The 69,598-nt window shown below is 40.1% G+C and overlaps 2 protein-coding genes across 2 annotated transcripts in view; both read left to right on the forward strand.

The window, feature by feature from the left end:
* fshr (follicle stimulating hormone receptor) overlaps window positions 1-2,406 on the forward strand; it is a 22,517-nt gene extending 20,111 nt beyond the window's left edge. The window contains exons 9-10 of the mRNA XM_041251372.1: window positions 292-477; window positions 1,237-2,406. Coding sequence (XP_041107306.1) covers window positions 292-477; window positions 1,237-2,362 — 1,312 coding nt within the window. The 3' untranslated portion in view covers window positions 2,363-2,406. The remainder of the gene's footprint in view (window positions 1-291; window positions 478-1,236) is intronic.
* Window positions 2,407-22,537: 20,131 nt separating this feature from the next.
* On the forward strand, window positions 22,538-53,236 carry LOC121316454 (lutropin-choriogonadotropic hormone receptor-like). The gene is made up of 11 exons (XM_041251520.1): window positions 22,538-22,750; window positions 31,698-31,769; window positions 41,619-41,693; window positions 43,679-43,753; window positions 44,134-44,208; window positions 45,961-46,038; window positions 46,373-46,441; window positions 48,498-48,572; window positions 48,741-48,929; window positions 51,789-51,860; window positions 52,180-53,236. Exons 1-11 carry the CDS (start codon window positions 22,581-22,583, stop codon window positions 53,234-53,236), a joined length of 2,007 nt encoding a protein of 668 aa, XP_041107454.1. The 5' UTR covers window positions 22,538-22,580.
* The last annotated feature ends 16,362 nt before the right edge of the window (window positions 53,237-69,598 follow it).

Consider the following 69,598-nt stretch of genomic DNA (forward strand, 5'->3'; position numbering starts at 1 on the left):
TTGCATTGACAGCTTCAATGATATCTAAAGTAACATGTATTCATAGTATTGATTCCTATTGGAACTAAATGAAGAAAGTCAATCCATACATTGAGAATTCTATACTGCATTAATGACCCAAACACATGTTACAAGTAAAAGTTTTATATCATTTTAACAATATGCATTATCGAAAGACCTGATACCTTCTAGAAAATATCTCAACAAAACTATTATCAATTTAATATTTCCATCCTAATATGAATGAATTATAGCTATGAATTGAACTGCTAATTTTACTTGACTTTACAGGGATATTTCCAATACAAAAATCAGCACTATTCCAGAGAATATGCTAATGAATATTAAAAGACTCACTGCTACCTCTACTTACAATTTAAAAAAGCTGCCAAACTTGGATAGCCTTACTGAACTGATTGAAGCCAACCTGACCTACGCCAGCCACTGTTGTGCCTTTGCAAACTGGAAGAAAAATCAGTGAGTAGTTGAATTGCTTCAGAATTGAATAGTGACACTTTACATCATGCCTCTAATTACTGTGTATTTACATAGTAGTTACTTATTACATACATGAGTACTTACACATAATTGCAATGTTATTATGCATAGTTACAATGTACTTAAGTTGTAAATATTTTTGCACAATATATGTAAGTACACAATTGTATCAGAACATGGTTAGGGTTATGGTTATGGTTAGAGTTAGGGTTATTTCATGCAAAAAGATGTACACTTTAAGTACATTGTAACCATGCATAAAAACATTGCAATTATGCGTAAGTACACATGTATTTACAAAGTAACTACTATGTAAATAACCAGTAATTAGAGACACACTGTAAAGTGTTACCAATAAAACTAAAGACATTTCTTAGTTCTAGAAATTAAGATGTATTCATATTTTTATGATTGAGTGTTAAAATAGCATACCTAATAAAACTATCAAGCTAGAAATAAAGAACTCAGACTTTTAATTTAGGTGATTGCTAGTAATTGTAAGTTGTGATGTCAGCATACTATATAACACTGCATCTTAATAGAGAGCTGGCCCTCATACACCCTCAAATGGTCTACAACCTTAAAGAGACCGGCAGAACAGGCTCTTAAAGGTGAATTAATCATAAAAGGGGAAGTTTTAAGAGTAGGTTTTCTTGACAGGGTCCTACCCTTTATGCCCTTCATATAGGATTGAATGCCTCGCATAGAAACCCACTTTTTTTTATGTATATTTGTTAGATCGGCGAAAGACCCGATGTGCAATATGTCTCAAATCAACTACGACGAACCCAACTGGTACAATGAATACTGCAAGGAGGTGACTGAAGTCGCTTGCTCTCCCAAGCCGGATGCCTTCAATCCATGTGAAGATATTATGGGATACATTTATTTGAGAGTCCTAATCTGGCTTATAAGCATCATGGCCATTACTGGAAATTTTGCTGTGATTGCTGTGCTGCTCACAAGCAGATACAAACTCACTGTACCCCGTTACCTGATGTGCAACCTGGCCTTTGCAGACCTGTGCATGGGGATATACTTGCTATTGATAGCTTCAGTGGACAGTCATACCAAATCCCAGTATTATAACTATGGGATAAGCTGGCAGACTGGGCCTGGGTGCAGCATTGCAGGTTTCTTTACAGTTTTTGCCAGCGAGTTCTCGGTGTACACTTTGACAGTGATCACACTGGAAAGATGGCACACAATCACATATGCCATGCAGCTGGAGAGAAAGGTTCGTCTACGGCATGCCTTGGCCATGATGATTGGCGGTTTGGTCTTCTCTTTCATCATAGCCCTCCTTCCCATCCTCGGGGTCAGCAGCTATATGAAGGTCAGCATCTGCTTGCCGATGGACATTGAGTCTCTGGTCTCTCAGTCTTACATTGTGTTCACGCTGCTGCTGAATGTGATAGCATTCATTGCCATCTGTGTCTGCTATGTAAGAATCTACCTGACGGTAAGAAACCCAAACTTCATCTCCAGAGACAGCGACACAAGGATCGCCAAGCGCATGGCCATCCTGATCTTCACTGACTTCCTCTGCATTGCGCCTATCTCCTTCTTCGCAGTCTCGGCCTCCCTGAAGGTGCCCCTTATCACCGTCACTGATTCCAAAGTCTTACTGGTGCTCTTTTACCCCATCAACTCCTGCTGCAATCCCTTTCTCTACGCCTTCTTCACCAAAACCTTTAAAAGAGACTTCTTCATTCTCATGAGCAAATTCGGGTGTTGTAAAATGCAGGCCCGGATATACAGAACCGAGACATCTTCTGTTCACAACTCCCATAATAGAAATGGAACTCCCAAAACTAGCGAAGGCACCCTTTACTCCCTGGTGTCCCTACATCACTCCCATTGACTATATATACTGTATGTACAGTATGCAGCTATAGCCAAAAGTTTAGCATCACCTACAATTTTAGGATTGAGCAATAATTTTTATTATATATATATATATATATATATATATATATATATATATATATATATATATATATATATACACATACAGATGAACCTGCTTTATATCATGATTGCCATGCAGGCATAATTCATGATATAAAGCGGGTCATGATATAAACCAGGTTTCACGTTTGCCTATGCAGCACACATTACATTACATTACATTACGGGTGTGAGAAAAAAAGAAAGAAAACTAACAGTGAATTAAAGAGCAGTGTTTTAATACTGTACATTTAGTCATTCTTTACATTTAAACAAATGCATGTAGTTTACCACAGGACAATGTTTTGTATCGTTAACTGGAACAAAGCAGTTTGTGCCATTATTTAAAAAGGGCATGAATTGTCAACTGATGAGAGCTATCAATAACGCGTTGCCTAATTTTTTTCAATCTTTTTAATTAAACCCCAGTCACTAAATTAATTCTGTCAAATTGCCGCAAACTGTTACTTGATTGCTGTGCTTCAGATGTGGATACAACTGCTCTAGGTAATTAACCTTCCTCATCTGAGGTAGAATCAGCAGCTTGAAGTTGGTTCTGTTTCTTTTGCTGGATATCCCCCATGATGTGTTATCACCTTGTCAATCAAATCAAAATTGAACTATGTGGTCTGGCTATTTATAAAAGGGTGAAACACATAATGGAATCTACTTGGGTTAGGGTAAGGAGGTTTAGGGTTAGGGATGGGGTTAGGGTAGGGTTAAGGTTGAGGTTATTGATAGGGATAGGGATAAGGTTAAGATTAGGATGATGGTTATATCATGCAAAAAAAATGTCAGTGTATAGCAAAATATGTCCAACCTGGCAGGCCATGGGACCAGAAAAGTGTGCCAGATAGTACAGAGGTCTAATACTGTGCCTATTATTTTCAATAGAGATTTGGTCACAAACCCAAAATGATTCCAGTACAGAATGCCAGTGGTTTTATTGTGTATCAGGTTACTGTCTCTTAAAATAATAAAATAAAAAGGTACAACAATATGTATAAAAATTGTTTTGTTTAAACTTGTATAGTCTTTAGTCATGTTTGGTGTACTTTGGTATGATATTATGTCCATTCTTTATTTGATCTATATGTTGTTATTGTTTGTGAGTCATCAGCACTCTGTATAAGAGCAACTGCAAAGCTGTCTTAAAAAGGACCTGAGTTAGCTGCTGTGGAGCCCGACACGGTCTGAAAAGAGTGTTACTTTAAGTCAGGATGTGCTGACTGAAATAGAAAATGTATATACTAAATGATTTTAAACAACAAGATAACAATCATTTTCAGACCTATAAAAGGGGTTCTGTAACACAGCCAAGATTGTGACATAATATGCTAATGTATTTAACAATAATGAACATATACTAATTGACATGACGTATGACAATAAAACGTATTTTGTTTTCAATATGTTGTGTTATTCAATATGTTGCCACTTAAAAAAAAAAAAAAAAAAAAAAAAAAGTGTTTTAGTTTGCATATGCAAGACTTCATAGTTTAAAGTTTTCAGGACCTTGCATGACTAGCAATAGAAGGTTGTGACAAAAGGAAAAAAAGTACTTGTCTGACATGTAAAGTATAAGAGTAAAACTTCTTGTCCCTCATACAAATCATGTTGTCCCCTGCAAAATCTGTTATTGTCTTGACAGTATAGCGTATGACAGACAGGACCCCAAAAAGGAAAACATGTAATTAATTTATGGAAATATTGTATATAATTGTTTGTGATGCATCAGTAACAAAATTGCTAAAGGGTTCTATCATTTTCTTTATAAGTTGGCTTGTTTTGAATCTCCCATTTTGTTTTGTTTTTCTTCATAGATGATGTGCCATCATACCATAATAATGTGCCCAAGTCATTCTAATGAACAACAATTTGTAATTTATTCATGATCACAGAAAAGACATTAACAACATCTTCTTGCACTTGTTTTTTGTGCTACTTAAATTCAGGATACGTACATGCTTATCAAAGCCTTGCTTTTCCAAAAAAAGAGAAATTCTGCCAATGTTAATAAGAAGTGCTTATAGCTAAACAAAGTGGGAAGAAATAATATTGTAGTGTTGTGTGGAAATGAAGGCAGCTCACACAGGACTTCCAGGTTCTCGTATTCATGGTTTACTAAGCTGGGACTCTACACTAGGCATGTAAAAGAGTGCTGCTTTACCAGCCAGTGGTACAAATACAGCTGAGCAGCGCAGTGCTACTCAGACTGTGACAAAACAAGAAAAATAAAATCAAAACAAGTCTAAGACACACTGTTGTGGCCATGTGCTACAGACACTTTTCTAGTCCTGCTCTCTTTCTCTCACTCTCCAGCTTGCGTCTATCTCTCTCACCAGCTCAGCAGCAGCCCGCTACTTATTGCTGTCCAGGCCACGCCCCCGGTGCACCAGCCACCAATCCCAAACATGCACGGATTCTGGGTTCCTTGATTCTGCCAACACTGTTGCAACTGGAGACACTGGCGTGGCAAGCAAAGCCCCTGATTAGTATATAGATTAGGTATCCCTGAACACCTGCTGCACTAAACCTTTGACCCTGGGTCACAGAACCTTCCCGAACACATTTACAGAAGACCCTGGGGCGTTACAATATGTTTTAAATTCATCCTTGATGGGGGGTGGGGTTGGGGGTAGATTCCCTGGCTCTGCTTTTTTTATTCCTGGTGCTGCACTTTCAGTTGTCATCTGTTTATTCCCCCAAATTATCCCCCCCCCCCCCCCATGAAAGATTTTGAATTAACTTTTTTTTTTTTTAATTCTTTGGGAAATGTTAAACATATTTAAAATGATAAGTGTATGCTGCATCGTTTTTATGCAAACTGACTTAAAAAAAATCTTGGTCTTACAACCTTTCACTGGAGCCAGATCATGAAGTTTGGCTGTATAAAATGGATCCGGCTTGGATTCCAATCACCCGACATTGTCACCCAACAGTAGTGCTGTACGCACCGTAGCAAGGCAAATTAACCAATGAAAATCAACTAAATCAACGTCATTCAGTTGCTCTATTTCAAACTGTTATTTTTTATTATCATTGCACTACACTAAAAAAAAAAAGAAGAAAGAAACGAAGACAGGACACTAAAAATCCAAGCTAGCTTTTTTTAAACAGCCCCAGAGTCAAAGATTGGAACTTTTACCCGCCGAGTCACCTGCTGAGCAGAGTGGACAAAAGGTCAAGATTAACAACAATTAACTCCTGTAGATTAAGCTATTACAATATGTATGTAGTATTAGGTTCGATTTATTGTTGTTACACTCTGTGCAGTTATCAATGAGGTTATATGCAACAATTTAAGTACTTGTCATGAGTGCGTTTTAACATTATTTTAGTTGCTGTAATGTAGGCAGTTTTTGTTATTGCTTTTTGATGCCGTACATACATGCCAACAGTCCCTATAAGGTCGGGACAGTCCCGATTTCCTAGCAAATGTCTCGCATCCAGATGCATAGGAAGAAAGTCCTGATATTTACCCACTGGAAAAAATGCATTTATTCTGCACAATAGTGAAAACCACACGCTGTGCTCTTCATACCACTGACACATCTGCTGATCACTAACTTATACAAAGGTAAGAATGCTTCATTATGTCTATTTTTACCGTCATGATGGTCATGTGATGTTGAGCTGGGGGGGGGGGGGGGGGGGGGGGGGGTACATTTATTATATGATCATATACAGTATATGATCAGCATCCCACTGAACAGTTTCCAAATGTTGGCAAGTATGACTGTATATATAAAAAAGAACTGCATTTATCCTGCATCAATAAATATTTCTAAATATTTTTTAGCAATTGATTCCTAAATAGATCTTAGCAGTTGATTCAATATAATAAATAAGTAACTTAGTGATTCTCCTAACTGTTTAAATTATGTATTACAGATGTATCAAGGCTTACCATGATGTTCTATTGTTCGTCTATTTCTATCCCCCCCCCCCCCCCCCACCTCAACACTGTTATAGGTCAGGGGTGGCACTCTCTGGATAAGAGACTGAAACTCTCCTGCTTGCCCGTGTATATGTGGTACATAATTGAAAGCTATTGGAGCTACCTTCCTAAATCAGTCATTCTTTTATTACTGTTTTTATTTCCAGCGACATGGTTCACAAGCTTGTTTAAATACACAGGATGGGATTTCGTAGGGCAGGTCATTGAAACCTGAAACATCCGGCTGTTTTGCAATATGAGGTGAATAATTGGTTCCTGAGTTTTCTTCAAGCTTATAATTATATCTCATACAAACACACAATGACACACAGATCTCTTGTATTCTTCTTAGGGTTGCCACCTCATGGTTAAAAGTATAAACTTCAGAAATCCTAGATTCATCCAACAGCAAACATTGATAATATTACTACTAAAGCATTGATAAACCCATTGATATTGTGCATCTTTTGGTATCTGACCCCTTCCATTGCAATAGGTGAAGTGGCCAGTGGAGTGAAAATGACAACAGGAGTTAGGAAGCGTGTGGCAATGTTGCCCTACCCCTGTGTGTATTTCTGTGTTGTATGTTGTGTGTAGTGTGTTAATGTTGGTGTATTGTAGTTGGTACACAGGATATAATATGGGTTATGCACACAAGTATTTAGGCACAAGGATTGCACAGCACTTTACGTGTGGGTAAAACGTAATAATATGTGAGCACGGGAAATTGCACTTCATTAATTCACGTGTAGTTGTACCGACACTCCAATTGAATAACTGATTATCAATCGAGTCTCGGTACAGCTGCATAAAAGCAACATGTTTTCACCCACTCCGGGTTGTGTGTTCAGTGAGTGGAGAACGGGATTGGAGACGGAGGTAATAGTAATAATAATAGTAGCAGCTCACCGTGTTTGTCTGTATGTTTGTCTCTGTATGTTTGTCTCTTTGTTTTGGCTACTAGTGCTGTGTCCTGTGTTTTGTTTGTCTTTCAAACCTTTTATTTTCTGTCTGTTCATTTATTAAATGCTGAGCGCAAGCAAACGCTCAGCTTCACCAAACTCCACCTCTCTGTGTCTCTTCTGTGTTGGTCCCTGTTTCTGGTCTGAAGTCACCCACTACATCCGTCTTTGTGACAAAGCATCAGAAATGTTTAATTATTTTTAGAAATGCACACAGAAACTTAATAAATTCAACCACAAATATTTTGTTTAAAAGTCTTTCACATTTTTGTTTTTTTAGTCAAAAGTTTTGTCATTGAATTACATTTATAAGTTTCTTTTTGCATTTCTAAATTCACTACTATTTAGTGTTTTATAGTTATGAATGCATTTTTAATTTTGTAGCATGATGCCTTGGAAATATTTAGTATTGTCTCACTAAAGAAAAACAAAACAGAGGGCACAGAAACTTGCTTTATAACATGTTCTTCCAGGTCATTTAAAGTTTGTCTGGGTTAGGCTTAGGGTTTAATTAAAAAAACACACACTCTGCTTCCTCCTTCCTATCCTGAAAAATCCAAAAAGGAATCATTAGAACTAGTACTCAAGTATCTGACAGCAGAGGAACTAGATAGAATGAGAAATGAGTATACGGTTCAGCTCAAAAAATAGATTTTTGGGAGACAGAATTGTGGCAGTAGTTCTTGGAATATAGTGAGCATATTTAATACACATATTTAATGCAGGCTCCAAACGTGTTTTCTGCAACTCCTGTTTATCCATCCATAAGCTTAGAGGTTTGTAAGCAAAAAGGATGATGCTTGGAACTGTAAAGCCTGTATTCAGTTCATCGTGAATCCTAAGTGTATAGCGCTTAGGCTATACGTTGTATTGCAAAGCCTGCAACAATTCTTGACTTGCTCAGTGGCTGGAATGGGAGTATATTTTTTTGTAAACATGTTCTATGAAAGATCATTTTAAAAGGTGTATTTGCTGTCAAATGTTACTTCTGCCATCTGCTGGTAGGAGTACAAAGTGCAATAGTGCATTGTTCAGAAAATTCCAACAGGTGCTTATAAGTGGAGGTGGCTAACTTTAGAATATATTAAATACATAATTAACATATGACCATTCTAAACATATGTAACAAATGCATATTAATGTTTAACAATTTTATTATGATTTTTCACAAACATACATAAAGTTGTGTACTTCCACATAATTACAATGTTATTATGCATAGTTACAATGTACTTAATGTGTAAATGTTTTTGCCTGAGATAACCCTAACCCTATCTTTAAATCTAACCCTACCCCCCCCCACCCCCCACCCTAACTCTAAACCTAACCCTTTTCTGATACACTTGTTTACTTACATATATTGTGTAAAAAGATGTACAAGCTGTAACAATGCATAATAACATTGTAATTATGTTTATCTACTATTTAACTACTTTGTAACCATAAGCTAATTAGAGATACTTAATGTAAAACGTTATCCTGTTTCAGGGTGCGATTTGTCAAATTTCCAGAGGAGGGGATAAAATAGAAAACAACAGAACATATTGGCACGCCTTGACTCATCAGTACTGTAGTATTACACAATTCAAACAGCGAATCACTAAGTTACTTATTTTTAATCAATCAACCGCTCAAAAAGATTATTTAAAAAAACATTATTTTTATGGATACTGTATCAAAAGCCAATTACACCTATGCTACGCTTACAGCAAGCTGAAATGAACAAGTCACATAAATTACTTGCACTTTTACGCATAACCTCATTGAAAACCACAGAGTAAAACATTAGCCTATACACTGCATATCTGAATATCTATTAATATTTCACACAGCTGCTAGATTTCCCGTAACAAACATTAACTGATTTGGAGACTCCTGGTGACGTGAAGTTGTAAAGGCACATCATAATATATCATTTTTCCTTTTCGTTTTACATTTTAATTAACATAAGTAAGACAAGTTAAATGTTTAAAACTCACCGATATCACCAAGTTCTGCCTGGATCGGCCTAACAAAACAGTTTGGTATGATGGGCAATCATTTTCTCCTTTCTTTTCTTTCCTGTTGGTTTGTCCTCTGCAGAGTGGTGTCCCTCTTTAATCCACAACTCTGCATATTTCTCAGCTTGGAAAGTGTCAATGTTGGGGCCTTTAATTGAAACAAACAGCATGCTGTACAATGTGCTTACATGCATTCGGCTTCTCTAGTTAGTCAGGATAAAGTCCATCGCACTAAAGCCACGTTCACATTCAGCAGTGGACGCAGGAAATACACCCGTTCTCACTATGCTAACAGTAACCTGTAGTTTTTTCCAAATCTGATTTTTCCACACTTCAGTATGAAGTGGGGGTAAATGCCCCCCCCCCCCCATGACAATTGCAAGTGCAGTGGTAGGGATAAAAAAAAGACAGAGCCAGGGAAATCCTCCCCCCACCCCCACCCCAAATTGCACACTGCCCTGTTTAAACGGCTATTTAAAAAAGTCTATGACTTGATTGTCATTGGAAAAGCATTAGCAAACAGCAGTCTTTCAACATTCAGCAAACAGATGTATTTCTGCTTCGGTATGCAAGGTTGCGTTCTTCTTTTCGGCTATAAAACGTACACACTTAGAAGGCCATGCACATTCCACAGAGATAAAACCTGTGTTATTTACACAATGCCATGCTTCAGCTAAAGTTGCTGGAATCCAGATCTGGTCCAGTGGAAATCATTCCAAGGTTATCTGTAGTTAAAAAAGGAAAGTAATCTGGCATTGATTTTTTTTTTATTTTGTTTTTTACTTTTAGTGGAGTATTACCGCATACATATGTGAACAAAATGTTGAGTTGTTTTTATCCAGATTAATAAACTTTGAAGATTGAAGGAATTTAATTTATTAATCCTAGAACAAAGAATAAAGGAGTTATCCCTGACCAATATTTTATGCCCGGCACAGAAAGGAGGACCAGAGTGATGGAGAGATCAAGTTCAATCAATCGATCAATCAAAATATTTCTATATAGCGCCTTTCATGGCAAAACCATCTTAAAGCAGCACTTCATAATCAAAAAAATAAAAAGGTCTGTGCAACAAGACTGAACAATACAATAAAAAAACAGAATAAAAGTAAAATAAAACACAAAATAAAAACATAAAAAGCAATCACACTGAAGACGAGGAAACAAATAGGCCTTGAGCCAGGACTTAAAGTTTCCCAGGGAATCAGTGTTTTGGATGATCACTGGCAAATTCAATTCTAATAAGTGAAGACACTTTTTTACACAGAGAGTGGTGATGGGATGGGTCGCCAAACTACATGACTCACACATGAAGACGTTGAAAAGTGTCTCTTTTCTTCAGGGGGTTACTGAATTTACAGATGAAAGGGTGTATTGAAGGCTCAATGTTCCTTCTTTGTCAGATTTCTTCAGTCCCCACACTATGAACTGAATGATCCTTCACCAGTTATTTGCTTCACGAATGTTGACTTGTCATGAACCTTCTTCTCTCTGACATCATCAACAGCTCCTTGGCTTTTGTCAGCGAATCATAAACTGCCCAGTTCGAAGCAGGAACCTGATGTTGAACAAGTTATTACTTGATCCATAGGGCCTGGATCTGTCCTTTCCATTGATGAAGATCAACTGGCTGTCTGTACAAAGTGTGTATATATTAGGGATACACCGCATCCAGGATTCGGTTTCGGATTCGGCCCAAATATCTACTTTTTGAGCAGGGTTCGGATTCGGCCAAATACTTAGGATTCAGTGAATCGAATCTGAATCCTATATCTGCCCAACATTTATTTTAATACATCCCTCTAATGTGTGCAGTTTTTCTTTAAATAAAAGACACAAATTTGGTATCGAACAAAACTTTTGTATTTAATAACAATGAACTCTGTCGCTGCTCTCAACTCCCGAAATTACTGGTGGCAAGTGGTGCAATAGAATAGAGGCAATATCTGTTCCCTTGTCTTGTCAGCTCTAAGGTGCCCCACAAAAGGGATACCATGCGCCAGCCTCATGACCTCGGTCCGACAAGGGGAACCAATAATTGTGTTACAGGCTGTCCTATGCCCGCGGCTAGGTTTACCCTATACAGTAATTGCTCCTTGATACTGAAGTGTGGATATACTAGCGCCCCAGAGCCATCAACATCCTTACCGTCAATAGACCGGACTTGCCCCAAGCGTGCACTAGAGACGGGTCGTTATGTTGGCCCCACACTATGTCCGCGCTTGAGTATCACATGTCCAGTATATTGAGAGGGGCCAGAGTAGCATCTGCCCTGGTTGGCCCAGTAACCTCACCCTCTCACTTACACTGCGTTCCTACTCCTTTTGACTGCCATTTGTTACCATTCAAGCACTCTCCCACCAGACCGCAGCCTTGTCTCAAAGATGCTCCCTCCCATTTTGCAGTCTTTCTCTCCTTATTCGTTTTTCTAGGATGGAAAATAGGAGAAAACATTTCAGTGTGAAAAGGAAACACATTACCAATTTGTTCCCTTTTTTCTGCCACCTTTAAATGTGTGTGACTGAAACTGCATTATTTGCATCCATTCTTTGAATTCTTTATACTTTTTGGGTGAGGTATACCGTCGTGTCTCCATGGATACAGGAGATGGCCATCTGACCTCGTGGCCGCCACGCCACACCGCCCAGGAGAGCTGTCCTAATCAAGGTCCTGTGACCACAAATGCACAGGTTTTCATATTACCTAAAACCACATCAATCATACAAGGCCCCTCCTGACCATTTTCCCTGCATTTACCTATCTCAGGTGCCCAATTGCATGCGGATACGTCACTCTCCATAGCAGCGGGGCATGACCTAGCCAGATGTCCCAGTTGGTTGCACCTAAAACAAGTTAGGGGACAGAGGGGACAATAGTTAAGTATCTGTCCCGTTGCTGGTATGGCAATGGTGCAGGGGCAGCACCTCTACCCCAGCTGGGGGCCAAACTTGGGTGATGGTGGTGGAGGAGAGAGGGATGAGGGTCGGCTGGTCCGAAGGGCAGGGGCTGACAGTATCCCGGTCCGGGCAGAAACTAGGGAGTCCTCGAAGTCCTTGGCCATTTTCATGGCGTCCTCCAGGGTGTCAGGGTTGTCGTGCCATACCCAAGCCTGGGTGTTGACTACACGGCAGAACTTCTCCACCAGTATTTGTTTTCGGGGGTCAGCCAGTACACCATGTGGTCACACAACCATTCTGCAACCACCCTGGGGCATGTCTCCGGGGATCTTTGGTACTCCCTAAACCTTACCCGGTGGGTTTCTGCCATTATACCTGAGCTTCCCCAATCAGGCAGGATCCCAGCTTTCTTGCCCAGAATCCCCGTGGCAAAGCCGCAGTGGTAGCCAGCCGCTCAAATGTCACCAGGTACACCTCTGGGTCATCCTCCACAGACATCTTCATCGCCTGAGCCTTTGGTGCCAACATTGCTCGTGCTGCGGTAGAGGCTGGCGCTGTGGAAAATGCCAGCCCTACCTGTTCAATGAGCTCAATGTAGCACTCGTCTCTCCTTCTCTACGTCCCATCTGCTCTCCAGCGCCTCCAGCAGCTCCGCTAGTGCTTTGCGATCCATCTAACACAATGTGTGACAAAGTGGATGCTGATCGCAGGTGTAGATGTGATGCAGTACATAAATAATCACAGACGATTGTAATCCGCTTTGGAAAGTGGTTTTATTGTTATAATTCATGTCTGGTGACCAAAATAATAAACCCTGGCAATACACAATGATGTGTAATGCACGGAGGAGACAAAAAGGATTACAGTCCAAATTATAAACACTATTTATCCGTCCCACAATTATACAGGACACGGTCACCAGTCCTGGGTGTGTGCAGTCCTGCTCGTGGTGGGTGGTAATACATTGCTGATCTGGCTTCTGCTGGCCCAAGGCCACAGCACCGGATACGTGTTAGCTGTTTAGTGGTTTAACAAACACAGACAGTTACTAACAATTACAAACAAAACACACACTCATGAATATCTCTCTTAACACACAACTCTGTGTGTCTCTCATGGTCCTTCCAGTCTTTCAATAAAAACTAAGTGAAGGAAAAGACTTACAATTCTCCGACCCCTTTATGCTATCATCACCCCTTGGTAAACGATTGCAGCTGACTATTGCCTGCAGCTGCTACCTTGTTTACCTTCCGGGTCAATTACTTCCTGCAACTGAGTCTCGCCTTCTTCCAGGCTGACCGAGTTCCCGACCCAGGAAATGAACTGTCAGGCCAGCCCATTGAAAGACTTCCCCTTTCACTACTCAGCGCCCTCACAGGTCGGAAGGGAGATTTACAACCAGAACTCATTATATTTCTGTCACTGACACCGATAAGAACTTCATTGTGGACAGATGTTTCGGTGCCGTTCACAAACAATACCGGTATAAAAATGCAAGTGAGAACTGGGCAATAGTTGTTACTTTGTTGTCCCAGCAGCAGCTGCAAGGTTTATGTCACAGCAGAGCACAGACTTCAACTCCCAGAGTGCATTACAAAACAACTGCAACTCCCAAAGTGCACTGCAAAACAACTGCAACTCCCAGAGTGCATTGCAAAACAGAGCGGGGGAATTTATTTTGAATGGTCCAGGGTCTAGTCACGATTAGACGCAGTACTGATTAGACAGAGATGAGCTGGACAGGTAGAGAGTGAAAGAGAGACAGCTGGACAGGGAGAGAGACATAGAGATGGACAGGGAGACAGAGAGAGAGCTGGGCACTGGTAGAGAAACAGAGATAGAGGTGGAAAGGGAGTCAGAGCGTGAGAGAGCTGGACAGGAAGCTTGACAGTACTATAAGTAACGCCATTTTATTTCCATTTCAAGCACTTGATGTACACAGGCACCCTTGATAAAGATGAGCAAAACAGCCTTTATAAAATAAACAACACAGGTAATGAGCTATATTGTAATTTTCCAACATGTGGAATATATTGTACTGTATCAATGATTCAAGGGAATCAACCAAAATTACACATTTCTGAAATTATAAATTTATTTCCAAAAAATTAAGTGTCATAATTATTGGCACCCTTGTTTTCAATACTTTGTGCACCCTTCTCCTGCGAGGATCACGGCACTGATCCTTTTTCTATAATTTTTTTATGAGAGTGGAGAACACATAATAATAATAATAATAATAATAATAATAATAATAATAATAATAATAATAATAATAATAATAATAATAATAATAAACTTTATTTTACATAGCGCCCTTAAAAGCATTCGTCTGAGAGCGTTTAACAAAAGAAAATACAAGAAGTCATCAAAACACAGAACCTAAATACAGAAATACAGAATCATAAGAAAGCCTTTCTAAAAAAGTAAGTCTTAAGATTTGATTTAAAAACACTCAAAGTAGCTGAGTCCATAATCTCTTTAGGAAGAGAGATCCACAATTTAGGGGCATAGCAACTAAATGTCATGTCGCCCATAGTGCGTAGGTGAGCACCAAGGACACTCAACAATCTAAGATCATGTGAACGGAGGTTGAGGGTAGGAGTATAAAATGATAAAAGATCAGCTAAATAAAGTAGGGCCAGCCCACGAAGAGCCTTATAGGTAAGCAGTAGAATTTTAAAATCGACTCTAAAACAGGAGTGATATGATCTCTGATGCAAGACCTGGACAGAATTGGCTGCAGAGTTCTGGACATATTGCAGTCTGGCAAGGATGCAATTTGAGACACCAGCAAACATGGCATTGCAGTAGTCAGTCCTGGAGAACACAAATCAGTGGACTAGTTTTTCAGCCACAGATTGTGAAAGCATAGGTCGCAGCCTAGCTATATTTCTGAGGTGGAAAAAAGAAACCTTGACAGTGTTCAGTACATTAACAGAAAAGTTAATCCAGGATCAAACATCACACCCAGATTTTTCATTTTAGAAGTAAGCTCAAGCATGGTACCATCAACAGATACAGTGCCTTGCAAAAGTATTCAGACCCTTCCTATGGTGTCCCATTTTGTGAAATTACAAAATGATCCATAAACATTATTTTTAACTTAATATTTTATTCAAATCTTGAATGCTAAAACAGAAGACTTCTAAGGGTAAGATAAGTTACAGTAAATGTCAGCAAAAACTAAAGAGAAAAAACTGAAATATGTTGATTGTATAAATATTCAGACCCGTCAACTCAATATTTGGTGGAAGCACCTTTGGCAGCAAAGTCTTTTTGGGTAAGTCTCTACCAGCTTTGCACACCGGCTTGGTGAATTTTGTGCCCATTCTTGATTTGCTCAAGCTCTCTCAAGTTGCTTGTCGATCGCTTATGGACAGCAGTCTTTCCACAGATTCTCATTAGGATTCAAGTCAGGACTTTGACTGAGCCACTCAAGGACATTCACTTTCTTATTCTTAAGCCATTCCAGTGTAGCTTTGGCCTTGTACTTTGGATCATTGTCCTGCTGAAAGGTGAATTTTTGCCCCAGTTTTAAGTCTTTAGCAAACTGAAACAGATTTTTGCAGTATTGTTTTGAAGCACATGCGAGTGCTCCTGGACTGTTTACCATTGCTTAGTATTCCCGTGGTTCTGTTTACCATAGTTGGTAAGCAGACCACGGACCAACAGCGCCCTCTGCAGGCTAAAGAAACCCAACGCGCCCCTGAAATAAAACTGGGCACCTGTGTGGTGTTTTCAATTACACCTGTCTGTCTCCTGGTCAGTGAATTACCCACACCCCTTCCACAAACACATATTAATGCGCGGTTTATTCTTTCGCGAAAATAAAACAGTTGTACAAAAACACTTACACCAAAACAGGACACGGCACTTGCGGCGAAAATAAATAGACAAACAAAACGAGTAGACACTAACAAAACAGGGTGGACGAACGCTACACAAAACAAGTATGGTGCTGGTCCTTCCAGCACTCGTAACAATTTATGTTTCTCCTCTCTCTCTCTGCCGTTCTCCACTCACCAAACACACAACCCCGAGTGGGTGAAAACATGTAGCTTTTATGCAGCTGTAACGTGACTTGATTGCTAATTAATCATTCAATTGGAGTCGCAGTACAACTGCACGTGAATTAATAAAGTGCAATTCCCCGTGCTCACATATTATTACATTTTACTTGCACATGAAGTGCTGTGCAATCCTCGTGCCTAAATACAAATATACATTTTAAACACTCGTGTTACACAGACCTGTTTATATCCTGTGTACCAATGACTATACACCAACATTAACACACAACACAAAATACACACAGGGGCGGGCACTTTGACACAGAGTGTCATCACAATAAAAATGATAATTCAACCCATGTGATCTAAGAATGTGGCCTAGAGGTAACATGTACATGCTAAATAAATGGGGGCCCAAAATAGAGCCTTGAGGAACACCAGATGTAACTGACCCGACTTCAGAACTAAATCCGTCCAGGGATATGAATTGTTGATGTCCTGTTAGATATGAGCTAAACCATTTAAGAGCGACCAGAGACCAAATAAACAATCTAATCTGTCTAGTAGGATCTCATGATTTACAATATCAAATGCGGCACTAAGATCCAGCAGAAATAAAATTGATATAGCACCTGAGTCTGCAGCCATTAAGAGATCATTGGTGGCTTTAACAAGAGCAGTCTCAGTATGTGAAGATCACGAAAACCAGATTGAAGAGGTTCATAAAGCTTGTTAGCAGTAAGATAACAATTTAATTGCTCACTGACAGCACGTTCAAGTAGTTTAGCTAGAAAGGGTAGATTAGAAATGGGCCTAAAATTATTAAAATTATCCAAGGCCAAATTGGGGTTTTTAGGCACAGGAGAGACTGCTGCAGTTTTAAGTGCTACTGGTACCATACCAGAACTCAAAGAATCATTAATGATATTTAACACCAAGGGACAAAGTAAAGCAAAACAGGACAGAACGAGCTCAGAGGGAATAGGATCCAACAGAGAGAAAGTAGCTTTCATTGGTGAGGCAATAACTGTAAGAGGCTCAGACATAAGCGGTGTATAACAGGAGAGGATCCAGCAAAGTCAGACAGAATAAGGGACTGTGCAAGATGAGTCAGCAAGGAACTTTTAATAAGTGAATGAATACTTGTCAATTTTAGACTGGAAAAATTGTAAAAAATGATTGCATAGCTGACATGAAGCCGGTAACGTTTGGGGGCAGCAGTTAGGCTTTAGCAATTTATCAATAGTAGGAAATAAGTGCCTCGATTTATTTTATTACCAATGACCTTTGAAAAATACCCTGATCTGGCAATTGCCATGGCAACCGTATATTCAACCAGGGACTCCTTCCAAGAATGTAGATGGACAGTAAGACCTCCTGGAAGAGGCAACCAGGTTTTTGGCTAAAATATCCTGGTACTTGGTAGAGTTCATGATGCCATTGACCTTAACAAGGGCCCCAGGACCAGTGGAAGCAAAACAGCCGCATAACATCAAAGATCCACCACCATATTTTACAGTAGGTATGAGTTTCTTTTCTGCATACGCATCCTTCTTTTGATGCCAAACCTACCTCTGGTGTGCTTGGCCCAAGAGCTCTATTTTTGTCTCATCTGACCATAGCACCCGTTTACAATCCAAGTGCCAGTGCCGGTTAGCAAACTCCAGGTGCTTGCATTTGTTGGTTGTGTAGGGTCACAAAATAAAGTGCAGAGATGTTCAGAGACAATCAATCACACCAATTGTTGCATCAAAGGTTTATTGCAGTGGTCATCAAACAACAGAGCGCTCCGGAGAATAACGGTCACTTTATCAGTAACCAATGTATTTTGCCGGGGTAAAGCACGCACATGAGCTATATATGTTTCACGCAAAATTCCTTGCTCCTATCAGGATTTGACACACAGCACACAATTCTTTGTCCTTACCCCCTAAACCTGTCCCTTCTCTCAGTTTAACCAATGGATAGCAACTGTAGGGCTTGATTGCCCCCTCTGTTGCGTTTGTTATGTTCATCTCAGACTAGATTTTATGATCTAGCAAGCATTTCATGGTTGAGCAAACATTCCACTTCTCCTTCTACCCCCCTCCTGGCCCCGGATATCTGACCCAACCTAATGGTGTACTGGAACATTCTGCCCTTCCCCCCTCCTTTCACAAATTCCTCACTACACATTGCAAAACCGCACCCAGTAATTGTTGGTTGATTCTGTTGTCCTGCTTGGTTCCTTCAGTTGCTCTCAATAAAGGCTTTTTTTCTGGTAACCCTTCCAAATAGGCTATTGACATGGAGGTGGCGTCTAGTTGTAGATTTGGAGACTTGGTGACCCCAAGATGCAACCAAGTTCTGTAATTCTCCAACTGTGGCCCTCGGATTCTTCTTTGCCTCCCGAACCATCTTCCTCACTGTGTGTGCAGGCAAGATTTACCACTGTTCCACTGGTTTTGAACTTCTTAATTATTGCCCTAATAGTGGTAACTGGTATATTTAGGTTTTTAGCTAATTTTTCTTACCATTACCTGATTTATGAAGGTCAACAACCATTTGTCTCTTTTCATTTGTGAGTTCTTTGCCTTTCCCCAAGGTGATGAATGACAAATGGATTTTGCGTTCGTGTTACCTCATTTTTATACCCCAGTGAAACAGGAAGCCATGGAAGGCCACAATACAGTTCCTTAAGACTGAGATGTACTTAAAAAAGTAGAATATTAACGCAGATTTAATTTTGTTTGATTTTATTTATAATAATCTTTAGGGCTGACAACAATTTTGACACCTGTCTTTTTGAGAAAAAAATATATTGCTTGTTAAAAATAAATGTTTTCTCTGAGCAATTGTATTAGTATAAAAGAAAATAATATAGCTCATTACCTGTGTTGTTTATTTTATATAGCCTTTTTTGCTCATCTTTATCAAGGGTGCCAATAATTTTGGAGGTGCCTGTATCTATGTCTCGGGGGACACACAATGTGAGCGTTATAACTGAACAGCGTTATAAACGGGAGGGGGGGTGTTGGGGGGGTTGGGGGCTGCGAGCACATAACACACACACATTCAGACTTAAATACAAAATAAAATAACTCCCTCTCTATAATGCACATATAGTGAAGCAACAATGTAACTTTCTGTGAATTAACCATACATAAAGCACCATGCAATCAATGCTATATTTTTTTTACAAAAAAACAAAAAAAGTAACATACTTACTCGTGGATCATTTTAATTAGTAGTTTTTAAACTATAAATGGCCTGGCTAAAAGGCAGTCGGGATTTCAGTTTAAAGCGACAGACAATCAAACCAAGTGCGAGTTGGAAAGGGAATAGGCTGGCCCCAGGTTCGGCTGTCAGAGCGGGGCTGAAACGAAGCTGAAGTGTCTTGACTCCCGAAGAAAGCTGCAGCTCCTCTATTTCTTCAACAGTTTGTAATTGTTTCATGCAGATGTCTTTTCAGTGTTTGTTTGTGTATTGTATTATGTACTCAAGATAATTGCTCCTGAGCTGCATGTTTTTTCTTTTTCCATTGCAGGCTGCAGTTAATTACTTTCAAATCTCTGTCCTTTGAAATTTCTACATATACTAATTATGAGCAATTCAGTCTTCTCTCTCTCTCTCTCTCTCTCTCTCTCTCTCTCTCTCTCTCTCTCTCTCTCTCTCTCTCTCTCTCTCTCTCTCTCTCACATCAGCTTATTGACCTTGTTTATCCAAACTCATTCAGTACACAATTTATATTTATATATACTGTAATACATTGAAGTCATGTTTCTTAAGGAAAATACACAAATTAATTTTCTTCAATTAATAATATGGTTATTATAATACATGCAGGTAATCATGTCCCAAGCACAGAACAGACGGATTCAAAATTCTTATGACCTTACAAGATGTTCAATACCCCTTAAAACAGTGTGGTTCCCCTTCCATGTCTCTGGCACTTAGCCAATGTAACCAGATCTTATCCTGTTCCCCCAGACAGACAGGGTGTTGGTGGTGTGTGAGATTGCAAGGGGAGTGATAACACCGTGTAACAATTTTTTGCTTTTGTGACCAGGACAGGTAGATTTCAAAATATCACTATTTCCAATGAAAAAACGGGTGAATTTGTGTCTTTTCGTTCACATAAAGTCAGAAAAAAACAACATATGAGTCCAAATTAACATGTATTTATACTAAAGTAATACAAAAATGACTACAAAAGATTTAGAAGTGAGTTCAGGGTGGGAGTACAGAGGAGAGTACAGGAGAGCGAAAGGAGAAAGGAAATTAAAAATCATACAGGATCAGTGACAGCTTTTGTCCAGCCTGACCTGTATTGGCTATTTTGTTTTGTGTTCGGGATTTGTTTTGTGTGCCTGATTTATTTCGCTCGGTGAGCAACTATGTTTATTTTTGTAAAAACTTTTATTTCATTTTTTGAATAAATCTGCCGCACAACTCGCCTTTGCATTGCAGTACATGCCTGTCTGCTTTTCTTCCTGCATCTAGCCTGACATCACCACTCAGCTATTCTGCTGCAGAGTTGTATTAGAAAAGCATTATCATCTTGTCTCTAAATTTCCCTTTACCTGGATCTGAGCTGCTTTGAGCTTGTCTGGAGAAATTAAGTGCCAGGATTGAACAGCCTTCCCTAATCCATTCACATCATGTGACAATGTAACCTTTCAACACTGTCAAGATACATTGTCATGTAATTTGAATGGAATGAGGAAGGCTGTTCACTGTCATCAGATTTATAGAAAAAAATACATTGTCTTAATGTTGGAGAAACAGAAAGAGTACATCTAACACCCAAAGGATACAATGTTTCTATCTTTTCTCTTTTTTGTTAGAAACACTTCGAAATTCTGCATTGAACTCACAGTTAGCATACAACACAAGGCAACAATTCATTCTCTTAAATCTAAACAACAAATGAACTATGTCTGTAAAAACACAAATGCATTACTGTCTAATTACTATAGGAATTGTTACATTTTATGTCACTTATTTCAGAATTGAAGCAAGTTTTCTTCCAGGACAACCTTGTACTTGTCTTGATTCATGCCAAAGCTGCCCGATTCCAGCCTTGCTGAAGCACCCCCAGATCATCATCGATCCTCCACCACATTTCACAGTGGGTGCGAGACATTGTGGCTTGTAGGACTCTCCAGATCTCCGTCTAACCATTAGATGACCAGGTGTTGGGCAAAGCTGAAAATTGGACTCATCTGGGGGTGCTTCAGCAAGGCTGGAATCGGGCAGATTTGTCTTTGTGAAGGGCACATGAATCAAGCCAAGTACAAGGTTGTCCTGGAAGAAAACTTGCTTCCTTCTGCTCTGACAATGTTCCCCAACTCTGAGGATTGTTTTTTTCAGCAGGACAATGCTCCATGCCACACAGCCAGGTCAATCAAGGTGTGGATGGAGAACCACCAGATCAAGACCTTGTCATGGCCAGCCCAATCTCCAGACCTGAACCCCATTGAAAACCTCTGGAATGTGATCAAGAGGAAGATGGTCACAAGCCATCAAACAAAGCCAAGCTGCTTGAATTTTTGCGCCAGGAGTGGCATAAAGTCACCCAACATCAATGTGAAAGACTGGTGGAGAGCATGCCAAGACGCATGAAAGCTGTGCTTGAAAATTAGGGTTATTCCACCAAATATTGATTTCTGAACTCTTCCTAAGTTAAAAACATTAATATTGTGTTGTTTAAAAATAAATATGAACTTATTTTCTTTGCATTATTCAAGGTCTGACAACACTGCATCTTTTTTGTTATTTTGACCAGTTGTCATTTTCTGCAAATAAATGCTCTAAATGACAATATTTTTATTTGGAATTTGGGAGAAATGTTGTCAGTAGTTTATAGAATAAAACAAAAATGTTCATTTTACCCAAACACATACCTATAAATAGCAAAACCAGAGAAACTGATAATTTTGCAGTGATCTCTTAATTTTTTCCAGAGCTGTATATATTTAAGGCAACTGAGTCTCGCAATGCAAACGTAATAACCTTGTATCAGCCTTATATCAAGACACGTTTCCATAGTTTTCGAAGAACTCAGATCAAAGTACTTAGAGCCCGTGCTGTTCTTCAGAGCACCAAATAGACTGGATTTTTTTTTTTTTTTTTTTTTTTTTTCATTTCATGTTGAAGTACAGTTTCGTCTTCGTGAAGAAGTGCTATAGAGAAGTAGGAAACACGCTGCATGTCAAATCATCGGTCATAAGTACAGTCCGTTCCAAGGGTGCAGCAAGTGAAGCGCAACATCACCTCACTCAATTTACCACGGGGAGAGCAATACAACTTCACGTTTTGATTTGGCCTCTACTGGCACAATGGCTTCATTCGGACTTTGTCTTGTTATTATTTTAACCTGCAACCTGTACCTGCCGCTCTCTGCTTTTGGGTTTCTGTGCCCTGAGATTTGCAACTGTACTGAAAGCACCATCAACTGCTCGAGGGAAACTCAGCTTGCATCAAAAAGTGAAAACGGACATATTCATTTGTAAGTATATTGTAGTCTAATACTTTTTTTAGTCATACTTAATAATAATAATAATAATAATAATAATAATAATAATCTATACCTGGTTGTGGTAAAGTCTGTTCTGTTCTTTGAAAACAATGCATTTTCAAAACCAACTTAAATGCTAGGTTAAAATAAAAACATGCTAGACAGATTTGAAAGTGAATACAATGACGTTAAATAAAAAAAGAACAGTGAACAGTGAAAGGTATGCATTTGTCATCTTAACGTAATGTAGTTAATTCTTAAATAAGTTTAATGTCATGTTGTAACAAGCACTTATATAAACAAGCACATTCACCATTTAGAAGCAATTGAAAAAAAAAAACACTTTCAAAACACAGTTACACCTCTCTGCTAGATTCATCAGAGTGTATAGTGTGTACAATATTAGAACTGGGTTTACTAATGTGGTGAAGAACCCAGTAGCATGATGAAGCATGTTTAAAGGGCACACACACACATCCATGATATGCGTTTATTGTTTTCTGATACTGAGTACAGAATTTGGCTTCATAATGTTGTTCAGTCATTAGCCTTTGTGGGTCACAAAAAAAAAAAAAAAAAAACTACAGTAGATCTGATTGCATTTAGGGTTTTCACCCTTTCGTTAGATTGTGAGAAGTATTTAGTGTCTGATATTGTTGTATTGCTGTACAAAGAGTGTATTCAAACCAGAATTTTGGAAATGTCATATAAAGCAATTGATTTATTATAATGGGAGATTTAATATTTATGTCACCTTTCTTTGATTTCTGTTTGTTTTATGCTTATTATTTCGTTTACTATTTTAACATATTCTGGTTTTAAAATATACAGTATAAGCACACCTGAAAGTCAGTCTTTAAATGAAGTGTGCATTAAAGTTTTGGGAGTTTTGTGACCCGGATTGACCCAGGTCCCAGCGACACACCACAGGATGTGGGTTGACATGCTTTGACCTGGGTTGAGCAAGACAAAATGTATGATGGCCACCTGTGAGCTGACACGATTGATTTCCATTACATGAGAGTAGATGTTGAACTTCATGCTGATTTGAACTCGGCTCTCGCCAAGATAAGCACCAACTAAGACGTTGCTTAAACTAATGTGATCCATCTGCATCTCCATCTATTTGCATTGTTTTCCATCTGATGATGTAGATATCCTTCTGTCTGGTGTTGATTGCTGAAGTGTAATGCTGGCTCCAGGGATCAGCTCATTTTGCCTCCCCAGCACATCAGCACACACAACGGCTGCGATGCTGACTCCGGGGATCAACCCAGTGCGGTCTCCCCAGCTCATCAGCATGACAACAGTCTGGATTGAGCTAAGTAGGGTACATCTCTGGGGTCTTCAAGTGGGCACCTTCCATCCTCGGTGTTTCGTTGACTAGCCCACGACACCTCAAGAGGGCTCAACAGTGATTCTGGCGTCCCAGCATCACCCCCCTCCACCCCCCACTCAGCTCAGCCCAGCTTACTTACCTGTACATCAGCGTTGCTTTCTTTTTATAGTGCTTGAGATCCCCATCCAGAATCTTTCTGTCTCAACCACAGCCAGTTCCTGCTTCTTTCTGCTGCCTCAGATAAGTTCTTCACTGTGCTACGCAACTCTTGGCCACTGAACCCGACGTCTCCGAGAAACCGGGTTGTAGAGTGTGCCACAAATCCTCGACAACCCACCTCCACTGGGTAAACTCAGACTCTCCGTCCTTGCTGTTCCGCTTCAGCAGCTAATAACAATGCCTGCGTGAAGGTTTCACTTCTGCAAGGAATGTTTCTGTTTATTCTGTTCAGCTATATTTTTGTTGATTAAGACACACCACGAGCCAGACTGCAGCAAGGAGCGAATCAACATTTGGGCCGACTGTTCAATCCAAAGAAGTTTGGATGGAAGCGTCCGTAGCAAACTACTTCCGGGGCACTGAAACATGCATTGTGTACTTGCATGACATCTGCCACCCAGGTCAACCCTGCTTTATCAAAAGCAATGTGAAATCACGTACACGACCCGCAGAACACCAGGGATGTCACAACAGGGATCTAAAAACAGTGTCATTATTGAATTCAGGGTCACTGAAATGCTTCAGTCGTTCAGATATAGTGATGCAGTATTGCTTTGTTTGTTTGTCACTGGCTAATCAGAGTAGCTCCAAGCTATATTTAATTGCATTTTTTATTGCTGCTGAGATGTAATAGAAATAGATCTTATTCAAGAGATTAAGATTGATAAGATGTATGTACATGGGGTAAATAGCGCGTTTAACGCCTTAAGGTACACAAGGAATTGAGCGGTTGTTCAAAAGGTTTCTTCTTAAAATACACTTGAGAGAGACTCGAATTAGATACAGGCTACAAAATAATAAATTTGCTGCAAAACAAGTTCACCGTAACCACTTGTTGCATGTCCAATGATGCACATAGTTTCTGCATTCCTCCTTGTGACTGCTTGCCTTGAAGTAGAACACAGGGCTGCAGTTGAAGTGCAGAACTGAAATATCTGGAAGGACCCTTCTGTTCAAATATTGTAATTAAAAAACAGAGATGTTGGATTTGTTTTCTACATGACCAAATCCATTTGCAGGGACCTTTTTTTACATTGAGTGCTACTTGACCCAGAGTGCACAACCAAAACAAGGCTTGCCGGTCCAGTGGTTAAAGAAAAGGGCTCCTTACCAGGAGGTTCCAGGTTCACTCCCAGCTCGGCCACTGACTCATTGTGTGTGATCCTGAGCAGGACACTTAACCTCCTTGTGCTTCGTCCTTTGGATGAGATGTTAAACCACAGTCCTTTTGTAAGTGACTCTGCAGCAGCAGTTGTGATGCATAGTTCACCCCCTAATCTCCTTAAGTTGCTTTGGATAAAAGTGTCTTCTAAATAATAATAATGAAAATCACTCAGCAGCAGGTCCCCTTATCATTGCACGCTTGTTCTAGTTTGTTTTTAACTGCAATTGGGAATTTGAAAATTTGTTAAGCACTGCACTGCAGATTTAAACTGCTTCTTGGTACCTTCTCACTGGTCTCACTTGTAGGTTCTAAGCCTCAATCTAGTAGCCAACCTAATATGACAGTTTGTTTGAACAGAGGGCAACGGGCCAGGGATCCCTTAAGCCCCCAGCAGTGCAGAATGTATTATTATATTTTGACTAAGAACAATTTTCTTCTTCTTCTTCTTCTTCTTCTTCTTCTTCTTCTTCTTCTTCTTCTTCTTCTTCTTCTTCTTCTTCTTCTTCTTCTTCTTCTTCTTTATTGATTGATATATTTATCCAAGGCAACTTACAGGTGTTACAGGGCAGTATTGGATTACAATTCAAGATGCATATTTAAATACAGTGTAGTTTACAGTAAGTGCAAATAATACTACTAAAATACAATCTGAAATAGGTTGCACAAGTTAGGAGTACAAATTATAGCTACAATTACATATTAGTAGTGTAGTAGTGCAAGGATAGTGCATCAACTGAGGATCCAGTAATGTGGTGCTGAGGTCAGGCAAGTCCATATCATAGTAGGAGGTGTAAATCAAGAAATCTACAAGTGCAGTCTAAACAGTATACCACAGTTTGGGCTATTAAATGCATTTTCTCCACTAGCCAACAGAGAAAAGAATACAGTAGCCCTTCATAGCGACCCCTGTGGCTGATAAAGCGCCTGCGACTCTGAAGTGGACTATAGTTCTGGTGGCCTCACTGTGGATCCGCAGTGCGAAAAATGACAGATTGTCAGGCGCACGTTTCAGAGGACGCATGTTCTAGGCTCCGTTTCTCGAGTCGCCAGGGGGTTGCAGCCGTGACTCGGGATACAAACAACAATTGGGCATTCCAAACTGGGGAGAAAACTGGGGTAAAAAACCATTGGCGACACCTACATTAAATTATATATATATATATATATATATATATATATATATATATATATATATATATATATATATATATATATATATACAGACACACACACACACATATGTATATATATTTACACTGTATACCAATATCATAGTGTCAAATAGCCTTCAGAAACAAACAAGGTCTAAAGAAATGCTGATAACAAATGTTAGAACATGGAAATTAGCTTACAAAGCCCTCTAGCTGTTACTATCAACAATGACAAAATAGATGCTATCATTAGAATTACCTCCCTATAAGGTATCTCTGTATATGCCCTGGTGCCTCAAGCCAAAATGCTCCCATACGGTGTGAACTGATGTCTAATGAGTATAAAATTGCCATTTTCCAGATAAAGTACAACATTAATAAAACAGTCATGGGATTGTAAAACTGTCATGGGATTTTTTTCCCAGGTTTTTTTTTTTTTTTTTACTTCTTCGAAAGAATACCCTGAAACCTTATTTTAAGAAAATTGATGAATAAAAGTGCATGTCAACAGTGTTCGTTATACCCAAACTAGCAGTGTATTGCAATATTATCTACTGCATTATAACTCTATATCTTATTGGCTTACCAATGGGCAAATGGTGGGTGGAGATATCAAGCACTGATGGTTAAAACACTGGGCTTTGTTCACAAAGCTTAAACTCAGGAGTTATTAAAATAATGTTTTATTTTTCAAAGTCTCTGTTAATGTATGAGGGGGAAATCTGTTAAAGTGAGGGGAGTCATAGTCGAGCAACAAAGTCACACCAGCCTACTGGGTTTCAAAAGGTACCCCAATCCATCAACACCTCCAGCTGCTTATCCCATACTCAATGAGACTGCTTATCCCTGGACTGTAAGACTCTCTATATTCAGGACCCAGAGAGTGCAGCAAACAATGAGACTGGGCTGTAAGACACTCTAGTCAGGACCCAGAGTGCAGCACACAATGAGGCTGGGCTGTAAGACTCTATATTCAGGACCCACAGAGTGCAACACACACTGAGACTGGACTATAAGACACTCTAGTCAGGACCCACAGAGTGCAGCACACAATGAGACTGGGCTGTAAGACACTCTAGTCAGGACCCAGAGTGCAGCACACAATGAGACTGGGCTGTAAGACACTCTAGTCAGGACCCACAGAGTGCAGCACACAATGAGACTGGGCTGCAAGACACTCGATATTTAGGACCCACAATCGAAAACAATTTCTCAGCTTCAACAAACTCCACCTTTCTGTTTATTCTGTGTTGGTTCCTGGTTCTGGTCTGACGTCACCCACTGCAGCCGTCTTTGTGACAGTGTATAATAAAACAGGATTATTATTAGTGGGGCAACACAGGGATTATAAATTAAGTAATGCACTCCTCTGTGTTACTCACCTCCATTATTATTTATTGTTTGTTTTGCCTTCAGGCACTGGACTTAATAATAAATAAAAGAAACCTTTTCACCTGGATTACAATTGTCTGTCTGTTCTTCAATCAGCTATACCTGCACACAATCAACCAAATTGCCACAGAGACCCAATGAAGAGGACAACTTCTTTGTTTTCAGTGGCAGCAAAGATGTTTCCCAGATAATGACTCCCTCAACAACAACCAACAACAAAACTGAGTTGGTGCTTCTTCATGTTTTATGAAGGCATTAGGAAGGATGTGGCATCTTTAGAGCAATGCCCTTTCATAAAGAAACTCGTTGTATGCTGTAATACTATTCTTCCTTCATCTGCTCCTGTTGAGTGTCTGTTATCTTTTGCTGAGGTGATTTTCAGCCCCCAATGACGATGACTGTCGGGTGTCCACTTCCAGAAACTTGTTTTGTTAAAGGAGAATTGATGTAGAACAGTCACTGTAGTCTTCTTTATTTATTTACCGGTATTTGTATTTAGTGTCCCCAATTGTTTTTTCTGTTTTTCTCCAGATTTTAGTGGTGCCTATTTTTATGTATATCAGTCTCTCAGCCGAGCTTCCTCCTGTCAGCCTGACAGGGCCAAGCGACCTGCACTCTGTTAGATAGTGGGTCCCCTGGTGGAAACAAGGACACACTGTATGCTTGCTGAATGTAGCTTGAAACTTGATAATTGTTAACTGTTTCAGTTCCTTTATTGACAAAATCGTTTTTTCTGGATGACCTATGAAAATCTTGCTTTGTTTTACTAAAGACATTTTGTAATTTCAAATTGTATTTTCCAAATACAATTGTATTTCTGTTTTGAAAATAGTGTTTCCCAAGTAGTTAGTATTTTGTATTGAAAATACATTTACCTAAGTATTTTACAATGCACTTAACGTGTAAATGTTTTTGCATGATATATGTAAGTATACATTTGTATCAGAAAAGTGTTAGGGTCCGGGTTAGGGAAGTACACATATATTTACTAAGTAGCTACTATGTAATACACAGTAATTAGAGACATTTTATGTAAAGTGTTACCTTTTTACCACTATTGGACCATTTAAAGAACAACTTGATACAACTATGAAATATTACAGTTATGTGAACTAATTTATTCTTGTTGTTTGGAATGACTTTATGTATTTCAATATGGGACAGTCTTCTCCTGTTGACAGCAGTGTAAAGTCCTGTTTGATATCATGGCCAGCCTTATATCCAGTAATAGCAAGCTGTGAACTACTGTACCAACTACCAACCGACATGGATGCAACTTGGATGCAGCATGAATTAATATTTGATTTAGCTTCTGTAAATAACTGGCGGGGGCAGCATGGTGATGTGGTGGTTTAGCATTGCTGCCTCACAGCGCCAGGGTCCTAGCTTTGATTCCGGCCTAGGGGTCTGTCTGTGTGGAGTTCGCATGTTCTCCTCGTGTTTGCGTGGGTTTTCTCCGGGTACTCCGGTTTCCTCCCACAGTCCAAAGACATGATGTTCAGATTGATTGGTCAGTCTAAATTGCCCTCTGTGTGAGTGTTTGTGTGTGTGTGTGTGGTGCCCTGCGATGGACTGGCATCCCGTCCAGGGTGTAGTCCTGCCTTGTGCCCTGTGTCTGCCGGGTTAGGCTCCGGCTCACCGCAACCCTGTAAAGGATTAAGCGGTTAATGATAATGGATGGATGGATGGAAAATCACCATCCTATGATTTTAACTTGTTCTGTGTACCTTCATTAATAAAGAGGAAATATATTAGAAATCATCCTTCAAGTCATTGCTAATGTATGTATCAATGTATTCATCCCAGCCTGCCTTGTTCTTGTATAGTAATGCATACAAATATACACATAGCTCCCTCATCTTGCATTTGTACTCATCTTCAGCTATCTGGTGTAATTACATGTTTATACAAAACAGCCAAGTAATAGTCCATGCACAGTAATGAAACTGAGATAACTGGCACCTGTCTTTCTTTAATCTCTGTGGGTTCAAAGTAGCCAGCTTGAATGATCACATCCTGGATTATAAACACTTTCCTAGTTAAAAAAAAAAAAAAAAAAAGTACAAATAAATAACAGCAGAGTGAAACACTAGAACAGTTTTATAAACTTTATTGCATCATAGGTCAGGTTCCTCTCTCTGAAATTTTATTCCATTTTGAAAAGTTCAACACTGGTTCCAGGAAATGCATAATGTATAACAAAGGGTCATGCTCTTTTAATGGTTCTCTGCACCGCAATGCAGCATCGCGCTCTTGGGGCACAGTGCAACTAAAACAAGAAAGAATGCTCTCTGTCCCCTTCCTGTGGTTTGTGACTGCAATACAATACTGCAGTGCCATTATGTGGCTTGTATTTTGTGTTTTTACTCATACAGAGAGTACCTCTTTCTTTTGTGGTTTTGTGATGAATTCTGGTGCTAAAGCAAGGAATTGGAGTGTCAGTCCTGGAGACTGCAGTAGGGGTGCAATAACACTAAGATCACATAAGAACATAAGAACATAAGAAAGGTTACAAATGAGAGGAGACCATTCGGCCCATCTTGCTCGTTTGGTTGTTAGTGGCTTATTGATCCCAGAATCTCATGAAGCATCTTCTAGAAGTATCCCAGGATGTCAACTTCAACAGCATTACTGGGGAGTTGGTTCCAAACTCCTACAATCCTCTGTGCAGTTCACAATACAATACATGATACAGAGAGAGTATAGTATGTATTTATACCAGCTATAAATCACATGTCTTCATCATTCAAGATCTGTAAGCTTTACCAGTACCTTATCAATACTTCACGCTGCAGTATTCGCATAACCTACAACAATGATGTAGTGTTACTAGCACTTTCCCTTAGATTTTTATATACAATCCAGCCCTTTAAATATCACATCAAAGGAACTGAGCAACAAAGGTGATAATAAACATGGAGATGAAGAGCAAGAAGCCAACAGCCAGCAACCTCCAGACTCAATGTAGCAAATACAGTCCTGCAGTGCTTTGCACATAAAGAAGGGGCTTTCAAAAACAATTGCATGTTTGACCTGTTGCAATTTCTAAGAGGCCAGGACATAAGAGACTAATGTCTAATGTAGCATATAAATGAGTGTTCCAGGAAGCCTTGCAAACAGGGCTTTTCAATAACCTGTTATAGAAGAGACAAAGTCATTCTAGTGAACCCTCTTGGGTAGCTTATAGGGTTAGGAGCTGCTGTTTTCAGGAATGAGTAAAACCATTTGAATAGCAGTTATAATAAAGTCATTATTTATTTACTATTTATCCACCACACTTTATAGACAAAGAAGCTTAGATGTTTCTAATTAAAGGTGTAATAATAAAGTATATAAAAACATAATGACAACATTATATTTCCGTCTCTTATTGTCTCTTATTCTTTTTGTTTCCCAGATTATTTTCAGAAAGATTCAAGTAAAGCCCATTCATCCTGCCACAACACTGCTAAGTCCAAGGCTCAGTGGGGACCCTATTATCTGTAACACAAGAAATGAATAAAGCATTATTGCAAGAGATTCTCAGACACACAGAAAATGTGCATATGAGAATGTTATTATGCTATTGAATTATATGACAGCTTTAATGCTTATTACCGAGCTTGGGATGGCACAAACTGCTACATGTTGTACTTGTGTAAAAATGTGTTTGCTTTGTTTTGCTTTTTCCAGGAGATTAACTCAGCTCCCATTTGAAGTGATCCTGAGCTTTACTTTTAGTGGACTGAGCAACGTGTCGAGAATGTAAGTTTAAAACATATTTATTCTTTTTAATACATGCTTTTGGTGAGACAGAATCATTTCATGACATGTCTTTTATTCATTCTGATAATATTGGATATGATGTGTGAATACGCCTGTCTGCATAAAAGACCAATTTGGATTTGTGTTAAAAGGTGATTGTAGATTCAAGGGTAGATGTACTACAGTGTTGCAGCTGTCGCAATAGTCACAACCCAGATGCAAACGAGCAAGAATCTAGGGTGAAATGTATTAAACAAGCGCACTGCTGTTAGCGACTTTCTAGGGACTGCTTTGCAGCAGCAGTTTTTCTTTGCGGTTCAGCCTTAGAGGAATATGTAATTATGGGCGATCCTGCATAAATTCACAGAAATTAGTTGGAGACAGTGCAAATGAGATGTACTAAAGCTGCCAACAGTTGCGACACTTAGACCTACAATTGCATCAATGTGTTAAGACTTTTGAAAGCATGTTTTAAACAGTCTCAATTAGCAAACCATTAAAGGCAGTATTAAAAAATACTACCCACTACCATGGCTGGTGTGATTGCTGAAAAAAGGAGACACTGGGGGAGTTTCCATATGTGTTGTCATTTTTCTTGAGACACTGTGCCCGAGCCAAATGAAGAATGACCCTGTGCATGTTGGGTTTCCACTGGCTCAGTTTATTTTGCTTGAAGATCCTCTTTTCACCCGACATCATGCAAATGAAAGGGAAAGGAGGCGGTCGACATGCATATTAGCCATGCGTAGTGTCCTCATGCTGTTTTCGCAGACAGCGCAGGAAAATGTGGTTTCCATGCACAGAGAACAGACACAGGAGAGAATCTCACCTGGAAAGCCACGGTTGTTAGCTGACATCTTGTTTGAGTGAAACTCTAAAATACAGTGTTAAGCTGATATAATAAACTGTGATTTGTAAATGTCCTGTGCCTGGTTGTTTAATAATGTGTTTTACTGCTCTTGTCCAAATTGTTTAGTCGTGAATACTAGTGCCATTGATTGATCAATACTTTTTACGAGGTCAGTCAAGTCAGTTGAATGAAATCCAGTGACAAGAAGCAAACCACAGTTTGCAGGATATCAGCACCCCTGTCATAGATGAGAGGAGGACTTGCATAAACACAAGTAGTGATGAACCCCATGATCCTTATGAACCCACGTAAGAGAGAAAAGAACCTCAACAGGCACAAGCCCGGAGTTATATGTCCAAGAACTTCTAAAAAACAGTGTGGAACACAGTAAACATGAATCTCTGTTTGGCATTGGAAAGATTAGGTGGAACAGTTAAAAAGAAGCTGGATAAATTTGGGGATACCATCTATGCATATGGAAGTGAGATGATTGGAGTTGAAAAAAGAAAGCAGAATGTACAAACTATTCCTGTAAAGTCTAGACGGTAGCAGGAGATTGAGCGCTTAGTTAGAGAAAGGAGGCAGCTGAGGAAGCAATGGAGGACAGCAGAACAAGGTTAGAAGTTAGCAGTATTGCACAGAGAGAAGCGTCTACGGAAACGCTGTAAAAAAAAAGGAGCGTTAGAGAACTAACTTTTATAAAGAACCATTCAAATTTGCAAAGAATTTATTTACCAGGGAGAAAAATGGCACACAAAAGTAACTAAGTCTGAACTGAAGAGATACTTTGAGGAAACACACACAGATTAAAAAAGGCAGCAGCCTATGCCAATTCCTTCAGACATCCCACCTATCAATCCACCAGAATACCAAATGGAGGACTGCACACCTAAGTGGAAAGAAGTAGAGCAAGCTGTGAAAAAGGCAAGGGCGTCATCATCTCCAGGGCCTAATGGAGTTCCATACAGAGTGTACAAGAGTGCTTCTGGAGTTCTACGAATCCTGTGGAAATTGGTGAAAGTAGCATGGGAAAAACAGGTTGTACCAAGAGCATGGTGCCGAGCTGGTGGGGTCTTTATACCCAAAGAAAAAGATTCTATGAGTATCGATCAATTTCGCCCTATTTCCCTGTTAAAAAGGGAAGGCAATATTTTGTTCAGTATTTTGTCTCAGTGATTGTCAGCTTACCTGTTGAAGAACTGCTTCATTGACACTTCAGTACAGAATGGTGGTGTCACAGGAAATAAGTTAGCTGTAAAATAAGTTAGCATTTGCCTTTTTTAACCTTTCTGCGCATGCGCGAATTTTAGAGCTTAAAGGCAAGGTTCTATGGAAATTTATCCAACATTTTATAGATGCCATTTGTATTTTTGTAAGAAATGAAAACAGGTATTGCAGACAGTATTTTCTATTTAAAAATGTGACATTTGACATCATATTTATCGAAGTGTATTGCAGACATTATTTTTCTGTTTAAAAAGTAACATTTGTCATCTTATTTATAGAAGTGTAAACGTACATTTAAGTTTTTGTAAATACATTTTATTTAAAGTAAAGTGCTCGCTGTATTTGGATGTGCAGTGTGGTTTTTAGCAAAAAAAAATATTTTAAAAACATTATTTTGTCAGTATAATTTATGTTTATGCAGAGTTAAAATCACTACTTGCCAAATGTTTATTTCCTTTCAAAAGGTTTACGTCCTCAAACTGTGGCGTAAGCAAATATAAGCGTTTATTCTATGTAGGCTCAAGTTTAACTAAGTTATTATTTTCACGGTAAAATGCTTGATTGTTTTTTGTTTTTTTTTTAATAAATGTTATGGGGAAGTGGGTACAAACACTTTTATTGATACAGAGAATACTGTTTTTGACGTTTTAATCAAGTGTACGTGTGGGGATATCTAAACCTGTTTTAATATATACAGAAAACGTATACTGTTTTAGTGAAAGAAGATGTTTTAAGAGACATATAGATAGATCATTTGAGAAACACACAAAACAATTGGCTTCATGTGAAGAAACACACGCATTCTTCATATATATGGAGGTGTATATACACACACCTGCATTATGAATAATAAATTAGAGTGCTGTACTTACAGATTACACTGCTTGTGATGCAGTCTGGGTTTGTATTTTATAAAAAATAAATTGTTTTAGATTGTGTGCCTTTTTTGGGGTGGACCTGGGCAGTATACATTACAGAGAGGAGGGGTTTGTAACTTGACAGCTGTAATAATCTAATTGCACATAAAAATAGAACTTAATGCTTAATTGTTTCTGATATGTCGTAACCAATATACAGAATATCGTATTTATTTCTCTTTCGGTAATATTTGTACAAAGAAAACCTATAATGTAACTATCCAGCGATTACAAACTTAAAATGACAACTCTGATGATGGTTTAAACTGGGAATGTTAAATAATAGATATTGTCATATTATTTACAAAGTGTTATTATAACGATTTAACACAAATATAATTGCACTTAAAAATAAATTGCACGACCACGTCCTTGTAGTAGCTTAAAGTTAACTGCTATTAATAAATAAAATACAACATGACACAATAAAGTGTTATTAATATTAGAACAATGTGTTTGCAATTTTAACCACATATAACGTATATTTAATAAAGATCCTGACAACATTTTTAAAAGTAAAACAATTTTCTGAATTAAAGTTGACAGACAGAAAATGGAGCCGCTTAACTTTGCCTTTAAATTCTAAAATTCATGTGTGCGCAGAAAAGCTCAAAAAGGCAAACGCTAACTTATTTTTCACAACTAACTTATTTCCTGTGACACCGATATTCCAGGTATGATGGGGACCTAAAAGACACAGTTAGTGTGGGAAAAGTGAGACATCAAGCAGTGCAATGGTTGAAAAGCAGAGACAGCAACGCTTTACCGTGCAAATTTAAACTGTGGTGCTTTCAGTTTGATCTACTGCAAAGACTTCAGTGGCCACTCACTGGTATGAGGTTTCCTTGACAACAGTAGAGAAGCTGGAAGCATTAATCAGTTCATATGTCAAGAAATGGTTAGGAGTTCCATGCTGCCTCAGAAGAGTGGGACTGTATGGTAAAGGGTTATTGCACCTGCCAGTCTCAGCTCTAACCAAGGACCTTAATTGCGCCAAGGTTCGATTTGAAATGACATTGGTAGAGTCACACAACGAATGTGTGAGGGAGGCAGCACCTGCGTTGAAAACTGGAAGAAAGTGGATGGCAAAGGAAGCTGCGATGTTGTAAAGGTGTAAAGGCTGCCCTTTGAAGCGTCTCAGGGCACTTTACATATTCAGCAAAGGAAAACCAAAAAACAAACACTTTAGCCTACAAAATCTACACAAAAATTAAATGAAAAAAACAATATACTACAATAAGAATTTTAACTAAAATTTATATGTGTTTTAAAATGTGGAGAGAGTGGATGCTTCTAATGTCCCTAGGTAGGGAGTTCCATAGTGAGGTTGCTTGATGGCTAAAAGAACGCAATCCATACTGGCAGTTCGAACAGACAGTACACTAAGTAGGTCAGCCTTGTCGGACCACAGCACCCAACTAGGAACATGGCGGCGTATGAGATCAGAAAGATAGGAGGGGGCCAGGCCATGTAATGCTTTAAATGTAAGTAATAACATTTTGAAATTTATTCTCTGAGTGACCGGAAACCAATGAAGACGAGACAAAACTGGGGTTATGTGACAACGGGACTTTACACGAGTCAACACTCCAGCTGCCGAATTTTGGATAGTTGAAGCCTGGAAATAGCACATTGTGGAAGAACAGCCAGAAGGGCGTTGCAATAATCAAGCCTAGAAGTAATGAAGGCATGGATCAAGGTCTCCACTGCAGATGGTTGCAAATAAGAGTGGACTCGTGCAATATTTCTAAGATGGAAAAAAAGAAGATTTACAAATACATTTGATAACCCGCCCCCGGACAATGGGGTTTTGTGGAAACATAAAGTTGGATATTATCCGCATACATGTGAAAACTAAGGCCCCTATTTTGTAGGAGTCTTCCAAGAGGTAACATATAAATCAAAAACAGAATGTGACCCAGAATAGAACTGGAGTAGGGGTCCACAAGTCAAACCAACAATTTGAGAGGAGCAATCCTCAGCTGAGATATATTGGCCACGATCATTGTAACAAGATATGGTGATCTACAGTATCAAAATCTGCGGACAAATCCAATAGAAACAGTTTAGAACACGTACCTGAGTCACAGTTTAACAAAAGATAATTTAAAACACAAACAAGAGCAGTCTCAGTGCTAAACCCCAATTGAAATGTCTCATAAAGAGCATTTGAAGCCAAATGTGTCTGCAACTGCGAAGCAACCATCTGCTCCACGACCTTAGACAGAAATGGAAGATTTGCTATCAGGCGGAAATTTGAAAAAAAATACTATCAAGATTAGGTTTTTTAAGTAATGGCGTAATAATAGCTAATTTAAAAGTTTCTGGAAAAAGTAATAAGGATAAAGTAATAATATGCAATAAAATGAAAGCAATTTTGTCAAATTGAAGCTTCAAAAGAGCAGAAGGAAAAGGGTCCAGAAGACATCTGGTAGCCTTCACAAACACATTGGCAAGCATAACAGATGTTACAGATAAAAATTTTGAGAAATGTTATGTTATTGTTCTCAGAGAAGGTAACAGGGGACAGAAATCACCACTAGGGGCAGAAACAGTAGCAGCATCACAGATAGTTAATATTTTTGACACAAAGAAATCCATAAGCTCCTGGCATTGGAAAAGGAATGCAGAGCAGAATTTACAGGGGTGACAACAATTTACTAATAGTGGAAAAAAGGACTCTGGAGTTGCCTTGATTTTCCTTGATGATATTGGAAAAATATGAAATTTTCTCAGCCCTTAATCCTTTCTATATTTCTTCAGACACTCGCACCAGATCTGCTCATGGATCACTAAGTGGGGTTTCTTCCAAGCTTTTTCCAATTTATGACTTAGAAATGTCATAGCCCTTAACTCATCTGTGAACCAAAGGGAACTACAAACCAAAAACTACAGCTTTACAGTTCTTAATTGGAGCCAGATCATCAGTGAGAAAGAGAGTGATTATAAGAGAGTGATTATAAGCATTTCCACACCAGTCTAGATCAGAACTAGCAGAGTTCATATTTACAAGAAGCAGTATGAGTTCTAACCAGGGCCACTGTCTCAAAAGTATTTGTTCTATGTGTGCCTTTCTCAGAGCTATAATTTCGGTCTTATGTGAAACAATCTCTATACACATATATTCATGCATTTTTGTGTATATGTAGAACTGTATGGTTTGTTTTTCCTTATTCTCATTTTCTGACATAATAACAATATTGCTATGAACTTGAATAGTCTGCCTGTGGAGCAGGTGGGTTATATGGGAGGGTTTTCTTTGTCTTGTTTTGTGTTTGCTGACTACTGCCTGCTTAAAACATGATATTTTCTCAGATTGTATAAACATGTGTGTAAAGGATTAAGTGTGAATTAAAAACAAATAAATATGTGTGTTAAAAAGAAATCTGCAAGATCTCATTTGGGTGAATTAAAAATAAACAGAAACAATGATTGGAATTCATTGTTTTGTACTGAGGTTACCTTCACACTGCAAGCCTCTATCACAGCGCAGATTTTTTTAGAGAGAGAACTGCTCTGCTCTGTCATGTAAAACATGTGACTGTAATACAGCAGCTGTATGTGTGTTTTTTCTTTCTGAGCTGCTTACAAAACCCTCTGAAAAGTGGTGATCTTGACTCCACTGCGTGCCCCTGGAAAATAATTTTGTTACCTTCTGTCCTGTGAATAAATAAACACATGGCTCTTGAGACGTTTTGTCCCATTATTTTGCCAAAGACAATCATTTAAACAGCAACACATTGCAGCTGTCATGCTAAACTGTACTGACGAGCGTGTTTGTCTTAATGACAGTACAACTCCTTTGTAATTCTTAACAGCTAACCCTATGTGAAATGTACCTTTTTTCATGAAATAACTCAAATGAAAACTGTATTGGTAAATTTGAACACATTGTTCTAGTATGTATGATTTCCTGTCTTAAATAGTAATTTTTTTTTTCTCTGTGTGTGCCTTTCTCAGAGGTTTAGAGGTTTCTATGGCAACACCATTTTTTTCTGAATACATTAGGCTGTTGATGGCATTCTACGAATAATATGTTCAAGTGAAATTGGAAAAGAAATCCACATTTCCATAACGCTGATCACTGGAAGAGCTTTGGGTAAACATGTGCATGTTTATTAATGCTAGAGGCACAATGTCATCTGAATGTCATCTTTTTCTTGGCATTGTTAACATCCTGACACAGTTTTACACTTATAACTATAAAGTCTGTTTCAAAGTGCTTTTCAAAATGTCTGCTCTAGTACGCTGATAGTGTAAGGATTATTGCCCACATTATCAAACAGGTACACAGCAATAACGATCCATAAGAACATAATTGTCTTTATAATTGTTGTGTCCTTTATTGTACAGCTCTAGGTATTTTGATACTCCAAGAACTAATAGAGCACAAGAAAGTTTACAAATGAGAGGAGGCCGTTTGCTCGTTTGGTTGTTAGTAGCTTATTGATCCCAGAATCTCATCAAGCAGCTTCTTGAAGGATCCCAGGGTTTCAGCGTCAACAACATTACTGGGGAGTTGGTTCCATACTCCCACAATTCTCTGTGTAAAAATGTGCCTCTTATTTTCTTTTCTGAATGCCCTTATCTATTCTCTATTTGTGACCCCTGGTCCTTGTTTCTTTTTTTCAAGTTAAAAAAGTCCCCTGGGTTGACATTGTCAATACATTTTAGAATTTTGAATGCTTTGTTCAAGACTGAATAGACTCAATTATTTTAGCCTGTCTGCATATGACATGCCTTTAAACCAGGTGTGGTACGGAAAAGAAAAGCTAGAGCACTTGTTATGTTATTTTAATGGTTACTTTCTGCAGTGATTTAGAGGACAGCTCTCAAACCCCAGTGCACTAGAGCAGACATTTTGAAAAGAGCTTTGAAGCAGACTCTAAAGTTATAAGTTTAAAAAGCTGTCAGGATGTTAACAGTGAAAATAAAAATTACAGGTATGTTATTTAAACAGTTGTAGCAACACATGGGGATATATAACACTACATAGTCTTTAAGAACCCATCAATGAATGGAGTGTACAATCATATGTTGATAATGACAAACCTTACCTTAAATCGAATCTTACATATAAGTTTTATTTTGTGGGCTGTGCAATGACTGTTGCGGGTCTGCCGGTTTTAATGTCAATGTGTGTCCCCCTGCCGAATCCTTGGCTTGCAGTCCAGTTGAATCCCAATAGTATGGACTCGACTGACACGCAGGGGCAAGGCGACCCCAAACTAGATGATTTGGCAGGACATCACAGAAGGAATTTTCTAAACTTCACAGGAAAAGAAAAACGGTATTTGTGGAATGGAATGATGAGCAGGAAGGGCAATATTATATGCTCCTCAGAATTTTAATTAGCAAACAATAAGTGTTCAGTTAAGTAATTTCACCCTTTATGCTGTCCACCAAATGGATTGAGTAAATTGATCTTGTACAGAGCTGCTCATATCAGAGAGAGGTCTTCTGAAAGGGGAGAGACAGCATGGTCCTAATGGCAGCTGGTCACTATACTTATTAAGCTTGCAAGCAACAGTTTGCCAGGAAATTACCAACAAAGAGCTTTTCATTGTTGTTAACAACTCAATGATTACAAACTCAAAACACCAAACCATAAGATCTCTTCTGACTACTGTACCTTAATACAATACATCCTTTTGTATACAATACACCCTGTGTTTTCTGTATTCACACATCATGGTTCATGTAAAACTTATATGGGTCATAAATTATATATTCTGTACTATGCGTCCAAAAAAAAGACATTGTGTTTTGTTGTGGCTTAAATATTTCAAACTGTATTTTTCCTATTGCTGTGCTTTGTTTGAGATAATTTGTGCATCTAGATGCAAGCTATTAGCATGGGCTCTTAGCTGTTACATAATAAATAAACCCAATAGATAACTTTTTGCAGAGCGATCAAGCATTCTAGTCACCAAGCACTGCACGTCGATGATAGATGTCATCCGTGTGGTTTTTACTTAATAGAGTAGGTGGGGCCTAAGCATGAGCATTATCTGGGGCTGATTTATTGGTCTCTATTCTAAAGCCAGTAAGGGATTAAAACAATTATAAAGTATAAAACAAACAGGAAAGACGGAGCAGATCAGTTATTATTTTGCTAGATTATTGCTTGTTATAAAATTATGGTTTCTATCATTTCATTCCTCTTTGTAAATGTGTCTTTGCCCATAGGCTTATATGACATATTTTAACAATGCACTGAAATGCCAGTATACAGATCTATACAGTACAGATCTCAGTATACAGATCTCAGTATATATATCTATACAGTACAGATCTCAGTATACAGATCTATACAGTACAGATCCCAGTATACAGATCTCAGTATACAGATCTCAGTATACATATCTATACAGTACTGATCTCAGTATACAGATCTATACAGTACAGATCTCAGTATACAGATCTATGTATTACAGATCCCAGTATACAGAGCTATACAGTACAGATCTCAGTATACAGATCTATATATTACAGATCCCAGTATACAGAGCTATACAGTACAGATCTCAGTATACAGATCTATATATTACAGGTCCCAGTATACAGATCTATACAGTACAGATCTCAGTATACAGATCTATACAGTACAGATGTCAGTGTACAGATCTATACATTACAGATCTCAGTATGCAGATGTATACAGTACAGATCTCAGTGTACAGATCTATACATTACAGATCTCAGTATGCAGATGTATACAGTACAGATCCCAGTACCAGCATTCTGGCTGCTGGGATTCAGTCGACCCCTCTTGCCTTTGTTTTAAGAACACTGTGTTAATATATATTCAGTACATTTATTAAATTACTTCTGTTGTACATATTTATTCTACAGTGAAATTACCCAGAGCGAATCAGTCAAGAGAATAAAAACACAAGCGTTTGTGTTCCTTCTCAGCCTTACTGAAATGTAAGTACAAGTAATTTATCTAACATGTTCAAAGCAAAGCTGAAAGACAGGTGTGCCTAATGTAGAGTGGCTCTCATGGTGTTCCAGATCCTTGTTGGCAGGTATCACTAGTATTCCTGATTGCAATGAGCCCCACACTCACTTCTCCACTCGTTGCAAACCAGATGGATCATGGCGATAAACCGTGAGCACTAAACTAAAAATAAATTAAACTGTCCCAACTGTAATTTATCAATTTGTATTCAGCTTCAATAAATAAGTTTGCTGCAAGTGATGATAATTGACTAAGATAAGTGACAATTAATGGAATTTAAACTGAACCAACTCAGAACAGTTTACCACTTGAAAACAGGTTTTTCAGCTGCATTTGTTTGGAATGAAATCTCTTCGTTCTGAGACAAACACCAGATACATCCACGTTTCCTGGAGCTTCTGCACACAAACCTCATTCTAACATATAATGGATCTCCTCCTAGCAGCCAATGAGCTCATAACACTGACATCAGCATAAGACACATACTTACCTCTCAACTGTAGAGCACTGTAATGGTTTGGCATCTTAGCCCATTAAACTTGATGCAAACCGGTAACTTCACAGTTAAAAGACAATTGTCTTACCATTCAAAGCGCAAGCTCTCAACAGCAAGCTGTCTAGTCAAAAGATAACTACTGTGTGTGCCTTATGCTGATGTCAGTATTATTAACCCATCAGCTGCAAGGAGATCCTTTACAAGCCTTTAAATCACTTTTGCTAAATGAATATTCAGTCTCCCCGCGGGATGCTTGAAATAACAGTCTCTGTACAACAAAGTGTGAATGCTGGGCTTAGGCTTCAATAAACAAACTCTTCATACCAGTCAGCCTCTAGCTGTATAGTCAGTAAACTTTGTACTTTTATGGATGTTATATATAAAAAGTATGGCTTCAATAAAAATAAATACCTGTAGCCCATGACAAATCTGAAGTGACTCCAAGCTGCAGTGGGCTGCCAGAAACCTTAGGGTTTTTTTTTTTTTTTATCAGTGTGCATGTGGTATTAACCACCTTGTATGCTCTGGGCTGCTTAATAAAAAAAAATAAACAATAAAAAATGAAAAATAGAAACACTACATTTTGACAGCAGGGCCATTACATGAAGATGCTAGGTTTGTTGCATTAGAGAGGTGTGGCAAAGTGTCCTCCCCTGTGTGTATTTTGTGTTGTGTGTTAATGTTGGTGTATAGTCATTGGTACACGGGATATAAACGGGTCTGTGTCACACGAGTGTTTAAAATGTATACTTGTATTTAGACACAAGGATTGCACAGCACTTCACGTGCAAGTAAAAAGTAATAATATGTGAGCACGGGGAATTGCACTTTATTAATTCACTTGCAGTTGTACCGTGACTCCAATTGAATGATTGATTAGCAATCGAGTCTCGGTACAGCTGCATAAAAGCTACATGTTTTCACCCACTCGGGGTAGTGTGTTCGGTGAGTGGAGAACGGGATTGGAGACAGAGGTAATAATAATAAAATAATAATGTAAAGTAAAATAGTTACAATATCTGCTCACCGTGTTTCGTTTAGTGTTTGTCTCTTTTGTTTTGGCGAATATGCCGTGTGCTGTGTTTTTGTTTGTCTTACAACCGTTTATTTTCTGACTGTCTGTTTATTTATTAAATGTGGAGCGAGACTATTCGCTCAGCTCCACCAAACTCCACCTCTCTCTGTCGTTTATTTCCTGGTTTCTGGTCTGACGTCCCCCATTCCGGCCGTCTTTGTGACAAGAGGTCATCATTATTTAAACTACTGTATGTTTCCATGCTGCAGGCTAGCTAATAGTCAGATATTGAGGACGTATCACGGGATACAATGGCCAAGCATACGAACAAGACTACAATAGCAGCCTCAATTCAGTGAAAGACAATGACTGCCATCTACTGTATAGATGATATTTGGACTGTATTCATTTGTTGCTGTTTGCTTTTTCTCTCGTTTTAGCTCAATTCAAAACACAAAACATCTTGTGATGATTGAACAGGGAGCATTTGCAGATCTTCCAAAGTTAAAATACCTGTAAGAATCATTGTGATTTGTTTTTGTAACCGTTCCATCAACAATTTAATGACCAATCACCACTTGTAGTATGTTTTTTGATAAATAGGGCACAGGATTTTATAAATGGCTTGTTTTCATTTGTCATGGTCTTCAAATATTTTGTTTATATGTGTGATGTGAAAAGTTAAGAAAAGAGAAGCTAATAGGTAAACACTGGCAGCGCTACAGCTCATTTGAAAATGTATGGTTAACATCCCCATCTGTGTTAGTAATATACTTTAGCCTACTAGTACATCAGATTAAAAAGTACTTAAGCTGGACAAAGTACTGCTCATTGTTAAATATTTCCATAAATATAAGCTGTCACCTGCTTTGTATTTCTGTTCTTCTTTTATCAGGAGTATTTGTAACACTGGAATAACTATATTCCCTGATTTAACAAAGATCTTCTCCATGGACTCCTATTTTCTCCTGTGAGTATTGAGATATGTCATTGGTTGTTGTGATAGTTGCATATAAAATAACCTATACTATTGTGCCAGGGTGAAACTTATATTGAATCTAATATAACTTGGCATCTCTGAGTAATGGGCTCTGATTGCTCTTATTTTCCTGTGGGCGGTATATTACATGAACCTCCTTTGATTGTCAAGTCGTGCATCTCGTCCAGGCTGAAGAGTGAAGCTGAAAAGGCCTTACAACGACAGGCAGAATTAACTAAAAGCAGTCGGATTAGAAAAAGCACCATCAACAAATACACCTTGCATATTCCATTGGGGTGGGAGCGGTTTTTTTTTGTTTTTTTTTAATGGTTAAAACTACCGTTGGGGAATGAAAACAAACAGACAGTCAAAAAGGCAAGCTTTCTGATTAGGTGTAGTGCATGGTAGGCAATGTGGTAATAGAAATGCACATAGTAAATAGTGCCAGGGAGTTTTTTAACATGATTGTGCAACGCTGCAGATTTAAACTGGTTCATGTGTAGCAAATCTGTGGATGACTGAGTTTTAGAAAAGTGCAACAAACACACCTTTTTTTGTGCAATATTTACCAAAGTCGTTACACTTGCAATGCAATCAGTGCCTGTAGCAGGGGGAGATCTGTGCTGACTCTGCTGGCGTGTTCACGGTGCTGCAGGAAGAGGGCAGCAGTCGTCCAACAACCGCCTGTGAGTCATGGCAGTGACACGGGGAGGTGGAAAAGTGGGTGTGTGGACTTTCCCCCTCTCTGAATGGCTGAGAGATGAGTCTTGGGGAGATTGTTAGCCTTATAAGTTAACGCTCTGCTGTTTCATCAGGTCTGCCCGTTTAGACGCACCGAGAGTGCGGAAGCTTTGGTCCAGGACCGAGAATCAGCCGGGAGAAAAAGAAACAGAGTTTCACAGCGAGACAGTGAGAGCGGGGAACCCTTGGGCAGACCCCGGAGTATTGTAACGGAGCAGGCTAGTTAGCCGGCAGTGTAGGACGGTGATCCGGGTCGCACGGGTAGCGGCGACTGGGATATAGCTGTCAAGTGCAGCACCTTTTCTTTGTAGTTTTGTTACTGTTTTATTTTCCCTGTTTCTTTGTGCCTTCTGTTTTGAATTATTGTTTCGAAGCACCTGCAAGTGCACTGGTATCGTGTACCATCGCTTGGTATTCCCGTGGTTCTGTTTACCATCGTTGGTAAGTAGACCACGGACCAACAGCGCCCTCTGCAGGCTAAAAGAAAAAGAGCACCTCAAAATAAAACTGGGCACCTGTGCGTTGTTGCCAAATCCATCTGTCTGTCTCCTGTGTCAGTGAATTACCCACCACACTTCCATAGTGCCGTTTCTGTGAAAAAAAAAAAAAAAAAAAAAAAACGGATGTTACATAACTTGTTATTTTGAAAGATAACCACTGTGATTATACTTCAGGAATACATGGAGTAAATTGCATTGCAATTGCATCTAAATACCTTGATTAATCTGGCCCATTGTTGAAGACCTGAATCATTTTATTTAATGATACAAAACATTCTTGTTTTGCAGCTTTTGAAAATAATGCTGTGTGGTAAACACCCTATTGTAAAAGATGGGATCAACTGTTCACACAGCGGGTCGTACTACTGTAGCATCAACAGTTAGGGTTAGGGTTAAAATATGTTTACTCAGGATCGCATAGAAAAAAGTAATTGGATGCTACAGTTGATCTCTTGATGATTTTATATGCTGTGCAAACAACTAATAATGTTTAGTTCTCCAGGGAAATTTGTGACAACATGCATTTAACAACCATACCACCCAATGCTTTTCTGGGGCTGGCTGAGGAGTGTTCACTAATGTGAGTAAGGCTTCAGGAAGATTAATTCATAAAATGCATATCATTTTTTTGTTTTGTTTTAATGTTATTTTCTAAATTTGCCAATACAGTAGATAACTAATTAAAGGTGTAGCATTCTACCATATATACCATTTTTTTTAATAGGAACATATTTAAGTGAAATTGTAAGTCTAGTTGCTTGTTATAGCTTCCAATGAAGACATGACTTATAATGATTATTTATGCATAAAACTTTTCTCATATTTAAAAAAAAACAAGCAAATGCTAATGCTTGAATGCCTTGATAACGTGATATATGGGTATTTCTCAATTGTGTGTTGTATTTCTCTTTCAGGAATCTCTTTAAAAATGGATTCAAAGACATACAGAAGAACGCATTCAACGGGACAAAGCTAAATAAACTGTACTTATATTTCTGTTTTTTTTTTTCTCACTCTGTAGAGAGTGGAGTGGCAGAGAGAATATTACTGAGCAGACACCTTTTGAAGCTCTGATTTTGTATAATGGATTGTATTGAAATTGGATGATTCAGTAACACTTCTTGTTCATGTCTTACCCTTCACAATATAAGCCATCAGTGCATGTATAAGTCATTTGAAGTTTCTTAAGTAAGTGGTTTAAATGGCTGGCATTGGAACAGTCATACATCAAAGCATCCAACCCCATGTTAACTGTATCACATTGACTCCAGTGACCCATTGGACACTTCAGACACATTGTTGGTGATCAAAATGCATTGAAGGGTTTGTCTCAGATGAATATTGCATTAGGAGAGCAGTATCTGACGTGACACATGGTATTCACTGCAGGGATCATGGCTCAGGGTTTGTCATTCCTTCTTTTCAAATGGATATTTCTTATTTATATACAACTCTGTATTAACACACAGATATGAGAATACAGGCAGACAGACAAGTGGAGATGGCAGAACATTGTGTAAAATAAATAAATACATAAATAAATAAAATAAATAAATAAATGCCCTTGCTAAATGATATATCATTAGTCTTGATTTTTTGTTTTAGTAAATAAGCATTAATTATTTTTTCTTTTTTCATGAAATTCAATATGGAGCATGCCAATGTGAGAGATTTATTGGTAAATTGTTAGTCAGTTTTGCCTTCATGCATACCAGTTTATCCAGAGAAAAGCCCATACTGGAAACAGCATAGAATTAGAACACCATTATGGGTCTTCTGAGTGGTCTGGTAAAGGCATTCCGAGTGCCCTGGAGGTCATCGGTTCAAGTCCAGGCATTTCTATTAACAACTGTAGACGGGAGCCCCCAGGGGGCGGTGCACAATTGGCCGAGCACCGCGCGGGTCTTACGTCAGCCAGGGTGTCCTCGGATCACCTCGCACCAGCAACCCCTGTAGTCTGGCTGGGCACCTGCAGGCTTGCCTGTAAGCTGCCCAGAGCTGCATGTCCTCCAACGCTGTAACTCTGAGGTGGTTGAGCAGTGAGTATACAGTGTGAAAAAAAGCGGTCAGCTTGGCCACTCCCGAGTCAGCGCAGGGGTGGTACCAGTGAGCTGAGCCTAAAATAATTGGATATGCCAAATTGGGAGAAAACAATAAAATAATTGCCGATTACTAAACTTTAAAAAAAAAGAACACCTCAATGCTTCTGAGGTTTTGATTAGTTTTACTATGAAATCTTGGGAAATTGTCAAAATAGGCAAATTAGTAATTTTCTAGACAGTATGTAGACAGTTTGGAGAGATACACAGGTGTTCCTCCTGGCAAGAAATCAATACATTAAACATAACCCAAAATCTAATAAGGGACAAGATTAACATGATTGAATTCTGAAGGCGTTGCAGCTTTGAAGTATCATGCAGATGCTGTGCAGATTCTGGATGCAGGAATTGAAGCGAAATAGCATCAATCTCCATTAGAACTATTATGTACAATAAGGTTGAAAACCTGAGTTTTGAGACTAATGCATTGAGGCGAGATGAACACAGGGGCACGAAGCCTGATTGCCTATGGGTAGCAGTGTGGAGTAGTGGTTAGGGTTCTCGACTGTTGACTGGAGGGTTGTTGGTTCAATCCCAGGTGGGGAACATTGCTGCTGTACCCTTGAGCTAGGTACTTTACCAAGATTGCTCTGGTAAAGAGCAGTGAGTATACAGTGTGAAAAATGTAAAAATAATGTGATATCTTCACATTGTTAGCATCTGCCAAGAAACAAATAATAATAATTTAGTGGAAGTGTCTCTCTGGCAAGTCATGATTTTACTGTTTTGACTATGGTATGTAGTATACTGGATGATGTTTTTTACGGCAAATTTTTTATGACAAATGTTTCGATCATAAGATCCACTTAATTTTTTATCCTCAGAGTATATTTCAGTTCCTCCTTCAATACAATACATTATGATAAACCATTGTGCTGTGTTTGGTGATTGATGTTTGGGATATTTACTGTGGCAAAATTTAAGGTCTTTATATCCCCAGGGTTCTTAAGGATAATAAATATCTAGAGCAGATACACAACGATGCCTTCAGGGGAGCAACAGGACCCGATATACTGTAAGTTAGTGCTGTTTGCTAAGAAATATCATTTAAAGGTTGTCATTTTTAAGTATTTCTGGGCATTAACCCTTCTGTAATTATAAATTATGAGCAGACTATTCTTAAGATAAAACTTGCAAAATTGTACAAAAAAAAAAGAAAAAAGTGATTTGTATTATTTTACAGAGACATTTCCTCAACACCGCTTCAATTTCTGCCCACCCAAGGACTGCAGTCGGTGAAAGTGCTTATTGCTCGGGACACTTACTCCCTTAAGACACTGCCCCCTCTGGACAGCTTTGATTACCTACAGGAGGCTAATTTAACATATCCTAGTCACTGCTGTGCCTTCAGAAACTGGAACAGAAAGAAAGAGTAAGTGTGTCTCTGGACAGTACTGTTAAACCTTAAATATAGAGGTTTAAATGACTTAGCATGACTTTTTTAATTTTGCCTTTTTTGCATCTGTTTGTCTACCATTACAGCCTATTTGCTCTGGTTTGATGGACTTCATACATTCTGTAATGGAAAGGAAATACCAAAGAGCTTTTACTGTGATTTACAACGTTCTCTTAGACTGCAGTCTTTGCTGTTTCCCTTTCCATTATAAACTGTATGTTTAATAAGTGAAATGCTGCAGATAAGAATAAGGTCCGTAAAGCATCTGTGTATGTTATAAATTCATCTCCAATGGTGGGTGCCATCTATCCTCTCTGACATCTGCCTGTGTAGCAAAGCACTCACCTACAGTTTGCTTCATCTCTGTAGGTTCTTTTTACATTGACACTTTTTTTAAGAAAAAAAGGTGAAGAAAATTGCTTTCCCAGAGATAAGATCCCTATGGATGCTGTGAAAGGGTTTAAGATACAACAATATTTTTACCAAACCTGATAATGCACTATTGAAAACCTTTTGATTGTTATGTGGGAGTGATTTAAATTAGTGGATGTCACAAAGATGGCCGGAGTGGGGGACGTCAGACCAGAAACAGGAAATAAACAGAGAGAGAGGTGGAGTTTGGTGGAGCTGAGCAAATAGTCTCGCTCAGCATTTAATAAATAAACAGACAGTCAGAAAATAAATGGTTGTAAGACAAACAAAAACACAGGACACGGCACATTCACCAAAATAAAAGAGACAAACAAAACTGACTAACACTAAAAGAAACATGGTGAGCAGATATTTTAACTATTTTACTTTATGTTATTATTTTATTATTATTACTTCCATCTCCAATCCCGTTCTCCACTCACTGAACACACAACCCCGAGTGAATGAAAACATGCAGCTTTTATGCAGCTGTACCGAGACTCAATTGCTAATCAATCATTCCATTGAAGTCGCGGTACAACTGCATGTGAATTAATAAAGTGCAATTCCCCGTGCTCACATATTAGTACATTTTACTTATACATTTTAAACAGTCGTGTTACACAGACCCTTTTATATCCCGTGTACCAATGACTATACACCATTAACACACAACATACAACACAAAATACACACAGGGGCTGGCACTTTGCCACAGGGGATCACTGATTTTACATTATCATACCCCTGAAGCTGCTTTTAAAAAATGTTTAACCCAACACTGCTAGGCTGATGTGACACCAATAATACTAGAAAATGAAACCTGGTAGTGCCTACTATGGGTGCTAAAGGGTGATGGAAGAAATCATGTGCCCTGGTGATTCCTGGCTTGAATCTTTAAAAAAATCCTGCTTATGTTATAGAAAGTGTGATGACATGCGTATGCAACTAAGTATACATCATGGTGTTCTGAGTGGACGGTGATAAAGCAAGCCGCACGGGTGCTTTGGTCCTGTATTAGTATTTCTGTTAAAAAGCGTACTGTATATATTTATTATTATTATTATTATTATTATTATTATTATTATTATTATTATTAATTATTATTATTATTGTCTGCATTGTAAAATGCAGACATTGTTTTCTCTCAGTTTCTTTATTCTTATTCCATGTTTCTGACCGATTTTTTGGAACCTATCTCCTCCTAGAGCTTTGAACTGATCAACTCGAAACTATTGCACTCTATCTGACTTGAGTTGCTATTACTTTTGTTGCCGATCGGACTTATGTATTTGGGGGTCACAGGTCATGACCCCTCAAAATTAAACAGCTTATAAGTCCTTACGGGGACAAGATAGGGTCATAGTTACTATTGGACATGTATAGGAATCCATTGGTTATCTATAAGACCAACTTTCTTTCCATTGACCTATGACCTTCCTAGGCTAAATAAAAAATGACCACTAAAACTGGACAGCTCATAACTCCTGAAAGAAGACAGATAGACCCATAGTTTTTATTGAACACATATAGGAACCATTGTATGCTCTGTAGAAATATGTCATTGCTCGTGATCTATGACCTTTCTAGAGCCAAATATAGAATTTTGGCATTTTGCCAAAAGAAGTAAACAAATTTTTGGAAGCTCATAGCTCCTTACAGAGTGCTTTTTGGGAACTGGTTACTATTGAACACTAATAGGAAACTGCCAATGGTCTGTCTAAAAATGCTGTTTAATTATATCTCCTTATATAGCCCCTTAAATACTGCAGACAAACTCATATTTCATATTGAACACGTATAGGAAACCAACTAAGAGCTATCTAAAATTGTCTTGCACGTTGACCTTTGACCTCTCGTTCACAGTCAAACTGGACAATAGAATGTTTAACAGCTCATATCACCTTATAGATTGCAGGTAGACTCATGTTTGCTATTTACATGTATAAGAAACCAATTAAGAACTTTATAAAAATGTCGTGGACTTTGAACTTTGACCACTCTTTTAAGGTCAAATGTTAAATTATACTATATGAATGCTTATAAAATGACTTTGGCAATTGAAACGATGTCTACCACACTGTTAAAATTACACGCCATCCAAAACAACCAACAATGCAGACAAAGTTTCTTTAGAAACTTCCATTCTAGTTATTATTTATTTCTTAGCAGATGCCCTTATCCAGGGTGACTTAAAATTGTTACAAAATGTCACAGTAAAAAGTATCACATTACAAAATATCACATTGTAAAGTATCACATTTCAGAATATCACATTACAGATAAGAACAGTTGTAAAGTACAATAAAATCAGTAGCAAAAGATCAAATTCAAATAAGAGCAAAAAATAGAGAACACAGTAAATATACTGCATGTCATGGATTTCTAATATGTACAATGTGTTTGCTTTTTTTCTTCTTCCAGGCAGAGTTCTTCTATTCCATCATTTGGAAACCTTTCCAATAACTGTGAAGACTATAGCACTTATGCGAATGTGTAAGTCGCACACAAAACACTTCTCACCACTTTGCTTAATTTTTTTTAATAAGCTTTAGCGCTTTGCTGCCACTTAAATCAGCAATCCAAATCCAAGTAGCATTCACACAGTGCAGTTATGTTGAAAATTACATTGCTCTGAATTGTGAGCAGAAAGACATATAAATTACCTTCGGATAAAGTGAGGCAAATTAAATATGTGTTGTTGGGTTGTGTTGGATTTGGGGGGGGGGGGGGCTAAAAGAAAAGTTATTTGATAACTGAGTGCAATTTCATTCTTTCTTTATTTTTTTTTTAAACTTGGAACTCTCAACATCAGATATCCAGCTGATAGTTACTATTCAGAAAACATGGATTATCTTTATCCAGAACTGGAAACCTGCAAGATAGAAATTCGCTGTACGCCAGAGCCAGACGCTTTCAACCCCTGTGAGGACATCCTGGGCTACGACTTTCTTCGAATCCTTATCTGGATCATTAACTTCTTTTCCATTGCTGGAAACATTGCTGTACTGCTTGTTCTTCTCACCAGTCACTACAAGCTCACCGTCCCAAGGTTCCTCATGTGCAATCTTGCCTTTGCTGATCTTTGCATGGGCGTTTACTTGCTTCTCATTGCTTCTATTGATTGTATATCAAAAGGCCAGTATTATAACCATGCAATAGAGTGGCAGACTGGCGCTGGCTGTGGTGCAGCTGGGTTTTTAACAGTGTTTGCCAGTGAACTCTCAGTGTACACCTTGACCATGATCACACTGGAGCGCTGGTACACCATTGCCTACGCCATGCAGCCGGACAGAAAGCTACGTTTCAGAGATGCTGCCGTCTTTATGATTGGGGGATGGCTGTTTTCACTCATAGTGGCTTTCATGCCCATTTGGGGTGTGAGTAGCTACAAGGTGGTTAGCATGTGCCTTCCCATGGATATCGAAACTACGCCAGCCCAGGGGTATGTTATATTCATTCTGATGTTCAATGTCATCACCTTTATTATAATCTGTACCTGCTATATTAAAATCTACCTAACTGTACGCAATCCGGAATTTGCAACCAAAAACAGCGACACTAAAATTGCCAAAAGAATGGCAGTGCTCATCTTCACCGACTTTTTGTGTATGGCACCAATAACTTTCTTTGCTATTTCTGCAGCGTTCAAAGTGCCACTCATCACCGTGAGCAACTCCAAGATTCTACTGGTTTTGTTTTATCCCATCAACTCTTGTTCAAATCCGTTCTTGTACGTAATCGTCACAAAGGCATTTCGAAGAGATTTCTTTGTATTAATGAGCCGGTTCGGTTGGTGCAAGGCACAGGCAGACGTCAAAAATAGTTATAAAACAAGTAAAAATAATGGAATGGGCAGGCACCGGTCATAGATATTAGCACCTCCTAGTTGGAAGTCAACTAAAAAAAAGGTTTTTTTTTTTTAGAACTTTAGATAATTTTAAGATGACAATGAAAATGGCAACAGACATGCGCAGGCATCAGAAATGTGTCAATACAGTACAAACATGGAGCTTCATATGGGAGTTGCTAGGCAGTACTGCAAGTGTCTGATATTATGATTCAAAATTGTTTGAATTTCTAAGCATAAGTGAGTAAAATTAATATGCACAAAACATTAGATAGCTGAACAGAACTAACTTGTACTTATTTGGAGTCTGAGACCCGCCCCCCTCCTGCTTCAGCACAGCTGGACTCTGAGTCACTGGAAGGTAATGCAGACGGGCCCTCTTCATCCTGCTGCAGAGACCAGCCATTGGTCAGACTATTGTCCACATTTTCAAATCAAACTAGTAACTAACTAACTGTCACCCTACACCTATATTAAAAGCTTACCTATACCTTAACCTACTAATTTCAAAGTAGGCGCTTTGAATGACAGGCGCCTTTGCTGGCAAATGAAAGTGCACAGTCAGCGTAAGTGAATGAGAGCAGGGTGAAATGACTGTGGCAGTGAAATGCAATGTCAATGTTCTGTTATAGAACAAATAATAATAATGAAGCACAATGCAATGCTAATGTGTTATAGAACAAGTAATTATAATGAAGCTCAGTGCAAAGTCAATATTTTGATATAGAAAAAGTAATAATAATGAAGCACAATGCAATGTCAATGTTCTTGACCAAAACCTGGGCTCTCAGTTACGGAACTAGCAATGTTCAAAATGAGTCAGTCAGTGGTGGTATGGGACAAGAACAGAGCAAATAACTATATAAATTCATAATGCTCCAAGGGTTCAAGAAATACTTTACTGTACCTCAAGATCTCATATGTTAATGTTAACCTGAACGTCTGCAAGTATTCCTCAATGAAAAAAAGAATCCCCTAATGCATTGACCTTTCTTCAGTGTACAGCTATGGCCAAACATTTGCATCACCTAGAATTTTAGGATTGAGATTTCGAAATGTCACATTTTTCTATTTGTCAGTTTTTCGTTACAAAACTGCAAAGCAGTATACAATTCAATATGTCAGCGTAACATAAGCAGCAACTGCACTTGGAGAGACAATACAACTATGTACAACATTTAGCTGAGTAATATACTGTACTGGGGCATTGGTAAATTGATTCCTTAATAGAGAAAGTATGTTAACCACACTCTAAAGTTAGAAGGCTCCAGTTAGTAAATTCAGTCTTATTTTAAAATGCATTTTCCATTATTTCAGGCTCAAATGTTTTCACGTGCAAGATGCAGAGTTTCTGGAAAGTGATAAAAAAAAAAGTTTTGGGAAAGTGGCAAGTGCTCTTTATTGTTATGAACAATAATACGATTGTAATTGATAAAATTGCAATACATAAATATATTTATGAGTTCAACCTACTTCCCAGAATTTAACCCCATCCCTGCCAATCTATAAAGGGTAGAGCTCTGCTCTGCCACAAGTACTTTAAGAAGTTGATAAAAAAAAGTAGTCTTTTAAACAAAATTCCAGAATGTTGATGATGTTGATAATGTTAATCATCTCAGAATAGAATGTCCATTCCAATGAAGCCTTGTTGTCACATACACACTTTGACCATTCTTAGCCATAAAAGCCACAAATCAGTCTCCTTCTTGCTCGGTGATCCAGTTTGGAGGGACGGCCTGATCTAGGCAGGGTCTTGGTGGTGCCTTACAACTTCCACTTCTTAATAATCATCTTGACCGTGCTCCAAGGGATATTCAAGGCCTTTGATTTTTTTTATACCCATCCCCTGATCTGCGCCTTTCAACAACTTTGTTCCGGAGTTCTTTTGAAAGAGTCTTGGTGCTCATGGTTGAGTCTTTGCTTTGAAATGCACTACCCAGCAGAGGGAACCTACAGTAACTGCTGAATTTATCCTGAAATCATGCGAATCACTACAATTTAACACAGGTGGAGGCCACTTAACTTGGTGTGTGAATTTAAAGGCAATTGGTTACACCTGAGCTAATTTAGGATTGCTATTACAAGGGGGTGGACACTTATCCAACCAAGCTATTTCAGTTTTTATTTTTAATAAATTTTCTACAAATTTCTAGAATATTTTTTTCACTTGGAAGTTGTGGGGAAGGATGTGTGATAATAAAAAAAAAAAAAAAAAAAACGATTTTAATGCATTATAATTCCAGGCTATAAGGCAACAAAAGGTGAACATTTTGAAAGGGGGTGTAGACTTTCTATAGGCACTGTATATGTGTGTGTGTGTGTGTGTGTGTGTATATATATATATATATATATATATATATATATATATATATATATATATATATATATATATATAGTATATTATATATATATATATATATATATATATATATATATATATATATATATATCAATTAAAGATATAATCATTAACATTTCATGTATTTTCTTTGCAAATAACTGTTATATAGAATCACAGATTGTGTTTAGTTTAAGTAACACCATTACAAAAGTTATCAAATTGAATACAGAAGAAAATTGTACTGGCATTGTTGCTACATAACAAATCTCATTTTCTATGTGCTTTCAACAGTAACTGCAGCAATAGCAAAATTTCCCTGTGTTTTATCTGAACGTTCCATTAGTAGAATTACTGATAGTTATCATGAAACAGCAAAAAAAAAAATTGGTATTAAAATTTGCTGCAATTCACTGAAATTTCCATTTGAAATATTGCATAGGAATGGTCTACTAATGTTTATCTTTACTATAATAGAACATACACTATCTGTGATTTATTATTTTGGATGCCCTAGACTATCTATTGAAATTCTCTGCCTGTCATTTGAGCCTGGGACAATTCATTAGCAGCATTAGTGTGTTATTCTGTTTATTCTCCTGATAAACGCATACATATTTCTCTCGGTCTCTGTTCTCCTTGAGTCCACCACACTCTCTCCCTCCTCATCCACCAAGAACCATGGTGTTACCCTTGACCCCTCCCTCTCCTACTCTCAGCATGGAGCTGTCACTTCTTCTTCAGCAACATATGCAGAATTCGCTGATTACTCCATGCAGCTCCAAGTGCAGGCCCTGGTACTGTCCCACTTCAACTACTGCAACTCCCTCCTGGCCGGCCTCCCTGCCTCTGCTACCTGTCCGTTCCAACTCATCCAAAACTCTGCTGCTCGCCTTGTCTTTTCCCTTCCTCATTTCTCCCACGTTACACTGCTGCTCCGCTCTCTGCATTAGCTCCCTATTGCTGATCTCATCCAATTCAAAATTCTTTGTTCTCTCCTATTCCTATCTTGATCTTTCTGTTCCCTCTCCTCTCCAGACTATCATTTCTCCCTACACCCCCTCTCGCCTCCCTCCGCTCCTCCACCACCAGCAGATTAGCTGTACTCCCCTCCGCTCCCCCTCTTCCAGAGCCCGCTCCTTCTCCACCCTCGCCCCTCAGTGGTGGAACGACCTAGCCACAGATATCAGGACTGCCCAGTCACTCCTCAAGAAACACCTGTTCAGACAGCATCTGTAAACCTCACAACTCTTGACCATACTGGACTAGTATGGCACCCAATTGTACCAATTCTTGCATCAGCTTGTACTTGCACTGAACTGCTCCATACCTTTTCACATTCAACTACTGCTCCTAACTATAACTGTATCTTGTATCTGATTTTACTCTTTTTTGTACTTGCTCTTATTGGGAACTCATTCTCACCCATGTATCATACCGACTACATGCTCTTAGTGGACTTTACTCATATAAGCAAATATTTACTATAAGTGTTAACTGTTTTCAGTCAAACTTGCTCTTACTTATACCTCAATGTATTTTTTATTTTGCTCTTATCTGTATTACGATATTCTGTAATGTGATATTTTATAATGTGATAACTAGTAATGTGATATTGTATAATGCAATACTTTGTACTGTGATATCTTGTAAAAATTGTATTGTATCTGTTATGAAATAAATAATAATAATTTTTTATCCACCATTGTTCAACATAATACGATTAAGTACAAATTTTATATTGTCTGCCGAGAAAACAATAATCGCTTTATGTTGGCCATAATTACTTAGGCCATAACTTAGAGAAGAGTGAGGAGATTCCTTTTGCCTTGCAAAGACCCTCCCTCACGGAGGTGAGACCGAACCATTCAGTCTCCAAGGCTGGGAAGCAACCAATACTTCCCCCAAGGAGAGAAATGGAAAGATCACTGTGATAGTTAAATTTGGCCGGGGTTCCCCCTTGACTCGGAGAACCTTACTCGCGATGGACAAAGCCAGCGGCAGCTGGGTTTCTAAGGTTGGGAAGTGAGCTTCACTTACCCCCAAGAGGGAGACTGTTGCAGACAAGGGTGCAGTGCAGAGCAGGGTGCAGTGCAGAGGAGGGTGCTGTTGCAGAGGAGGGTTGAGTTGCAGAGGAGGGTTGAGTTTCAGAGGAGGGTTGAGTAGCAGAGGAGGGTGCAGTTGCAGAGGAGGGTTGAGTTGCAGAGGAGGGTGCAGTTGCAGAGGAGGGCGCAGTTGCAGAGGAGGGTTGAGTTGCAGAGGAGGGTGCAGTTGCAGAGGAGGGTTGAGTTGCAGAGGAGGGTGCTGTTGAAGAGGAGGGTTGAGTTGCAGAGGAGGGTGCTGTTGCAGAGGAGGGTTGAGTTGCAGAGGAGGGTTGAGTTGCAGAGGAGGGTTGAGTTGCAGAGGAGGGTGCTGTTGCAGAGGAGGGTTGAGTTGCAGAGGAGGGTGCAGTTGCAGAGGAGGGTTGAGTTGCAGAGGAGGGTTGAGTTGCAGAGGAGGGCGCAGTTGCAGAGGAGGGTTGAGTTGCAGAGGAGGGTGCAGTTGCAGAGGAGGGTTGAGTTGCAGAGGAGGGTTGAGTTGCAGAGGAGGGTTGAGTTGCAGAGGAGGGTTGAGTTGCAGAGGAGGGTTGAGTTGCAGAGGAGGGTTGAGTTGCAGAGGAGGGTTGAGTTGCAGAGGAGGGTTGAGTTGCAGAGGAGGGTTGAGTTGCAGAGGAGGGTGCTGTTGCAGAGGAGGGTTGAGTTGCAGAGGAGGGTTGAGTTGCAGAGGAGGGTTGAGTTGCAGAGGAGGGTGCAGTTGCAGAGGAGGGTTGAGTTGCAGAGGAGGGTTGAGTTGCAGAGGAGGGTTGAGTTGCAGAGGAGGGTTGAGTTGCAGAGGAGGGTTGAGTTGCAGAGGAGGGTTGAGTTGCAGAGGAGGGTTGAGTTGCAGAGGAGGGTGCTGTTGCAGAGGAGGGTTGAGTTGCAGAGGAGGGTGCTGTTGCAGAGGAGGGTTGAGTTGCAGAGGAGGGTGCAGTTGCAGAGGAGGGTTGAGTTGCAGAGGAGGGTTGAGTTGCAGAGGAGGGTTGAGTTGCAGAGGAGGGTGCAGTTGCAGAGGAGGGTTGAGTTGCAGAGGAGGGCAGAGGAGGGTTGAGTTGCAGAGGAGGGTGAGTTGCAGAGGAGGGTTGAGTTGCAGAGGAGGGTGAAGTTGCAGAGGAGGGTTGAGTTGCAGAGGAGGGTGCTGTTGCAGAGGAGGGTTGAGTTGCAGAGGAGGGTTGAGTTGCAGAGGAGGGTGCAGAGGAGTTGCAGGTTGAGTTGCAGAGGAGGGTTGAGTTGCAGAGGAGGGTTGAGTTGCAGAGGAGGGTGCTGTTGCAGAGGAGGGTTGAGTTGCAGAGGAGGGTGCTGTTGCAGAGGAGGGTTGAGTTGCAGAGGAGGGTGAAGTTGCAGAGGAGGGTGAGTTGCAGAGGAGGGTTGAGTTGCAGAGGAGGGTGATTGCAGAGCAGGGTGCTGTTGCAGAGGAGGGTTGAGTTGCAGAGGAGGGTGCTGTTGCAGAGGAGGGTTGAGTTGCAGAGGAGGGTTGAGTTGCAGAGGAGGGTTGAGTTGCAGAGGAGGGTGCTGTTGCAGAGGAGGGTTGAGTTGCAGAGGAGGGTGCTGTTGCAGAGGAGGGTTGAGTTGCAGAGGAGGGTGCTGTTGCAGAGGAGGGTTGAGTTGCAGAGGAGGGTGAAGTTGCAGAGGAGGGTTGAGTTGCAGAGGAGGGTGCTGTTGCAGAGGAGGGTTGAGTTGCAGAGGAGGGTTGAGTTGCAGAGGAGGGTGGAGTTGCAGAGGAGGGTTGCAGAGGAGGGTTGAGTTGCAGAGGAGGGTGCTGTTGCAGAGGAGGGTTGAGTTGCAGAGGAGGGTGAGTTGCAGAGGAGGGTGGAGTTGCAGAGGAGGGTTGAGTTGCAGAGGAGGGTTGAGTTGCAGAGGAGGGTGCAGTTGCAGAGGAGGGTTGAGTTGCAGAGGAGGGTGCAGTTGCAGAGGAGGGTTGAGTTGCAGTTGCAGAGGAGGGTTGAGTTGCAGAGGAGGGTTGAGTTGCAGAGGAGGGTGCTGTTGCAGAGGAGGGTTGAGTTGCAGAGGAGGGTGCTGTTGCAGAGGAGGGTTGAGTTGCAGAGGAGGGTGCTGTTGCAGAGGAGGGTTGAGTTGCAGAGGAGGGTTGAGTTGCAGAGGAGGGTTGAGTTGCAGAGGAGGGTTGAGTTGGTCTCCTCCCAAACTCAACTCTCTCCAGAGATGAGTTTGCACTTAGGAGGGTCTCGGTCCACTAGTTGCAGACCAACCGTCTCCTGACAGGGTGCAGTTGCACGCTGTTGCAGAGGAGTTTGACGTCTCCCTGAGTGGTCAATCGTCGCCTCCCAGATGGAGGGCAGAGAAAGGTGCTTGTTAGCACATCCCAACTCAACTTCTCAGACCCAAGGTTGTGCGTTTGCCTCCCAGAGGAGGGTTGACCTTGCAGCCCACGGAAGTGTCCTCCCAGAGGAGGGTTGCAGACTTGCTCCCTCCGCAGAGTACTCCCGAAACTCAAATTGCAGGAGCAGTTGCCATTGAAACGTTGAGGTTCCCAAACAACTGAGGGTGCTCCTGACCCCACCGGTTTAGTTCCCAGCAGAGGAGCTGTGCTGTCGCAGAGTTGCAACGTTCAGAGGAGGGCTGTGCAGGAGGTGACACGCCTCCTACACACGTCAACGCTGTTCCCAGACTCAATGAGTTCCCAACAGTCACCGGCTCTCTTCCCACAAGGAGGAGAGGTCCCTACCCATGAGGTCAGTTTTCACACTCGTGCCAAAGGCAATAGGACCACGCTCTGTTGCAGAGCGTGGGTTGCTGTCCCATTTCAGAGGAGGTTGAGTTGCAAGGAGGGTGCAGTTGCACTCAAGGTTTCCTCCCAGAGGTTCCTGCAAATTGCAGCGTGCAACTTGTTACAACTCAATAGGGTTTAACGTTGGAGGAGGGTTCAACTCTTGCAGAGGACTCCGCGCAGTTTGCAGAGAGGTGCAGTCCCATGAGGAGGTGAGTCCCAGTCGTAGGGTAGTTGCAGAGAGGGTGCAGTTGCAGAGAGGTTAGTTTCAGATCCCAACAGCAGATGAGCTGAGTGGCAGAGTCGTCGGCCCCAGTTACAGAGTCTCCCTTTCAAGTTGCAGAGAGGGACAACACTACCCCCCAACTGTCCCAACCTCACGGTCTAGTCCCTAACGTCAACGTCTCCTGCCTTGCAACGTCAACGTCGAGGGACGGCTCGTTTCTCAGAGGAGGTCAAAACTTCTTGCCCACGGAGAACGTCTGAGTTGCAGAGGAGGGCGCAGTTCTCCCTCCAACAATGTCTGATTTGCAGAGTCAACGGGCGCAGTTGCTGTAGTTGAGTTGCAGAGGAGGGTTGAGTTGCAGAGGAGGGGGTTGCAGAGGAGTTGCAGAGCAGAGGAGGGTGCTGTTGCAGAGGAGGGTTGAGTTGCAGAGGAGGGTGCTGTTGAAGAGGAGGGTTGAGTTGCAGAGGAGGGTGCTGTTGCAGAGGAGGGTTGAGTTGCAGAGGAGGGTGCAGTTGCAGAGGAGGGTTGAGTTGCAGAGGAGGGTTGCAGAGGAGGGTTGAGTTGCAGAGGAGGGTGCTGTTGCAGAGGAGGGTTGAGTTGCAGAGGAGGGTTGAGTTGCAGAGGAGGGTTGAGTTGCAGAGGAGGGTTGAGTTGCAGAGGAGGGTTGAGTTGCAGAGGAGGGTGCTGTTGCAGAGGAGGGTTGAGTTGCAGAGGAGGGTGCTGTTGCAGAGGAGGGTTGAGTTGCAGAGGAGGGTTGAGTTGCAGAGGAGGGTGGAGTTGCAGAGGAGGGTGCTGTTGCAGAGGAGGGTTGAGTTGCAGAGGAGGGTGCAGTTGCAGAGGAGGGTTGAGTTGCAGAGGGGGGTTGCAGAGGAGGGGCAGAGGAGGGTTGAGTTGCAGAGGAGGGTTGAGTTGCAGAGGAGGGTTGAGTTGCAGAGGAGGGTGCAGTTGCAGAGGAGGGTTGAGTTGCAGAGGAGGGTTGAGTTGCAGAGGAGGGTTGAGTTGCAGAGGAGGGTTGAGTTGCAGAGGAGGGTTGAGTTGCAGAGGAGGGTGAAATTGCAGAGGAGGGTGCTGTTGCAGAGGAGGGTTGAGTTGAGGGTGCTGTTGCAGAGGAGGGTTGAGTTGCAGAGGAGGGTGCAGTTGCAGAGGAGGGTTGAGTTGCAGAGGAGGGTGCTGTTGCAGAGGAGGGTTGAGTTGCAGAGGAGGGTTGAGTTGCAGAGGAGGGTTGAGTTGCAGAGGAGGGTGCTGTTGCAGAGGAGGGTTGAGTTGCAGAGGAGGGTTGAGTTGCAGAGGAGGGTTGAGTTGCAGAGGAGGGTGCAGTTGCAGAGGAGGGTGCAGTTGCAGAGGAGGGTTGAGTTGCAGAGGAGGGTTGAGTTGCAGAGGAGGGTGGAGTTGCAGAGGAGGGTTGAGTTGCAGAGGAGGGTGGAGTTGCAGAGGAGGGTTGAGTTGCAGAGGAGGGTGAAGTTGCAGAGCAGGGTGCTGTTGCAGAGGAGGGTTGAGTTGCAGAGGAGGGTTGAGTTGCAGAGGAGGGTGCTGTTGCAGAGGAGGGTTGAGTTGCAGAGGAGGGTGTTGAGGGTTGAGTTGCAGAGGAGGGTTGAGTTGCAGAGTGCTGTTGCAGAGGAGGAGGGTGCTGTTGCAGAGGAGGGTTGAGTTGCAGAGGAGGGTGCTGTTGCAGAGGAGGGTTGAGTTGCAGAGGAGGGTGCAGTTGCAGAGGAGGGTGCAGAGGAGGGTGCAGTTGCAGAGGAGGGTTTTGCAGAGGAGGGTGCTGTTGCAGAGGAGGGTTGAGTTGCAGAGGAGGGTGCTGTTGCAGAGGAGGGTTGAGTTGCAGAGGAGGGTGCTGTTGCAGAGGAGGGTTGAGTTGCAGAGGAGGGTGCAGTTGCAGAGGAGGGTTGAGTTGCAGAGGAGGGTTGCAGAGCAGGGTGAGTTACAGAATAGGGTTGAGTTGCAGAGGAGGGTTGAGTTGCAGAGGAGGGTGCTGTTGCAGAGGAGGGTTGAGTTGCAGAGGAGGGGGTTGCAGTTGCAGAGGAGGGTTGCAGTTGCAGAGGAGGGTTGAGTTGCAGAGGAGGGTGCTGTTGCAGAGGAGGGTTGAGTTGCAGAGGAGGGTTGAGTTGCAGAGGAGGGTGCAGTTGCAGAGGAGGGTTGAGTTGCAGAGAGAGCAGAGGAGGGTTGAGTTGCAGAGGAGGGTGCTGTTGCAGAGGAGGGTTGCAGAGGAGGGTTGAGTTGCAGAGGAGGGTGCTGTTGCAGAGGAGGGTTGAGTTGCAGAGAAGCGTGCTGTTGCAGAGGAGGGTTGAGTTGCAGAGGAGGGTGAAGTTGCAGAGGAGGGTGCTGTTGCAGAGGAGGGTTGAGTTGCAGAGGAGGGTTGAGTTGCAGAGGAGGGTTGAGTTGCAGAGGAGGGTTGCAGAGCAGGGTGCTGTTGCAGAGGAGGGTTGAGTTGCAGAGGAGGGTGCTGTTGCAGAGGAGGGTTGAGTTGCAGAGGAGGGTTGAGTTGCAGAGGAGGGTGCTGTTGCAGAGGAGGGTGCAGTTGCAGAGGAGGGTTGAGTTGCAGAGGAGGGTGCTGTTGCAGAGGAGGGTTGAGTTGCAGAGGAGGGCGCAGTTGCAGAGGAGGGTGCAGTTGCAGAGGAGGGTTGAGTTGCAGAGGAGGGTTGAGTTGCAGAGGAGGGTGCTGTTGCAGAGGAGGGTTGAGTTGCAGAGGAGGAGGGTGCTGTTGCTTGAGTTGCAGAGGAGGGTTGAGTTGCAGAGGAGGGTAACTACGAGTCGGTTCGCCGCCCAACGGTTGCAGAGGAGGGTTGAGGGTGCAGTTGCAGAGGAGGGTTGAGTTGCAGAGGAGGGTGCAGTTTCAGAGCAGGGTATATTTGCAGAGGAGGGTGCTGTTGCAGAGGACGGTGCAGTTTCAAAAGTGGAGTAGCCGAATAGAAGAGGAAAGCATAGGGAGGAGGGAGGATAGTTGGAAAGACAGAGAGCATACTCAAGGCTTTGGGTTCAAATAGGAGATTAGCAGATGTTACTGGTAGGAAGGAATTAGGGGAGGAGCCCTCATTCATGCCCCCGGATAACAAAACGTTTACAACAAAATTGTAACCATTTGCTCAAAATTGTTTTAGCAATGGTCTTTAAAATTTCTGTACTTCCATTCTATACATAGACAGCAAGGATTATACTCACCTCCTCGATTATTTCTACATGATGTTCATCATTTTCACCACCACTGGAAGATTTATGGAGCTGGTTCAATGTTCTTCTTTCGATGCTTTTAGGTCTTCTATATCAATAGCTGCCCGGAATTCATTTTCCCCCACTTCTCTCATATTTACAACTTCCTCATTGGAAGCCTACCATAAGAACCTTCAAGTTGTAATATATCTTCAATGGCATTATACATGAAATCCTTTGTTTGAATCATAAGCTTTAAAACACAATCCAAGAAACAATGTCAAACTATCATTAAACCCCTGTTTCATTTAAAAAAGTTAGCACCGTGATTACTAATGAACAGTTTTGTTGGGTTTTTTTTTTTTGGCTTTTCTTTGTGCTCTTTTCTTCCAAATTAAAAATGTCTTACCTGTGAAAAACACTCCAATTGATATTCTGGGTTTCTTGTTTTGGCATCACCATATGCTAGATGTTTAAACACCAACTCCCCCACCTCCACCATCTTTATTTACCACTTCAACAGTGCTGAACTCTGATTTGGTATAAATTGCTGCAGATCAGGGATATCACCCAAGCTGCTTAGCAGGTCAAAAGACAGCAGTGGATGTTAACAACAAAAAGAAAAATTATAGGTACATTATTTAAACAGTTGTAGCAACACATGGGGACAGGAATTTCCACAGGACAAAAGTGTTTTAAATCATTTGGAATTTGCTTAAAATATCAGGATTATCTCAAAGCACTATTATAGAATTGTATCACTGTAAAGAAATATTTAAAAGGCAGATTAGTATTTATTATACCGCTGTAGATAACAGATTTTTTAGATATGGTACAGGTGTAAAAAGTTAAGCACACTGCGATGAGAACTTGAAACTGTCATTGTTAATTATAATGTATGATATTTATAGCAGGGGTAGTTTGTGCAGATTATTCAGCCATTTATCAGTAACTGACACTTGCTGGGAAGATCATTCAAGGCAGATTGTGCGCAGTACTCAAACTCGAGAGACAGTTATAAAACCTGGCTAGTAATCCACCTAACACCCCCCAGCCCCCCAGCTACTAATACACAATCTGTGCTTTTACTCCAAATAACCAACAATTCAAATTTAAATTAACTCTCGCATCAATGTCAGCATGACCAAAGCACTGCTAGACATAACAGTGTCTTACAGTGTAATACGTAGCCTGTCTTTGAAAAGCTATTTCTATTCTCAGCACTAATGTTCCATGTTCAATGGTTGACCTAGCTGAATCATTACAGAATTATACTGGCTAGTGCGACAGTTTCATTGTACCAGTGTTCAACTGTAACTCCTTGAACTTACATAAAAACACAATATTGATTGCACAGGTCAATACTTATGCATATTGTTTTCTTCTACAAGTGGTCTACTGTGGCCCCACAGCCTTTTACTAGGATTAAATTTAACAATAATTCAAGTATATACTTCCCAATTTATTTACTAAACTAAAGAAATAAATAAATAAAATGAGGCCCAATCAGTATTGTTGAGTGTAATTGACTCTTATGAATCCCATCACCAGTCAGGAGGATCCAATTTAAAATGTAATTTACTAGAATATTATTATTCATCAAAACTAAAATGATCACTGTCTAAATGCCAATCTCACAATAATCAGAGCATCCTCGGCCTAATTAAGCCTTCTAATTTATGTATTTTTAAAGGGCCTCCCAGTGCAATGTGCTTTGGTTCAGTGACAACTCAACTGTAATAACAAAGTGAATGAATGTTTTCTTCCCCATTCACAAAAATGTTTTTTTGCATCCACTAAGAGTGACGTTTTTGGTGACCCCGCAAACAAAAAAAAATAGTGATACCACGATAACTAAATAAACGATTCCTATTGGTGAAACTCAGCAATTTTACTAGCAGTAACTGCCATGTATTAATTACAAGTAAAGATGGCTCAGATCAGGTTAAACACAAACCAAGTGAAATGCAGTGTAAAGTCCTGTCCATCCAGAAAGTGGTGCCAATGAGCCATTTGCAGTTTAAGTACAATATATAGTTTGTTTTAAAGTGCAAATGGATTGCCTTATTTACAGTAAAACTGTGTCACAAAGTGCTGCATGGGGAAATGGTTGGCTTTAGGTGTATAAAGATTTTAAAATATTTGTTCTATATCTTTAACAACAGAAGTTTCAAAATATACCCTTCTCACAGAACACCTCTGCTTATCTCATTATTGGCAAGTTTAAATTTCATTTCTACCAAGTTTTCACAACAGCCTTATTGATGAGGAGTGATAATGATGCTTGAGAGCTTATTACTTCCAGAGGACATATTTAACTTGATAGGTCTTGTGCTACATGTTCTAACTGGAAAAGCACAGCCCAGTGTCCTCCAAAAAAAAAAAAATCACTGGACTCGAATAAGCAACAGCCAAATCGAACAAAATGTACTAACAGCTCAACTGTAGAATGATTAAAAGGTGCAACAGAAGTGTTACTAATAAAAGGGAAAATGGATTTTTGAAAAGAAATAACATCTCTGTGAATCAGATGACTTTGACAGTGCTTGACTGAAGTTTGCTGAAAGCTGCAATACAAAGTTTGAGGGATTTTTCACAAAGCCTTTAACTGCTTTGGATTGCATAATCTTAGACTCTTAGAATCTTAGGGAAGAAAAATAAAATGCACTGTGGTTTATAATTGTACCAGGGCCTGAACTAGGTGCTGCATAGAGTAGTTGGTGAGGAAAGGCAAATTCCGTGTGTTTCTGGGGAAGAAGCGACAGGAGCATGCCAGAGTAGAGATGTGCTGAGAGTAGGAGAGGGAGGGGTCGAGAGTGGCACCAATGTTCTTGGTGGACAAGGAGGGAGAGAAGGTTATAGATTCAAGAGGAATAGATATAGAGAGATCAGTGGTGGGGGAGGAACAGGGGGTGGGGAGGTTGCGTTTGAGGAGATGGCCGAGAGACAGGTAGAGATGTGGGAGTCAGAAGGTGGAAAGGAGAAGAAGATCTGGGCATCATCAGCATAGAAATGATACTAGAAGCCATTGGAGAAGATGAAGGGACCCAGGAACCAGGTGTAGAGAGAAAATAGGTGTGGTCCCAGGACTAAGCCCTGGGGGAAGCCTGTAGAAAGAGAGCAAGATTCAGAGGGTGAGCCACGACAGGACAATTGGTCCATGCGATTGGAGAGGTGGGAGAACCAGACAAGAGCAGTACCAGAGAGTCCCAGGTCAGCGAAGGAGGACAGGAGAATAGAGCAGTTGACTGTGTCAAAGGCAGCAGAGAGATCAAGAACAATTAGGACCGAGGAGAGGAAGGCGGCATGGGCACAGAGTAGAGAGTTAGTGACAAAGAACAGTTTCAGTGGAGTGTGCCGGACGAAAACCGGATTGGAGGGGGTCGAGCAGAGAATGTGTTGACAGGAAAACAGAGAACTGGAGATGTATTGCTCTCTTGAGGGTTTTAGAGAGGAAAGGGAGAAGGGAGACAGGACAGTAGTTCTGGAGGGAAAAGGGATCAAGGTTTTTTATTTTTAAGATGGGGATGATGCAGGCAAATTTGAAAGTAGAGGGGAAGGAGCCAGAGAGTAGAGAGGTGTTGAGAAGAGAAGAAATATAAGGGAGTAGAGCAGGGGAAGCAACCTGGAAAAGGTGAGTTGGGAGGGGGTCCAGAGAACACGTGGTGGGTTTGTGGCCCTGGAGCAGGGGCTTGATTAAGAATTTGTATAAATAGCCATTCGTAAAGACACGATTTTAATTAACGCTAGAGCAGCGAAAGATACAACCATGCCCCGCTTCAGTAATGTAGATTGCCTGGTTGCCATCTGCATGATTGAAGATGGCCTGTCTGTGACAGTCTAGTCCAACAATCAGTAGACAAGTCTAGAGAAACCAGGAAACTGGCTCTGTGAGGGGCAGGCCAAGTCTTGGAAGGCAGAGGGTCATCACACCAGCCCAGGACCGTCACATCCGACTGATCCATCTGCGTAATTGTTTTCAGACTGCAGTGGCTGCAGCACAAGAAATTCCAGGAAAAAATTACCTGAGCATCAACAGAATGACTGCAGCTCGCCATCTGAATGAAAATGACTTGCATGCTCAGAGGCCTTTCAGGGGTAACATGTTGACAGCTGAGAGATGAAATCGCCATCTTCTGTGGGCCAAAGAGCATCTGAGGTGGCGGCAGAGTGGTGGAGTGTTTTATTCACCGATGAATGTCGTTTTGCTCTTCACAAACTGATGGAAGATAACGTGTGTGGAGACAACGTGTGTGGAGACATCGTGGTGAGCATTATGCTGACTCTTGTGTTGTTCAAGCCAACTGTTTGGGCAGTTGAAGTGTGATGATATGAGAAGATCCAAGCCAATCCGGAAGAGTCGATTTTCCAGCAGGACAATGCAAGACCACACAATGATAGGGTTACAATTGCACAACTTCAAGAAAACAATGTCGAGGTCTTGCTGTGGCCTTTTTCTCCTGACCTGAGTGCAATAGAACATATGTGGGACCAAATCTGCAGCGCCATCCACAGGAGACAACCATGACCAGCCAACCCTCACCAGCTGGCTGCAGCTGCACAGGAAGAGTGGAGGAACAGCAATCATTCCAATCTATCCAAGGCTCATCAGGTCTATGTGTCAAGGCTGTCAGGACTATGTAAATGCTCATGAAAATACTGAAAACATTTTAGTTCGTTCAAAAATGTTTTTTTTAAATCCTTGTTTAATTCCAATTGTATTAGTTTTTTGTTTTATTACACTTTTTAATTGTTCTGATTTAACAGACTAGGTTTTTATCTTTTTTTTCTAATTTTAAAATTAAAACCACATTTTGTCTCAATTTGCATTACTAATTTTTAGGAGAAAAGATTGATTGTCTGGACAGCGGGTAGGGCGGGCCTTTGGCTTAAACCGTGCACAGGTTTAAGCCATGAGGGGGCAGTCGAAATGGGGATCCTTTTTGTTTTTAATCCTGAGACTTTTTGAGATATAAAATTAGATTTCATACCAATGAACCTAGCAAGCGCAAATCATTAATAAAGAGGCAGAACTGCCTCAAGCTTTCTATCTTGAAACATTCACACATTACATGTAATTGTTAACTGCATTATCCAAAAAATAAAAAGAAACAACTGAAGCAATGTCTCAATGACATTATATAAACAGCTTAGAAGACAAAAAAAAAAAAAAACCTATTACAATGTTTGCACATAACATAGATCATTTATCTCCATTCAAGCAGGTTTTTTTTTTTCATGTCAATGCCAAAACCAGATAAATGGATAAAAGTATTATGAAAACTTATATTTATTTTTCTATAGGGGTTTTCTTAAAAAAAAAAAAAAAAAAAAAAAGTTACTTTTTTCATATTATATACACCTGTTTAGCACATTTGTAAAAACTCAAAATCTGTATTAGCATGAAAGTAATTTATATTGGCTTGACTTGTGTAAAATGTTTTAGACTGGCAGCCCTATCATGATCAAGTTGAAAGTATGTTAAATATTTTGGAATGTCAGTGTGACAGAGTGAAAAGATTCAGTAAGTTATTTCTGAGAACACTGCTGTAATTATTTTTGTGTTTAGTAATAAATAAGTGCACGTATGATTTACAAGGACACAATGTGTTGCTAGCGAGTTGCTAAAGTTTATTTTAAAGCTCAGACTTTCTTTTAGTTAAAGAAGAGAAGTGAATGCGCTTGTTAATATTGGTAAAATGCATTTTGTTTTGAATATATGCGAACATACCGGCAAGCTGGTGTAGCTCTGGGTGCTGCTATCTTAATAATAGTTCATGTGGGGGAAATATATCCTTTGTGTTGGGTTTTAACTAGAGTATGCTTAACTGGTGGGAGGGGCTATATAATGTTTAAACTAAGGGAAATCACCC

The sequence above is a fragment of the Polyodon spathula genome, chromosome 5 (genome assembly GCF_017654505.1).
Source record: "Polyodon spathula isolate WHYD16114869_AA chromosome 5, ASM1765450v1, whole genome shotgun sequence".
Classification (NCBI taxonomy): Eukaryota; Metazoa; Chordata; class Actinopteri; order Acipenseriformes; family Polyodontidae; genus Polyodon; species Polyodon spathula.

Bases quoted from the DNA above. Each gene is read 5' to 3' on its own strand.
- LOC121316454 (XM_041251520.1), top strand. From the start codon at position 22,581: ATGGCTTCATTCGGACTTTGTCTTGTTATTATTTTAACCTGCAACCTG. The intron at 41,694-43,678 runs GTAAGTACAAGT...CTCTCGTTTTAG, and splicing joins CTTCTCAGCCTTACTGAAAT to CTCAATTCAAAACACAAAAC. The intron at 51,861-52,179 runs GTAAGTCGCACA...TCTCAACATCAG, and splicing joins TATAGCACTTATGCGAATGT to ATATCCAGCTGATAGTTACT.